Genomic DNA, 72,089 nt, shown 5'->3' on the forward strand with positions numbered 1-72,089 from the left:
GGGGATTCTGAGTAGTGGATGTGTAGTGGGAATTAGGGGAGAAGATTAAGAGATTTTGGGGGTTTCAGGATTTTATTTATTTTTTCCCATAACCGAATTTTGACTCTCTTTTCCAAAAAAAAATTCGTCTATTCTTCTCCCTCTCCTCTTGCCGAAATTCTTTGAGTTTTTTCATCTTTCTCTTCCTTTTCTTCTTCATGATTTTTCCCTAATCCATTTATTTTCCTTCGTTTTCGCACGCGGTTAGTGCTCGCTTAGTTTCAGTAAGTGTTTCTCTTCGTTTCTGTCATGAATCTCTTAACAACTGAAGTGGTAAAGTTTTTTTTCTCTGCGATTCGGGCATAGGGGGAGGCTCGGACTGGTGAATTCAGTGTTCTCATCTTAACAATACTTAAACGGAGGGTTATCGTTGGTGGTAAGTTGGGTTTCTGTTCGTTCTTGGTAGTCAATTCGCTTGTATATCTGTTAAATTGATGTTGAGTATCTTGATTATAAGCTTTGCAGTGCTCGGGGACTGTTTTATCATCAAACAAAATCAGGTGTGCCCCCAAAACCCAAAAAAAAAAGATTCGGCAAAAAGCTGAAATTGCTTGCTGTTTAGACAACAGCAATAAGCTAACCTTGAAAAATCGCCATAAATTGTGGAAATCAAATTAGAGGATGAATAAAATATGGAATTAAATATTATTGATTCTAGTTTCTCATAGAAGAAATGGTGTAAGTAATGGAATTGTAAATCGTGAGGTATAATAAACTTTGTGAGACAATGTCAGATTGAACTCGGGTTCACATGTTCTAACTTTGAAAATCATCAAAAATTGGAGAAAAATAATTAGGAGTTAAAATTTACATGTTTAAATTATTAATGAGTCTATTTTCAATAGAAACAAATGGAAACATCATCCAAATTTTGTACTAAGAGATAATTAATTTTTAGCAAAGAAAGGACGAAGCTGTCAGACAGCAGAATAGGGGTAAGTTTGAAGATTCTACTGTACTTATTGGCTGAACCAAAAATTCTAAAAATTTTATGGTAGAAAGGTATTTGAGTCTAGTTTCAAAAACATCAAGCAGATCTTAATTCGAAATTCTATAGCTCAAGATATAAATAATTTAGTAATAGTGACTCAAGTAGACAGCTTTGAAGGAACATATAAGTAAATAGTGAAAACATATATGAATAATTAACTAGCACGGGTTACATTAAAAATGGATCACGTGGCCAAGGCCAATTTGGGCCGAGTGGGCCACATGGGCGTATGAGCCCATTTTTCTGAAAAGTTCTGTAAGGTTGCACGAGTCGCCCAAGTCGACTGTGGTCCTACTATAGGGTCGGTAAGTTTTACTTAGACCCTTATATGTGTGATCTGTCTGTCTGATTTCTATACCGAGCATGACTTATGATATCTGAATGTATGTACTATTAATTGCATAATGGCATGACATATTTTGTATGTTGCATCGCATCGGGGTGGGTTGATGATATTTGGAGGAAGTGTCTGAAAGGCTATTAAGCCTGTTATCTGGAAGCTTAGCTGCAACCTTTTGATTATGTGTCGCATTTTGGTACAGCATGGTGTGTAGGGATGGGTGGGTTGATTTAATCTTCACATGGTGTGTGGGGTTGAACGGAGATGGTGTGTAGAGGCTGGTGGGTAGGATTTTGATTTACTGTATCCGCATTCTGTATCTGATATGGGCCAAGGCCCTAATGTATTTCTGAGACTGTATCTGAATGGGCTAAGACAAACTGATTCTGTGATGGGCACGGGCCCCAGACTGTATCTAACTGAATTCTGTTGATTATCTGTATGCATGTTTTCTATGACAATTACACACTGAGTTTGCGAAACCTCACCCTTTCTCTGTTTAATCTGTACAGGTAATCCCCAGACTTAACAGGTCGGTGCAACGGAGGACTCGGAGGTGGCCACACGTAAATTTTAGATTGTTTTCTGTTAATGCCTAGAATTTATTACTTATTTGGGGTTTTTTTATGTATCTTCTGAACTATGAACTGGTTGGCTTTAAATTTAGGACTTTATACTGTTTTTTATGGATTTTTTTTTAAAACTGCAACACCATAAAAAATATTTTTTTTTTCTAAAAACTAAGGTTTTTCATAAATAGAAACAATTTTCCCTAAATCAATTGGTTACAAAAGCTTCTGCTAAGAGACAAGTTTTAAAGCAAATCAACTAGTTTTTTTTTTGAATTAAATAAAAGCTAACATACTGTAACGGTTTAAACTTGAAAATCTTGTCTTCAATTCCCTTTCTATGTGACATCACCAGATTCGGCCATAATGTCTAGGCCGGGTTTGGAGTGTTACATATACATATCCATCACTTATAGGCATTAAACATAACCATCAACTATCCAAATTAGGCTACATTTTACTAGAATACTCCAAGTTAATAATGTTGAAATGCATTTCCATCTCATTCACCTATCAAATAAGCCACCATTTCTATCTCATTCAATGCCATTCCATATGCCACACACTTAGTGTAAAATCCCCTATATCCGACCCAACCGTATAGACCCAGTATAAGACTATTACATTTCCTACCAAAGCGATTTTGGCTAGACACTGTGTAATTTAAACATTTACCCATAGTGTTTTAACTCATTTAACCCAACAATTATTATTATAAACATATGGGGTCATTAATGTATATTTTAAAATTATTTTTACTTAAAACAGGGGTCAAGTATCGATACTTAAACAAAAGGTATCAATACTTTATAAAAGGTATCTATACCTTTGCAAAAAATTGATACCAAAATAGCATTCTAGAACTCCAAAAATTCAAATTTTGATGAAGGTATCATCAATACATTAGGCTTAGGTATCAGCACCTTGCCTTTGAAATCAATACCAAGTGCGATATCGATACCAAAATTACATTCTGTTTTGAAAATTTTAAGTTTCAAAGCCTAGGTACTGATACTTGGGTAAATTTTGATAAAAATCAGTTGAAAATTTGCTAAAAACCCCTTGCAAAGTTTTGGATTCTTTACAACACATAAAACCATTGCAAAGTGCCTTAAGGCAATTCAAAATAACTCCAATTCAACCAGATTATCACATTATTAAACCACAATAGCAAGCATATATATGACTATCAATAATTCATTTCATATAGAACCAAATTATTTCAATTTAAAATACCAAAGTAGATAAAGTTTTAAGAGTTCGCATTTTAGTCCCAAACACTTGGGAACACATTTGGTCTACATATGTACAAGTCATTTTAACTCAAAATATGTTACCTACTCTTGTCGCTCTTGGAGATGTGATGAGATGAGAGATCTCCTAGCTCGACTCTAGCTCTTCAAGTCTAGCTGTAGCTACGTGTTGAAATAAACACATTAAGCAGATGAATCATAATTATTTCATAAGATAAACACATTAGCAAGCACTACAAGGTAATAATTAGGTAAATGAATCATAAGATAATGCTTAAATTTATTCAATTATTTCATATTTACATACATGAAAATTCTACAACTATACCTTACTTTAACAAAATTTAACTTACGACAACACTTTGATGACTCACTTTTGTTCACATTTCATATCCTTAGCCCATAGTAGACTTTTATAGAACCTATCGAATATAAGGAACAAATACAGAGGTGTATTATTATTATTATGCACTAATGAACATAGAGCATTAGGGTGCTATGTAGAGAGCACAAATGTGCTAAACGGAGAGCATTAATGTGCTAACAATCAGAAAGCATGCTAAGGTCCCTTAATGGTATGCCACTAATATCCTAATAGTTCTAAATTCTGTCTACTTGGGCATTAAAACCGAATTTAGTATAAATTTCTCATAATAAATTTATGTCTCGAAAAATATTTCACAATTCAGTCCTTAATAAATAAATCACATGTATAATACCTTTTTCACACATATATTTCTTTCACAACATCATTACTTAGTATTCAAACAATTATATCATTTCATATTCTTCACCTATACTTTTCTTTACATATTTCATAATTTCACAATTTAATCATTTGTTTAATATATATATATATATATTTTACATTTCTATCATAAATAATTTCTATACTAAAATTATAAACATTTAAATAAATTAAATTTAAATCCTTGTAGTACTTACAACAAAAAGTTGAGATGATGTATTTTCTCTTCTTCTCACTCATTGACCTTCTCTTTCCCTTTTCTTCAATTTGATCTTTTCTCTTCTTTTCTATTTCTTCAATTTCATAACAACATATAACATTTATAAGTTAAAACTAAAATCAAATAACTTTTCTATGCTAGATTATGAAAATAAACATGTATGACATGATAATTTCTTCATCTTTTAGCTTAACTCCTTGAAAACCCAAACCCCTAACTCTTACTTTTTTTTCTCTCCTTTAACACATCTATGAGGGTTCTCTCATGAGATTAAGATGCTCACTAGCCTTCTTTATAGTTTTTGCAAAAGAAAGATCAAAGAAAAAGGAAGGTTTTGAGCTTGGTTTGTTCAACAATGGAGGAAGGATACAAAGGGAATAAAAATGAAAGTTTGGTGGGGGTTAATAGTAAGCGACGGTTTGGTTAGATAATAAAAATGACTACTTTTCATATTTTTCTCCACTCTTCATCTTTTTCTCCACTTTTCTACACAATTACACTAAAATATCTCATCATTTTTAGTTAAAATAGTAAAATTGCTAATAAGTCCTCTAGCCATCCATCTTTACACTATAACCCCTAATCATTATGCCTAATAAATATCTACTTGGCTAATTACCACTTTATCCTTCCTCATCTTTTATAATTTTCATTTTAATCATTCCTTTATTTCCACCACTACTATGTATCTCCTAACTTTTTATTTTTCTACTTTGGCCATAACAATTTCACTACTCTTTCAATTAAGTCAATACATCTATTTAAAATTTTCTTATCTAAAGGGTATTCTCTAATCTCCTATCGGGTCAAAATACTTCCTAATTTAATACTCAAAATTCCTATTTTTTCTATTTCAAAAAAAAATTGCACTAATTCCTAACCCGATCCAACATTGTACTTAACTCTGAATTAAAACGCGGATGTTACACTTAGCCATAGATCATCACATCATTAAGCACGAAACACGTATATGTTCATCTCCATATATGAATCAAAACACTAAATTATCACAATATATGAAATGATTAAGTCAAACTTGACAAGTTAGAAACATTCACAAACCAAGATACACCTAGTCACTTATATACATGTCACAATCCTAGATTCAAAATAACCAAATAGCTACCGATACGGTGATAGGATAGCATGAGCTTCTAGGTGGTCCAACTTGACGAGTTTCGAAAGATGACGATCTATAAGGGAAAGAGAAAACAAACTAGATAAGTGTATAAGATGCTTAGTAAGTTCATAAGCATTAAACAAAACTTACCTCATCTTTTATCTAAATACAATAAGCAACCTTAACTTGACATAATTTGGCTAGACATGGCAAAGTAAAGCATCAATAAGGTGGGAGTTAACATGTAAACAAACCATATGGCATTTCAATCACTTATCATACCAATTCATGTCATTTTGTATAACTAGTTTCAAACTCATTCAATCAAGGAATTATGTAATCACATGCATATTCATGACATATTTCCAATACATTATTCAAGCTCAATTCAACATTCCTTCAAGTGAATCAAGACCATTAAGTCTCATTTCAAATTTCTCATTTTATATACATTGTTTAGCCTGATGAACCTAGTAAATGGACTCAAATACATAGGTAACTACACCACACTAGTTGCTCGTCCGAGCTGAGTATATATTCCTATTAGGTTACCTGCCGGGGCTAAACCTTTATATCGACACATTTGATTGCTTATCCAAGCTAAATATACAAACATGTCAGGTTACCCATCTGGGCTAAACCTTTAAAACGAAATCAAGTTACTTGTCCGAGTTAAACCTGTGTCACATGTATTTATGACTACAAAAAATGCTAGACCTCGGTAACATTTATAATCAATCCCATACAAGCATGCATAAAACTCTATTGGCATGTTAATCGTATCCTAACCTTTATTAAGTTCACACAGGCATCTATTACACATATTAACATTACTTTTCAATTTAGTCCAAATCTCACCTTTTGAACCAATTCACAACCAAACACATATATAATTACAAATCAAATACACAACAATCTATATAAATAAGTACCATATGAACTTACCTGATCAAAATAACAAATAAGTTGAATCTTCAGAGACTAATCGACAATTTTTTCTTTTCCTCGATTATCATCGGTTTGATTCAATTTTTATTTATACAATCAATTTAGACAATTAAGCAATACCAAACATTTTCATATTATGTCATGATATGAATGAACCTATATAATTCCATTTTCAATATCCTTAAAATTTTACATTTTATTCAATTTAGCCCTAAAACTAAATAACCATATCTTTTAATTTTAAGCCTAAGATTAAAATTGACTTTAATTACATCCCTTAAGGACTCTCTACTATCTATTTATGCTTAATTTTCACAATAATTTCACACCTTATTCACTTTAGTTCTTATGAACAAAATTAACAATTAAACTTTACAATCTAGTCTATTTTCATAATCTAAGTTTAAAGTCTATTAATTTAACATCAATTTCTTCAAGAAATCAATAATGGAAACTTTCAAAAACTTTAACAGTTTTAAAAATTGGTACATAGGCTAGCTAAATCAAGCTTTCATGACCTCATACATATGAAAATTGCAAGAATAAGGACTTGGAAATGCTTACCAATTGAAGATCGAATGTAAAACTTCAAAAATGGCTTCTCCCTTTGGGTTTTAAGTTTTGGCCGATTGAAGAAGAAAAAGATTAACACAATTTTCACTAATGTTTAATATATATACTTTAATTAAATCCTTAATCACCTAATTAACTTAAATTAATCATAATTTATTAACTTAATCCATCATTAATCAATATAAGTGGATTCTTCCATCATCAAGTACTAAAATGGTTTAATTACCATTTTTGACCTTTGGTTGCTTGTAATTTAAGTCCCTAGGTTTTAGGCCGATTAAAAACCTATAGCGATAAGACTTTTACAATTTAGTCATTGTACTTAAATTAACTATGAATTCAACAAAATTACTGGACCAACCTTTAATATATTGTTATACCAACTCCGTAAATATATTTTTTTAATATTTATAGACTTGGTTTATAGAAATAGGCTTTCGAAATCACCTTTTTCAGTACCACTAAAAATTGGGTTGTTACAATGTTGACCTTTCATAGTACAAAATTAATTCAAGACTTTAGAAGAGCTAGTACATTGTTATCCGAAGAAACAAAGAGGTAAGTAATGCACTATGTTCTAATCAGTCTCAAATAAATATAATCATATTGAGACTAAGGATGAGGAGAAGATTAAGTAAGTTTATTAAATTGGATAAGAATTTTGTGTACTGGAAGACTATTGTCTTTGTACTATGTATATATTATTATGGTTCAATCATATGAGATGGTAAACTAGAAGTTTACATTAGTATCATTAAATCATGTGCACAGTAAAACTAGAAGTTTACTAGCTTAAATATACTAATTAGTTGGCATAATTGGTTTGACCATCCCAATCAGTAATGATGTGATAAGATAAGAATTTACATGGATATTTATTAAAGAACAATGATTGGTTAGACCATCACGATCAATATGGATGTTTTGATATGATTTTAGTATATGCATCTACAAGATAATCACATGTGAGTTATCAACACACAACCTGTATTGATTTGTTTAAGAACAAAAGTTTTAGATTATGCAACCGAGACAATCCTTACTAATATTTGTGAGTTTACTTATCGGGCTTTAAATGATTATTGCATGCTAGATTGTCAATGCAAATAACTATCGCAAAGCTTGTTGCTTATACTGTGAAAAATATAATGTCGGTAATGACAATATATCGTAAAGAAAAATAGAAATAGAAAAATAAAGAATACACAGATTTTACGTGGAAACCCTTTCGGGGAAAAACCACGGGCAGAGGAGAAGAAAATTTACTATGTCGAATTCTAATTAATTACAAGAGGGGTAGACTATGCCTATTTATAGGCTTGTAAACCTTATTCTAACAAGAGTGAAACTCCTTATTCTAATAATATCAAATAGATGGAGTTTAATAAGGTTTAAAAAACCTTATTCTAAAATAAAATAAAAGAATTATAATTCTATAGGGATTTTACTTTTATTTTATTTTACCACAGTATTTTATTTAAATAAGGATTTGGGTCACTTAATTCTAACAATCTCCACCTTGACACGAATTCTTAATGAACAAGTTCTTCATCGCAAACTCTCAACGAACAAGTTTCTCCACCTCTTCCATAAAACCCCTTAAGGGTTTATCTTCAACAATGAACACCAACCAAGTCTAAGCAGTGCTCAAACTTGGTTATAGGAAGTGACTTAGTCATCATATCTGCAGGATTTTCATTAGTACTAATTTGGCTCACAACAATATCACCACGAGCAATAATATCACGAACAAAATGATACCGAACATCAATGTGTTTTGTTCTCTCATGAAACATTTGATCTTTTGTAAGGAAGATGGCACTCTGACTGTCATAAAATACTGTATTGATTTGAAGGTCTTCATTGAGTTCACTAAAGAGTCCCTTCAACCAAATAGCTTCTTTACAAGCCTCGATAATCGCCATGTACTCGACGATTGGTAGACAAAGCATTGTAGTTTGCAAAGTGGCTTTCCAACAGATTGCACAACCTCTGATTGTAAAGACATAACCTGTGAAAGATCTTCTTCTATCAAGGTCTCCAGCAAAATCAGCATCAACATACCCAATGACTCCATCTCTAGTTCTTCCAAACTGTAAGCAAACATCGGTAGTACCTCGTAAGTATCTTAAAACCCACTGAACTACTTTCCAATGTTCTTTACCGTGATTCACCATGTATCTGCTAACTGCACTAACTGCATATGATAAATCTGGACGTGAACAAACCATGGCATACATGAGAGATCCTACTGCACTAGAGTATGGAACATGTGACATGTACTCAATCTCATTATCTGATTGTGGAGACAAAGCCGATGAAAGTCTGAAATGGGCTGCTAAAGGGGTACTAACAGGCTTAGCATTCTGCATATTGAATCTGCAAAGAACTTTCTCAATGTACCCCTTCTAACTTAGGTACAATTTACTTACTTTTCTATCTCTGAGAATCTCCATACCAAGTATCTTCTTTGCTGGTCCCAAGTCTTTCATCTCAAATTCTTCATTTAGTTGGGCTTTGACCTTTCTTATCTCTCCTTTATCTTTCGCTGCTATCAACATGTCATCAACATAAAGGAGTAGATACACAAAAGAACCATCACTATTTTTCTTAAAGTAAACACAACTGTCAAAGCTACTTCTTTTAAAATCATGAGAAGTCATAAAAGAATCAAACCTCTTATACCACTGTCGTGGTGACTATTTCAAACCGTAAAGGGACTTTTTCAACAAGCATATACCACTGTCGTGGTGACTGTTTCAAACCGTAAAGGGACTTTTTTAGCAAGCAAACATAGTCATCATTTTTTGAGACTGTAAAACTCTCTGGTTGTTGCATGTAAATATCCTCCTCAAGTTCTCCATGCAAAAATGCAGTTTTTACATCTAACTACTCAAGCTCCAAATCATGCATGGCCACAATACCAAGCAAAGCTCGAATTGAACTATGCTTCACAACTGGAGAGAACACATCTGTGAAGTCCACTCCTGGAATTTGACTGTAACCCTTTGCAACAAGCTTTGCTTTATATTTGGGTTCTTCAACTCTTGGAGTCCCTTCTTTCTTCTTAACCACCCATTTACAACGAACAACCTTTTGACCTTTAGGAAGTTTCACAAGAACCCATGTTTTATTTTTGTGTAGTGATTTCATCTTCTCTTGCATAGCAAACATCCACTTTTCTGAGTCTTCACAACTAACTGCCTCAGAATAATTAAATGGCTCTTGGTTTGCATCTATATCTTCAGCTACATTTAAAGCATAAGCAACTAGATCAGCCTCGGCATAAGTTAGGTAGCATAGCAGTTTCATCAAAAACATCTCTGCTAATCACAACTTTTCTATTTTCAGGACACCATAACTTATACCCTTTTACACCAGCTTTATAACCAAGAAAAACACATTTAATAGATCTCGGTTCCAATTTTCCATTATCAACATGAGCATACGCAGGACAACCAAAAATCTTTAAATTAGAATAGTCAACAGGATTACAGACTATACCTCTTGTGGAGTCTTTTTCTCAATGGCAACGGATGTAGATCGGTTAATCAAAAAACATACAGTAGAGGTTGTTTCGGCCCAAAATGACTTTGGTAAGTTGGCATTTGACAATATACATCGAACCTTCTCCATGATCGTTCTGTTCATTCGTTCTGCAACCCCATTTTGCTGTGGAGTATGATGAACTGTCAAGTGTCTCAAGATCCCTTCTAACTTGCACAATTTATTAAACTCATCAGAATAGAACTCTAACCCACTGTCTGTGCGGAAGTATTTTATTTGCTTTCCTGTCTGTTTTTCAATCATGGTTTTCCAAGACTTAAATACAGAAAACACATCGCTTTTCTGCTTCAGGAAGAACGCCCACACTTTTCTGGAAAAATCATCAATAAAAGTTAGCATATAATTAGCTCCACCTATCGAAGGCACTCTAGATGGCCCCCACAGATCAGAATGAATATACTCCAATGTTCCCTTCGTGTTATGGATTCCTCTGGTGAATCGAACTCTCTTTTGCTTAACTTCAGTTTGCAAATTCCTTTCCCATCAAGCAGTTCTCTTTTGCTCAATTCTACTATGCCATTCTCACTCATATGCCCTAGGCGCATATGCCAAAGTTTAGTAATATCATCATCTAATAAGGAAGAGGATGAGACTGTTGCATCACCAGTAACAGTAGAACCCTGCAAAACATATAACTTGGCAGTCTTTCTCTGCCCTTTCATCATAATGAGGGAACCTTTGGAAATCTTCAAAACCCCACTTTCAGTTGTGTATTTGTACCTTTTTAAATCAAGAGTACTCAACGAAATTAAATTTCTCTTTAATTCTGGAACATGTCGTACGTCACTAAGTGTTCTAACGACTCCATCAAACATCTTAACTCTAATTGTTCCAACATCTTCAATTCTACATGAAGCTTTATTTCCAATCAAAATAATACATTCAGACACTATTTCATAAGTTGTAAACAATCCTGATTGGGACTCATGTGGAAGGTGCAACCCGAATCAAGGATCCACTCCTCGCTCGCTTTAGAATTATTGACAGAAGCGACTAGAAGTTCACCATCGCTGTAGTCTTCTACAACATCAGCTTTACCAGAATTTTCTAGTTGTTTTCCATTTTGATTCGTAGCCTCCCTTTTGATCTTATTCTGTAGCTTATAGCACTCAAATTTAATGTGCCCTTTCTTCTTGCAAAAGTTACAAGTTTTACCTCTGTTTAAAGACTTCGATCTACCCTTAGATTTATTGCGAGGATTCCGTTCATGTGTCCTTCCACGATCATCATCAACATTCTGATCTTGTCTCTCACGAATAATAAGACCCTCTTCCTGAGAGTCGGCTTTAACCATAAGATGATTCATCTTATCATACGAGGTTAAAGAATCATAAACCTCATCAACTGTGAGAGACTCGCGGCTATATAAAATCGTATCTCTAAAGGTTGAATAAGACGGGGGCAATGAACAAAGTAGAATCAACTCTAGATCTTCCTTATCATACTGAACCTCCATGGCCTCCAAGTTTGAGAGAATTTCTTTAAACACTGTTAAGTGTTCGTGCACAGATGCACCTTCCTCCAAACGATGAGCATAAAGACGCTGCTTCATATGCAGCTTGCTAGTTAGAGTTTTTGACATACATATTTGTTCCAACCTCTTCCATAATCTAGCGGTGGTCTTCTCCTTCATCACATCCTGCAAAATTCCATTAGACAAATGCAGATGTAACTGTGTTAACGCCTTTCGATCCTTGCGCCTCTTCTCTTCCTCCGTCAATGTTGAAGGCATCTTATCTACCCCTAACAGGGCTTCCTCTAAATCCATCTGTGCAAGAACTACCTGCATCTTTATCTGCCCCAACGTAAATCTGGTGTTGCGATCCAACAACGGAATTTCGTACTTCAAAGACGTCATTACCGTGATTTGAGATGAACAACCCGGAAGCTCTGATACCAATTTATGAAAAATATAATGTCGGTAATGACAATATATCACAAAGAAAAATAGAAATAGAAAATAAAGAACACACAGATTTTACGTGGAAACCCTTTCGGGAAAAAATCACGGGAAGTAGACTATGCCTATTTATAGGCTTGTAAACCTTATTCTAACAGGAGTGAAACTCTTTATTCTAATAATATCAAATAGATGGAGTTTAATAAGGTTTAAAAAACCTTATTCTAAATAAAATAAAAGAAGTATAATTCTATAGGTATTTTACTTTTATTTTATTTTACCACAGTATTTTATTTAAATAAGGATTTGGGTCACTTAATTCTAACATATACGTATAAAATGGTTTAGTAGAGTTATGAATTAAATGCCTCTAGTTAGTAGCTAAACCGCATCTTTAGAGAATAAAACTCTTTATATATGTATAATGATATGATATTTTATATGAATCGACACTTGTACACATCATGCCAATAAGTCATGATAAATACTCCACATTACAATTGGTTTTTGGTCAAGATCCAAATACAACCCATTTTAGATTTTTTAATGAAAAATATATGTACAAATTACTCCACCATAATGCACAAAATGAGTATTCAAATAATGTTGGGAGTATATGTTAATTATGAATCTCATTGTATTCTTAGAAGATACATGCATGAATGGGGTGAAATTTATTAAAGTTAATTCTACCAAGCTGTCAATTTTCAAGCTTGGAAGATTAGTCGACTTGCGATGAATTTTTGGATGAGATTCAGGAATTTTTGGCCTGAGATGTTTGCATAGAGTTTGAAGATCTAACTATTAGCTTCGAAATGCAAGGGCTAATTTTTGTGTAAAGTTGGAGGGTCAAATATGTTATTATGCCTTTTTTAATGTCGTACCTATGTTTTTCTTTTCTGGTTCAATGTGATATCTATATTTGACAAAAGTTATATCTTTTGGTACCTGAAGATAATAGTGTTAATTTTTCAATGTTTAATTCGGATTTTAAATATGATTTGATGAGAAATCATATTTTCTTTTCAATATGATGAGAACTCATAATTAGCTATTATTATTAGAATTAACTTTCATCAAATCAGTCATAAAATGTAATTTTATCATGGACTGAATTTGACAAATAAAACACAAAATTAAACAAATTCAAATTAACATTAAATTTATTCTATTTACAAAATCATGAAAAATCAAACCTAATAATATTAGCAATTAACTTACATAAAATCAACTTTAAAACTTGAATTAATCACTAAAATATTAACACATTTACCTTTGGGTACTAAAATATATAATTTTGTCAAATATGCGTCTTGGATTAGGTAAAAAAAACATCAATATCACATTAGGAAAAAGTGTCAAATTTCAGTACCAAACCCATATCAAAAGAATTAAATTGATTTTGTTTTCTAAATTTAACAAAAAATTAAATAAATGAATGAAATCAAATTAACTATATTAAGAAAGAATTAATGGTATTTTGTCTGTCTTGAAAAAAGTAAAAGGCTTTTAAAATATTTGAAATTTTAGTGATTATTTTTACAATTTAAATTGTTTTCGTTTTCTGTAAAAATGTTTTCTGTTAATATGGTTTCAATATTTTTACAAGTACAAAATTTAGGTGCAATGACAACTAATTCAATATATATATAAATGGTGTTATGAATATCTTATTAAGTGGATGTCTATCAAAATCAAGATAAGTTTTGATACACTTTAAATTCTAATAGTCATTAGAAGTAGATCTCTAGTTTATTTATATTTTTATGCCTATGAATAGAGACTTTGGAAATGCTTTGTAAGTATTCCGATTGATCAATAAAATATGCTCTCTCATTCTCTTTGTTCTTTATTTTTTATCTTTTATTTTATAACACGTTGTCAGCACGACTCTCTTTTATTTTATAATACGATCACTCCAAATTTGCTGCTCAAATTGTTGTCAATTGCCTTCTAGAGCTATTGTAATTTCAATCTTCAATTGAGGTCTGCGCACTATGAGTAATCATTATCCAAACAAATTTTTATAATTCTTATGTGGGTGATGACGATGATGTTAAAGATCTTCAGGTATATTTTACTATGATTTATTTATTATATCATGTTTATTATAATTGGAGACTAATCATGACAACATATATAGATAGATTTTGATTTGAAATCTACGCATGTTTGCTATGGTGATTATAAAATAAAGAATCTATTGAGACGTTTATAAGTTCATCCTACTAAATCATTGCATTCCCTGAAGTGAACCCAAGCATAAAAGAAAATAAAACCAATATTATTTCAATATTTGGTAGTACAAAATTAGTTGAAAGCTCCAAAAGAGCTAATATATTAATATCTTGTGATGGTTAATCCATTGGTTTTAAAAGATATTCATAATGGATCTCATATTAAGATTGTGAATAAGAAAATATTGTATTTCATATGAATCAAAAGAGGATTGAATTATTGATTATTCTTGTTATTAAATTGAATTGATTGTGACTATCTTTGTGATCTTTTTTATCATCATCCTCATTAAGGGTTGAAAGCAAAATATTTGGTGTGAAATATCTACTTATGAGCAACAGAATATGATAATTCTATCTAAATCTTGTTATATTTGGATGCACCTGAAGTTGTAAGTTTTTTTTTCAAAATTGCGAGTATAACTCTATAGTATTCAGAATAAGTTCTCAATTAAAATTACGTGGAAAAATATTACTGATGAGAACTTGCAAGATAGAAAACTCATGTATGAAAAGTCATTGGTTATGTACCTGTTGTACACCTAGAAAATAAGATTCACTCTCAAAGTTTGCTATTAATAGATTTTGATTGGATTCAAAGTCTACTACGAAAGTTTAATTTGATTACTTCTTGATAAAATCGTCAAGACTCAACGCAGAAAAAAAAGGTACATCTTTAAATATTAAATCAACTTGATATATGGTTTAAATATTTGAGATGGTCTTCTTTTTAAGTTTTGATTACATGGGTTACATATTGTTTTAAGCATCTCATTTGTTCTTGAAAATGAATATTAACTGATTTATTTATGTTGCTATAGTAGGTTTTATAATTAAATAATATATTTGATTAAAACATATCTAATATGCAAATTTGTGTTAATAAACCAATGAATTTTATGGTTATTCAAATTTAATTTAGTTCAAAGAATTGTTAAAGGTAGTAGTTCATACGTTTTGTATTATTCCATGTGTTAATTATTTAGAGAAACGACATGAGCAATTGTAAATGAAAAATTCTATGAGTATGAATGGTTGGATTTTGAATTAAATTTCATGCATGTTTATGATGATGGCTATGAAAGAAAGAAAATTGCTAGTTTTTCATTATGTCATATTTTTATGTTAGAGATGTGATTTTTATTGATATATTTAATTTAGGCTTTTTTTCTACATGACCTAGTTAGTTATTCTTGGTAGTTAATTGATTATGCAAAACTCTTGTTAAAAGGATTTTAAAAGTATTTTGAATTGATCTCATATCTCATTATGGCTAAAAAATAACAAGTTATTTGTTCCACAGTTTTGCTTCATTCTCTTAAGTGAATGTAACAATTCATAACACATATGAAAATTTAACTTATTGTCATTATTGACAAATATATAAGAAGAAGATGGATTATTCAAAATATTTCCAAATGTTTATTCTTAGTACAAAATGTTCAATGATTTATATTAATTTATCATTCCTTAAAGCGATGATATATATATAATCTTATTGGTAGGAAATATGATATATGTTAACATTATTGTCTAAATTACTTTTCCACATTCCTTGAAGTGAATGTCGCAATAAATATAATAAATTTTATAATCATTTCTTTTGGATATTTGAAGATTTTGGCATATTTCCTAAAGAAAATATTGCATATAATTGTTTGAAAATTATAATTTGTTGACTTAGTGGAATTATAAACTTCACATTGATTTAGACATTTCTAGTAGTAAATGTCAAAATAGTATTTATATGTAGATACAAAGTAAAAGGAATGACAGTAGAAGTATCAATTTGTTACAATTTGTCACAATTTATATTGATATTATTAGTACAATTGAAATGAATGTTAAAGTAATCCAGAAGTTTACTGACACAAACGCATTTACTACTTGGCTTGACCAGTTAAACCATCTTGGATCATATATGATGCGAAAATTAATTGAGAATTCATATGGACATTCATTAAAGAGCCAGAATCTTTAATTTAAAGAATTCTCATTTGTTGCTAGTTCTCAATGAAAATTGATTATTAGAAACTCACTAGCTAAAATTGAGATTTAATGTCTTTCATTTCTAAAATGAATATGGGTCCATTTATCCACCATGTAGATAGCTTTGATATTATATGATTTTGGTAGATGCATCTACAAAATAATCACGTATGTGTTATCAACTTACAACCTGCCATTTGCAAGATTGCTTGTTTAAATAATTAATTTCAGATTATGCAATTAAGACAATTCATCTTGCTAATACTGATGAGTTTATATCTTAGTCTTTTATTGATTGAGTTTGAAAAACTTTTGTAAAAGTTTGTTATTTATACGCATAATGGTTTAAAGAAATTATCGATTGAACACCTCTGATGAATGTCTAAACCATTACTTATGATAACTAAACTTCCTATTTCAACATGAGATTATGTTGATTTACGTGTTGTACGCACCAAGCCAATAAGTTGTAAATACTCTCAATTAAAATTGATTTTTAATTAAGAGCTAAATATTTCTCATCTTTGAATTTTTGTATGTGCGTATATATTCCAATTGCACCACCACAACGCACAAAGATAAGTGAATCCTCAAAGTAAGTTGAGAATAGATATTAATTACGAGTCTCCTCGTATTATTATATTTTTTAATGTATTGGAGATTCAATTATGACATCATTTGTGATTACTATTCTAATTTGATAGTTTTTCCAACATTAGGGAGAGAAATAATAACTTGTAAAGAGTTAGGGTAGAGTAATTTTAACTAAAAGTTCAACAAGGATAACTCATTACAAGTTCCAAATATGAAAATTCTCATAAAAGAAAATAATAAATCTAGATGGTCATATAGTGGAGGTGGGTGCTCTAGAATTAACCCAAGACATAACTAAAACTCTAGAAGAGATTCAGGTACCTAAAACTGAAGATTAAAATAGTAAAATTAAATAAATCTTGATATGTTATGTCAATTTGAGAAAATGTGGAACCGATAATAAAAGTGGTCGATAATGGTTTTGCATGCAATATTATTGTTGAAATAATGAAATAAAAGGAGAATCTTGAATAAATCTATTGAGAAATATAGATATGGAATAGGTTGTTCAAAATAGAAAGACGCAACTCAAGTACAATTAAATTTATGGAGTTTTTAAACCAGTAGTCCAAATATCTAAAGGTATAGATCCAGTGAGGGTACAAATGAAGTAGTTTTTGCAAAAGTGGAATCAAAATATGAAGTTTTTCATTAAGTCCTGGCATAGATTATGAAAAGATATAATGTTCTTTTATGGTGCATGCAATAACCTTTAGATATATTATTAAACTGACAGTTCATAAAAGATTTAACTTGTGTCTAATGGTTGTTATTATAACCTTTATAACTCACTATATAGTAAAGTTTATATTAAAATCCTTGAAGGATTTAGAATGCTAGAAGCATATTGAAATTCTTAGGAAATTGTTCATTTATATGAATTGATAATTTGAACATATATGGTAAATTTAACTTAGTGAATAGTAGTTGAAGAAGGATTATAAAATGATCCAAAATACCTATTTGTGTTTTTATAAAAAAATCATGATTAAAATTTACTATGATTATTGTTGAAACTCTGAAGAGATCAAAATATATTTCCCCAATTTTCCCTCACTCATGACTTTCAAAAGAATGGTGATATAAATGCTTAGCAAATATATTCAAATAATCATTTGAAAAGTTAGTATTTAAAATTAAATACGTAGAATATGAGATATTATGTGATGTTTTCATGAGGGGGAGTAAATATGTAATGCACTCTTTTTTCCTTAACCAAGGTTTTGTCCCATTGAGTTTTCCTGGTAAAGGTTTTTAACGAGGCAGCTTGTAATAAAAGATTATGTATTTTTTTCCTTCACTAAGTTTTTTTCCCACAGGATTTTTCCTAATAAGATTTTAAGGAGGCACATTATCTACCAATGGACATTTAAGGAGGAGTGTTATGAATATCTTATTAAGTGGATGTCCATCAAGATCAAGATAAATTTTGATGTACTTTAAATTCTAATAGTCATTAGAAATAAATATCTACTTTAAATTCATTTATTATGAATGCGCGCTCTCTTTGCTCTTCCATTCTCTTTGTTCTTTTATTTTATAATAAAATTATTTGGTATATTGTCGTAGATTTTTAGACTCTACTAATAGGTTTAGGGTTGATATATATCCTATAGTGGTATAGTAAAATATTAAAAAAAAGAAGACATATGTCAATTTTGTAAGATTGCTTGTGAAATAAATAAAAAAACATTATCAGTCTACCAAATACTAACCCTATATTGTTAGGGGAGTTTTTTTAAATCCATAAGGTTTAGTACATGACATGTCTTTTTTAATTTATTTTTATTTTTTAAATATTCACTTGGGACATATGGTAGCATGTGAAGTTTTTTTTTTAGTACAATTGTGATTCAAACCCAAATTATTCCTGGAGATGAACATCCGACCAATAGGCAACAACTTGGGGTTCATTTGTGAAGTTTTTTAACTTCAATGGCAATGCACCAAATAATCTTCGTTTATATATAAAGAAATATTTGATACACAGCTAGTAAAGTTTTCACATGCAGAATTAAGAAGTTGACAAATATCATATAGAATATAGTAAAATATTAAAAAATATCTTTAAAAAACACATGTTAATTTTTCTTAAAATTGTTTGTGAAATAAAAAAATCTATATATCAAATACTCTTTATTTATCTTTTTTCACTTTTTAGTATCATGTTTTAACATAAATATAAATTTAGTAATTATTTAACATAAATATAATTTTACAACTACATTAACTAAATAGTTTAATCCTAATTTCGAACTTATTAACTCTTTAATTTTAAAAACATTAGTTTAACTTAAAACCTTTAACCAAATGTTGAAAATTCGTGTAATATAGACTTGTAGCAAATGGTAAATCAATGTAAAAGTTCGAGAATGAAAAAAAGAAAAATGAATTAGCATGCTGGTAAATCACAAGAAATTCAGGAAGTAATGAAAAAGCCTTAGATTTGCCAGAAATGGCAAACTCTTCTCAAGGGTAACAATTTGGCAGGAAGGGAAGGAATGCTCATTGTAGAAAGAGCATGCATGTCTACTTTATTATAAGAATCATTTCTCTAAAGGCTGCAAAATGGAATGGGAATTTTGTAAACCCATTTAGGAAGCCGTAGATTCCTTCAAATATGCAATGAGATCAGCACGTTCCTGTGGCTTCTTCAATCCAGGGAAAACCATTTTTGTTCCAGGGATGTACTGCACACAAAAATTTTGCCCATGTCAGTGATATTATTAGTAGCTGAATATACCCATGCTTAAAAAATCTATTTAACACAAAAGTCAATTTCTCAAGTGAACCCAAAACTTTTTCATAATCCCAAAAAAGGAAAGTGCTTGATGGTGAGTAATTAACTACTATAGGATTCTCATCCATAGGTTTTCAATGTTAGTAATTCAAACTAGGCTATTACTTCACTCAACTATAACAAAGCAAGAATCAAATCGCACTCCACCATGACAAAAGTTGGACAGAATCCGGGTAATATATACGATAGAATAAAAAAGAGATTTGAAAGAAGTGAGTACAGCAATACCTTCTTAGGGTTGAGAAGGTAGTCATACAAAGTATTCTCCCCCCAAATCACAGCCATGCTCTTGTTAGCAGCGGAGTATGAATAACCAGGAGCGGTACCCGATTGCCTTCCGAACAGACCGTTCAGATTGGGTCCTGCCACATATTTAAGTAATCCAAATTTGGATCGCATCACAATGATAATGAAAATGAAAATGAAAGAAAAGAGGAGGCATGGGCAACCTTGTTTGTGACCGGCAGCTTTTTCGATGGTGTGGCACTGAGCACACTTGGTCTTGAAAATCTTCTCGCCGGACTTTGAGTCACCACGCGGTGCTTGAGCAAAGGATGCCATCTTCGCTTCTTTTTTGGGTTACGTTGTTTGTTTCAGCAAATCAAAATTGGTTATTTTGAGAATATAATAATATTTGAAAGAGTAGCGTAACAATGCCAATGCAAATGGCAACCCCAACAACCCTCCCTTTTCTATGTGGCGCATTAGTAGCCGTTCCTTTAGAGCACCCGTTCTTAACTTTATTCTTCCTAAGAATATATCTATTTTTTTGTTATCAAGTTCATACCTCCCCCTACTCTTTCTAAATTTAGTTTCTCTAATTTTCTAGTCTTGTAAATTTAAGGGTAAACTATCAAAATAGTCATTTTTATACATTTTAGTTACTTATATTTGAAATATTACGTTTTAATCACTTATGTTATAATATTATAACATTTTAGTCATTGAGACATTAATTGTCGTTAACGGTATAATAGTTAGTTGACAGGTCAAGTTAAATTATCATTTCAAATAAAAATTTTAAGTGAAGTTATACAATTAGTCCCCATATTTTTTCATTTTGAGTAATTTATTTTCTTTCAACTTTTCTTTTCTTTTTCCTTTTTTCCATTCTCTTCTACTTCTCCATTTGTTTTCCTCCCTTCTCCATTTCTTTAACGTAGTTTTTTTTATGTTTTTCATTTGTTAAAACTTTTTTATATTTATGAAAAAAGCAAAGGCGAAAGCTTAAAGCAAAATAAAACTTTTTTCTCATATTCTCACCCCACAATTACAAACCATCATCATCCATCACCGTTTTAACGAATCAATTTGGATATCTCAATAACCTAGTCCAATGGCTCGCCTCACTCGAAAACCTCGCTAGTCGTGACTTATGGCGAGCCACCATCAACAAAGTTTCTTGAGCTCATTCCCTCAACCTCCTAACCAACCTCCATGGCCACCTTATCTATCTTACCTACAATATTTTGTCCTCTCAAAATTATATTGTTTCACGAATTCTTCAAACAAGCTCTACACTCTCAATGATTAAAGCGACCACAGTACGAAATTTACCCTCAACTTTGCCCAAACTAGTTTAGTTCCATGCTTCTTTTCTCTCTTCGATTCATCCATGCTCGGCTTTCAATCAAGCTTGCTTGGGAATATCCAAGAAGGTTTAGATTAATTTTATCATTTGCTTAATTTATTCGTAAGAAGATAAAACAAAAGGAAAGGAATAATTTACACGATTTTGTAAAAATTTGGAAATGGAAAAATTTATTTTGAATATAAAGAATTCAGTTTATGTTTAGATTTGATTAAGGATATGGTTTTTATATTGATGAGTTAGATCCAATTTTAGTTTCAAAATTAGGTTATATTCAAATCAAGATTTGATTGAGAATGATTGCTATTCTGCTTTTGAGTTAAATTCAATTTAAGAATAATGTGAAAGAAACAAAGACCTTGTTTATTTCAGAGGTAAAGATTATGTTTCTACAATGAAGAATATGAGAAGAGGGAAAAATAAAGGAAAGAAGAAAATGAAAATAAAGAAATAAAAAGAAAAATTAAATTGTTCAAAAAAATAAAAGTATAGGGACTAGTTTTGACAAATGGAAAACATAGAAAAACTATGTTAAAGAGGACTTGTTTTAACAAATGGAAAACATAGAAAAACTATGTTAAAAGAAATGGAGAAATGAAAAACTTTTTTTATAATTATCAAAATAGTCACTTTTGTTTGTCTCATGTTACATTTTAATCACTTATGTTTGAAATGTTACGTTTTAGTCACTTACGTTATCGTGTTGTAACATTTTAGTCACTGAGCCATCAATTATCGTTAATAGTGTAACGGTAAGTTGACGTTGCATGTTAAATCATCATTTTAAACAAAAATTTTAGGTTTAATTATACAATTGATCCCTATATTTTTTTTCGTTTTGAGCAATTTAATTTTTCTTTTATGTTTTTAACATTTTTTTTATTTTCCATTCTCTTCTACTTCTCCCTATATTTTCCTCCTTCTCCATTTCTTTTAACATAGTTTTTCTATATTATTCATTTGTTAAAACTAGTCCCTATACTTTTATTTTGGTATTGGGTATTTCTTGTGCGTTCTGTTTAATCTTTCTTTTGATTAGTTTTTAATATGTTTTCAACTTAGGGTAACAATTTTGTATTGATCTTCAATGAAAACCCAAAATAAAGATTATTTTTTAATCTTTTTTGCTTATTATAGACAATTATGAATTGGGGTTTCTGATATTTTGCAAATATTGCTGAAGCTATGCAAAGGATCTAAAAATGGATTATTGTGGTGGTTTTATAAAATTGCTTGGACCTGGTATTTCAATGAAGATTCTATAAATTTGGTTAACCCTTCAGATCTTAGTGAAGATTCTCATCAATGTTTTTGGTAGAATTTAGCTTGGTGTTCTATTATATATTGAAGAAGAATCGATATTGATTAATTCAATAGGATCGATTTTATTCATCTTGCAGTGATCGAAAACGATCTTTGGGTTTACACAAAGAGTATGTAATCAAAGATATTTGGCTTTAACAAATAAAGAAATAAAAGAAAAAATTAAATTGTTCAAAAAAAAGTGTAGGGATTAATTTTGACAAATGGAAAACATAGAAAAACTACGTTAAAAGAAATGGAGAAAGGAGGAAAACAGAGGGAGAAGCAAAAGAGAATGAAAAAAAAAAGAGTTAAAAAAACATAAAAGAAAAGAATTAAATTGCTCAAAACGAAAAAATATAGGGATCAATTGTATAAATTAACCTAAAATGATAATTTAACGTGTCATGTCAGCTTACCATTACACTGTTAACGACAATTAACGACTTAGTGACTAAAATGTTACAACATGATAACGTAAATGACTACACTACAACAAATTAAGCTTTTAACAGCGTTTTTAGTGGCTTTTGGATCAAAAACACTGCAAAGGTCGAACTTATAACGGCGATTGTATTGAAAAATGTCACAAATATATACAATTAGTGGCACTAACCGAAAAACGCCGCAATAAGTCATTATATAGTGGCATTTGTGGAAATAGTGTCGCAAATAGTACATATTTAGCGGCGTTTTATGCTACGCGCCGCAAAGGTACACCTAATGGGAGCGGCGTTAGCGACGTTTTTCCCATAAATGTTGTAAAAGGTAAAGCAATAATGGCATTTTTGCATAAACGCCGCAAAAAGTTAAAAACGATAGCGGTGTTTTTCTCATAAACGCCGTTAAAGGTAAAGCAATAACAACATTTTGCCAATAAATGCCGCGAATATTTTTATTTTTTATTGAAATGACACATTTTTGATAGCTGACCCCCAACCTTTATTCCCTTAAATCATTTTCCCCAAATTCCTAATTTAATTTTTCCCTAATTCCCTAACTTAATTTTTTCTTTCCCATCCGTCTATTGCTGGTCGTCTGTCTGGTCATCCGTCTGCTGCATCGCCATCGGTAGTGCATTTGCCATCAATCTCTGTCTCCTTCATCGACGCTGCTTCGTCCCTCGCAAAAGGATTTTTGATCGTGGTAAAAGAAAACCCTAAGTTTCCTGAAAGTTAGAACTCGCTTGAGTTGTATCATTTTTCTCATTCACATTATCACTTTTAGGTTTTTTATTTATTTATTTTATTCTTAATGAACACAACATGCAGGTCTATTACAGTATGTTTTAACTTCGTATAGTGCTTGTTAAAGCATAAAGCTATCTTTTGCATGTATAGCCCATTCAATATATTGTTAATATTACCTTGTTATTTGTCATGATATTGTTTTTTTTTTATGTTTCATCACGCTATCAATATTCATGAAACCTGCACCTGGTGTTCATAGTGTTACTCAATTAAGTGGGTTCTGTTTAAAGTGATAGAAGGATCTGTTTCCTTCTATCTGGAAAATAATTCTAGGATGGATTCTCTTACACTTGAATGCTATTCCAGTGCAATTGGAGCTCTTTTATCCAATCAGTTCATAGAAATTTCCAGTAATTTGCTTGGTTAACTCTCTTCATAAAGTATTTTGTTGATAACTAGTGCAGTTTATAGTCCGGTTAAATATTGTCATCCAAATGATTGTCAAGTGCACCTTCTATTTTCAATCTTCAATATTCAATATGCATCATCAGATATAGTATCACACTTAAAATATATTAGGCATGAATGAAGACAAAGAAGGGATCTTTAATAGCGTTACCAGTTTTCTAAGCTCAAATTTTACCATTCATTTTTGCTTTGTTTATTGTTGGTAAAGAACAAAATTGTTATGGAAGTGTGTCATAATTTTTAAAGTAGCGAAGTTAGGCTCCTTCTGGTTGGTGCTTTTTCTATTTTACTGTTTTCTATATAAAGTTAAAAGCAAAATATTGTATATTTTATTTTACTTTAGAGTTTATTTTTATACAAGAAAAGTAATGACATGAACAACATTGTTCATACTTAATCATTCTTTTATCTCAAATTGTTTAAGAGTGGGAATTTCATTCTCGAAACAGTAGAATGTCTTGTTAGCAACAACAACTAAGAACATTTACTCTTAACAAAAATAAGTTGGCTTTTGTTATTTGTCATGTGTGTTTCTTGTGAAGCTCCCCCACATTTTAATATATGCTTTTAAATCTACTCTGTTATAAAATCGTCTGGGGGGGTCTTGTTTAACAACATTCATGTATGCAGGAGTGCTCATCTTGTACACTTATTGCTGAAAACTTTGCAATGGCATCGCCTCAGATTTTGGCAGGACCAGGATTCAACCAACTTTTGGTACTTATTGCAGTTTCTTTAGAATATTCAATTGTTTTCTTCCTTTTTTATCTTTATGATTTTATATATTCTATCATTAACTAATATTTTCCTATTTATTTTTCAAATTAATCAAGAGTGATACTTATGGAAGCAACTAGCTCATAACAATTAAAGCATTCACTTGCACTTTGCAAGCAATTGAATCAAAGGTTGCCTATTCTTTGTGGTTATCATATTTAGCAGTAAGTATTTAATGTCAGAGTTACTTTTTGATAAAACCAAAACTTAAAGGTCAAAATAGTAAATAAAAAATTAAAAGCTAAATTGCTGGAACTAAAAATTTTCAATGAATTATAACATTTCGAGCTGATATGGAATTAAATTATTTGATCGCTATAACAACTTAGGCCTGCTGGACAGTATAAGAAAATCACATTAAGTTGAAATTATTGTATAAGAACTTAAAGAAAAATGATTGACAATACAATCTTTGCAATGTTCGTATTCGCAATAATTACATTGCAATGTTAGGGGCGAAGTGCTTACTTTATAATTATGCTCCTACTGTGTGATAGTTATAATAGTGAAGAATAGTATGTGTTAATGTTATAGGGATATGATTTTATTCCAAAATTCTTGGAGTGGTGGTTTGATTGGATAAATTAATGCGTCTGTTCAATATTTTTTATGCTACTTTGTTGTTGTTTTTCTTCTTCCGCAAAAGTTGCCAAAAAATAAATGCAACTAAGAAAAGCAAAACCATTTCACTCATGATCCGACCTTGTTGACTAAGGCTAGTATAGTTGAGTTTTTACATCAGCAAGTTCTCTCAACAATATTTAGATCTGGCGTATGCTGAACTGTGATAAAGAAACGATTTGAGAATCCTTGACCATTCTTGATATAGAGCACGATTTTGCAGGGCAATTACTGAGCTCCAAAATTTCTATTTCTTTCTCTTTTTTGGTCAGACCGGATTATTTTTTACATATATTGCTTTCATATATCATTTAATAGTTTATAGTTTTTGTGTGATTTTTAGTTATTTTTCTTTGCTTAGTTTTAGTAGCTATTTATTTATCCTTCTCCAAGTTGCCTTCTTTGAATGTTGAATTGTGGATCATTTTGTTTAGACTTTATTTTTAGTTTATCTTTTACATTCGATTCATTGTTAATTTTGAGAGAGAAATTTGTATATAAGTTTGTTGCTCAAAGGCACTAAAGGTATCATTGTCAAATTTTATTATTATTATCATTGTGGATGGGATTTCACTTAATCAAAATAATTAAGTAAAAGCGGATTTTGAGTTCTTAGATTTAAGTCTTATTAGGGTGTATTCAAATTTTCTTCAATGATCGAACTTGAAATCAATATCAATTAAGAACTTGATTATTATTATTTAAAGTATTTTCTCTGCCTTTATTAGTTCAGTTAAAGTATTTTCCTGAACCTGGTCTTGTGTAGATTCTGAAGTTGAAATATTTTTAAATTTTGCCACTTGGTATGCATGGATCAATTTTATACAATAGTATATTATCTTTATCAAAACTTGTTTTATGCAATTGATTTTCTTTTAGAGATGATGTTGACTGTGGTTTGAATGTGGCATATGCATCCCAAGTTAATAGTTGAAAAGAGTTCATATCTAAGTGCGGCATCTCAGGTACATGTGCAAGACTTAATTCCACTATGCATTCACCAATTTGCAATTTTGCATATGCATCTAACTGCTTGGGATTGAATAAATTTAAATAACATGAATTAATATATATTAATGTCAATTTATCTTATCATTTATTTATTATGTTTTTTTATTGAAACAGTGAATTGGATCCATACAAAAGAAGTATTCGATAGGCTCATTTGAATTGCCTAATCAAACAACTCCATTTTAAGCTTTCATTAATTGCATTTGTAAGTACCTCTTCTTACTTACATGTTTTAATTTAATTGAATTAAAATTTGAAAATGCTTGTTTATTTTGATTTGGTTGTGATAAATTTATTACGTATATGTTTTAATTAGAAATAGAGAATTAGAAAACAACCGAATTAGATACTTGATATATATTATCTATTTTAGTACAATGACATTATTTAAATCTATTTAGAACACTTAAGTAACCGTAATTTATTGTCAACTTTAGACTTCAAGAACTACGAAATGGATAAGAGTTGGATGGATTTGTCAAAGGTAAGCAACGACTATCGAAATGGAGTACAAACTTTTCTAAATTTTGCATTTCAAAATGCAAGCCAAGAGAATATGATTCTTTGCCCGTATAAGAAGTGTGCCAACATCAATTGGCATATTCATGAAGTTGTCTACGAACATCTAATTGTTGATGGCTTTATTCAGGGGTATAAAAAAATGGATTTTCCATAGTGTACATCTCGTAGAACCTTTTCAATGATTAATCCAGCTTATCCTCATAATACTCACCATCAGTTTGTTAGAGAATATGACATCAAAGGTATGTTGCGGGATGAATTTAATATGCATAGTCATGATTTGCAATCTAGTCATGGTTTGCAATCATTTTCACCTAAAATTATTGCATCCAATGATTTTGATATTGGTGGAAATACTTTTACCAAAACGGGAAGAAGTGAACCTAATCAAGAGCCAAATAGAGAAGCGGAAAAGTTTTACAAGTTACTTAATGAAATGAATTAAGAACTTTATGAGGGATCGAAATTTTCAAAACTGTCCTTCTACATTCATCTTTTTCACTTAAAATATTTAGGAGGGTGGACCAGAAACTCTTTTACGCTACTATTAGAGTTTTTTAGAGATGTTTCTTTTTGCAAAAATCTCTCATTCATGCAAAGATATGAAGAAACTGATAAAGGATTTAGGCCTTGGGTATGACAAAATTCATAGTTACCCAAATGACTGCATATTGTATTAGGGTGATCGAAAAAACCAACAGTCTTGTCATGCTTGCAGTAAATCTCATTGGATGAATAGGAATGCAGAAGATGTGAATGAGGATGAAGGTGAGGCACAGTCAAGAAAGAAGCCAGTAAAGATTTTACGATATTTTCCACTAACACTAAAGCTTCAAAAGCTTTTGATGTCGTCAAAGATAGCCGAGTCTATGAGGTGGCATCATGATGAACGAATCGATGATGGATTATTAAGGCATCCTGCGGATTCTTTAGCTTGGAAATCATTTGACAGTAAATTTCTAAGCTTTGTAAGCGATCCTCAGAATGTGAGGCTCGGGCTAGCATTTGATGGATTTAATCCTTTTAAAATCATGAGTGCTTCGTACAGTACTTGGCTTGTAGTGATTGTTCTTTACAATTTGCCTCTGTGGATTTGCATGAAATAATCTTCTTTTATCTTATCTATGATTATCTCTGGAAAGAAAGGTCCCGAGAATGATATTGACATTTATATGCAGCCACTTATTAAAGAGTTGAAACAATTATGGGCGGGTGTTGAAACATATGATGTCTTGAGAAAGGAGAACTTTTATTTACGTGCAGCTTTGTTGTCAACTATTAATGATTTCTCGGCTTATGACAATTTATCTAGTTAGAGTACCAAAGGACGTTATGCTTTTCCTTGTTGTGCTGCACAAACATGTTCAAAATGGTTATATAATGGGAAGAAGTTCTCTTATATGGGGCATCGTCGGTGGTTAGATGAAAATTATAGATTTAGATTTTAGAAGACTCTATTTGACGGTACTAAAGAGTTTAGAGAAACTCATGAGTAGACCATTGGATCTAAAATCTTGTTCATGTTAAAAGATATCAATTTCAGTTATAGGAAGATGAATCAACCACCCAACACGCAAACAAAGAAAATATCGAGGGAGGCATATGTTGGCGATGTTGACTGGCAGAGTGATGATGAATCTAATGAAGATGATGATCCCAATGAGGCAAACTTGTGGAAAAAAAGAAGTATTTTTTTAGTTGCCTTATTGGGAGCATCACATTTTGCGAAACAATCTTGGTGTCATGCATATTGAAAATAATGTTTACGAGAACATCATCGAGTCAATTCTCAATGTCGATAGAAAATCGAAAGACAATCTTAGGAGTCAACTTGATCTAGTTGACATGAGAATTCGGTGTAATCTTCATCCCCAATTACTTTCGAATGGAAAATCTCGGTTGTCGCCTTCTATTTTTACAATGTCGAAGAAAAAAAAGAAGTGTTCTGCACGGTTTTGAAGGATATAAAGGTCCCAAATGCGTATGCATCAAATATATCTCGATGTGTGAGTCTTAAAAATCGAAGACTATATTCCTTAAAATCACATGATTATCACATCTTGATGCAAGATTTATTGCCAATTGCTTTACGCTGTTGTATGTTAAAAAAGGTGACGTCTTATATAATTAAACTATCCAATATAATGAAAGCTATTTGTGGTAAAGTTTTGATTGTTGAATAACTTGAGAAAGTACAAGATCGAGCTGCCTTGAATTTATGCAACTTGGAGAAGATCTTTCCACATTCGTTCTTCACAATATGGTGTACTTGCTAATCCATCTCCCTCATGAAACAAAACTTGGTGGACCATTTTTCTATCGATAGATGTATCTTATAGAGAGATACTAATTTATTTACAAAGTTTTTATTCATTCATAAATATACTTTTAATTACAACTTTTGATAATGTTGTATATCGTGTTTAGGTTCCTATGCAAATTGAAGTCTTATTGTCGTAATAAGTATTATCCAGAATGATCAATTGCTGAAGGTTACTTAGCTGAGGAATGTATAACTTTCTGCTCTAGATATTTAGAAGATGTTGAAACAAGACTGGATAGGCCAAGTAGAAATGTTGGGCTCACTAATCATAACTTAGCTGAAACTTATCTATTTTGAAGTTATGGACAACCAATCGGTAAAGTTGAAATTGCACACATAAATAATAGATCTTGGGTACAAGCATATTGATATGTTTTTTTTCACCACGATTCAATTGAACCATTATGCAAGTAAGTTTTAAAATTTGATAAATATTCATATTTTTCATTTATTTATTTTCTAATCAAGTAATCCACTTTTTAACATAGTGAGTTTAAACAAGTCTTGAGATCTTGTTCACGCTCCCGAAGATTACAACATCAAGAGATTCATAAGTTATTCACAGAATCTTTTCATGAATGGTTAGGGTAGACGGTATGCAACTAAATCTTTCAATGAAAAATAATAATGTTTTCGTATAACATTATAATTAATCAATTTACTTTCAATTCAATAGGTTTGGAGTGGAAAGGACGTCAATGAAGAAGTTAAATGACTTTCTCAAGGTCCGAATAGAGTAGTAAAAATATATAATACCTTCCTCATTAATGGATTCAGATTTCATACAAAATCTGGCGAAAGATTGAGGAGGACTCAATTTTATGGAATAGTTGTTAATTCTTCAATTACAAGTTATGCTAGTGCTAGGGACAGTAATCCTATTGAGGGAAATGTAGAGTATTACGGACTTCTTACTGACATTATTGAGTTGTATTACTATGGCAAACGGAAAGTTGTCTTATTTCGATGTGATGGGGCTAATGTTAATACTGCTCGCAGAATTAAAAAAAGATCAATTTGGTTTTACAATGGTGAATTTCTCTCGATTAATTCACACTGGACAACAATTGATAGACGAGTTGTATGTATTTTCTTCTCAAGTCAAACAAGTTTTTTACTCGAAAGATCCAATTGATGAGGAGTGGTACATTGTACTCCGTAACACCCCTAGAGACTTGTTTGACTTGGACAATGGAAGTAGAGATGACATCGACGAAAAATCAGAAACTTTGTCTTTTCCAGAATAAAACTTAAATAAAACTATCCTTAGTACTAGTACACAATTTCAATGGGTTCGCCAAGATGTGGATGAAGATATTTACGAATCATAATGTAGTAAGATTTTACATTTTTTTAATTATATGTAATGTCGAAACCATTTTTGTGGAAACAAAAAATTAGTTGTCGATATTAAAAAAAACAAAAATTGGAGTCGCCACTGATCCTTGATTGAGGTGTGATCGGCTCACCATAAAAACGATTTTGGTCTGCGAAATTTGAGAAAACAGGTTCGGGAGTCAGTTACGCACGAGGAAGGATTAGCACCCTCGTAACGTCCAAAAATCGGTACCAAATTGATTATTTAATGTCTTAGTGTCGAAGGTTAAAAAGATATTTTTTTAAAAAACTCAAATGATGAAATCTGAAAAGGATAATCAATTGTTCAAGTCATGAGAAGAAATTGAGACCCAATACGTTAGGGTACAACTTCTTAAAATCCCCGAATTTTGAATATCACTTTTGCTTTATAAGTAAATCTTCATTTCGAGAAAGCAATTATGTCATGCCCAATACGTTAGGACATAATAAATTAAGTTCCCAAAAATGATTTTTACTTATATATTTTAAATAACGAATATTCTCGGTTATTTAGAATTAACAAAGAAAATCGGAACCCAATACGTTAGGGCTCAATTTTCCTCGAAAATCCCTAACTTGGAATATCGTTTTTATTTTGAAAACCTTTGAATCATAAAAATAATTTTAATGTTTTGACAAAATCAAAATGTATTTTCTTTAAAAAGTATAATAAAATGCTAATGTACACATAAAACCAATACTTTAATTTTAAATTATATGCATACAAAAGTTATGAAAATAAAATATAAAATATGCATAGGTATCTAAAAAATGGAAATAAATAAATGTAAATAAAAAAGTAAATACATATTAATAAATTATGAAAATATGTATATATATATATATATATATATAGGAAAATGCAGAAAACATATTTATTATGATTTTAAATAGTGTATGTATATATATATATTATAAAGAATGTATATATATTTGGACTATAAAATATACATAAAACAAACTATACAAATATTATAAAACAGAAATATATGTACGTATATATATGTATATAAAACTAAGAAGAATAAAATAATAGTAAAATATATAAGATATGTATATGAATTTAAAACACTTAAAATATATGCACATATATTATATGATATCTATGCGTATATACATATATATTGAAATAATAAAATAACACAATCAAAAAATATATAAAGTTTATATAAAAAAATATAGGCGTAATATATTGGTAATTTAAAAAAGATTTGAAAAGATATATTTTAAAAAGTGTCGAATAATGTTGGTATAAGTGTATACATATTATAAAAAAAAAGATATGTTTGGATTATAAGATATAGAAAATATATAAATATTATAAAATACGAATATATACTCATACATATGTATATAAAGCTAAGAAAATAAAGGAATAATAAAACATAGGATACGTATATAATATATAAACTATAAAAATAAAATAATATGATAGTAAAATATATACGTACTACATATATATTTAAAACATTTATAATATATATATTAACTTATATATATACGCACATATACAGATACAATAATAATAACATAGTAATAATTAAAAATAGATAATAATAATAATAACATATTAAAATAATCTAAAAAAACAAATTAAGGACTAAATTAAAATATCAAATGAAATGGAGAGCTAAATTTGAAAATAAAAACAATAAAGGGGTAGATTAAAACAGTGCAATAGATAAAGGACCAAAGAGAAATTTTCCAACTCGGCCTAAAGCACTCGTGCACTTTCGGATCAATTTGAAACAAAATTAAAATGCATGGTGAAATTTAAAAGAAATAAATAAGTTAATTTTAAAATACCATAAATCATGAGGACTAATCGCAAGAATAGTCCACTTTTTAAGAAACGCGGATCTTTCTCGGGTCGGATCAGGTTGCATGTGGGCACAATCAATACGACGCCGTTTTGGGAACTAATCAAACAGGCCCTAAACGACGTTGTTTTACGACCTATATATGCATTATTTTGAAACCCTAAAATCATTTTCCCTCGGCCCCTCTTACAGTGCGCCGCAAATTCTCTCAAAGTCCCTTCTCTGCCGCTCCAACTCCGACCGGACAACGGCGAAAAGAAGCCTTCAATCGCCTCCAAAAACGGTAAGCCCTCCTATTTTCCCTTATCCCTTTTTGTTATTCAAAGAAATCAAAGAAAAACAAGATAAAAGAATAAAACAAGAAAAGAAGCAAGGAAAAGAAACCCGAATTCGTCACATTCAAAATGTTTTTTTTCTCTGGTATTTCTTTTTCAGCTTTTAGTAAACAATTTGCTAACCCATTTACTGATTCGAAAATCGCTTTAAACGCACTCCAAAATTTACAAAACTCTTTTCCTCTTTTGTTTTTTTCTCTCTACCCCCATTGATCAATCCTCTGTTTTTTATTTATTGCAGGTGGAATCGGCATTATGCGGAGTTGCTGATCGTGGGTAAAGCGACGTGGATTGTAATAGCCCGATTTTAGGCCTAGTCGGAACAGTGGTTTCGGGACCACAAACCGACGAAAAAAATGTAATGGCTTGAATTTTCGAGGTGTCGAACGGTGATTCGAGATCACTAAATTCGACAAATGGGTAGAAAATATTATTAATTTAGTGAGTATAAGTTAAATGTGAAGTTAGAAAATTTTTGAAATAGTGAATAGTGCACTAGAAATAAATATTAAAATAATTAGAATCGAAATGAGGTATCAAGACCTCGGGATTTTAAACCGAGCCATAAATATTTTTATAAATATTTATGGAGTGTTAAAAGTTAGTATTAAAGTTTCGTTAAGAAATTTTAAAGTTCCGATAATTAATTGAACAAAAGGACTAAATTGTAACAAATGCAAAATTATAGGAAATGATTAAATAGCTTAAATGATAAAAGGAAGAGGGCTTAAAAGGAAAATAGACTCAAGGCCTATTTGGGCTGGACGGCAGGGCATGAAATCAGCAGAAAGTAAAGAGAATTAAGGGCAAAATTGGAATATTGCAAAATTGCTTAATAAAGTTAGGACCAAAGTGGAATTATCTAGATTTCTCTTCATTTTCTGAATTCTCATCAGCTAAAACACCATGGAAAGGCTTCTTCAAGCTGGTTCTTCATATTTTTATTACAAGTAAGTTCAATTCTTGACTATTTCTTGAATTTTTGTATTTTTATGACTTTTACAACTAGGCCCACTTGTTAAATTCATTAGTTTTGATTTTATGAAAGAAGTTGAAAGTTGATATGAATATGTGCTGGAACTATATGATGATTTATCATGAAATTAGAGTTTTAAATTGTTCATATGCTAATTTTATTGAAAGAATTGAATAGAAAGTGAATGTTTGGGACCTAATAGTAAAAGAGTTTGAAGATAGAGTTATATGTGGAAATTCTGAATTCCAATAGTTGTGTAACAGCTTATAATGTCTAGGTAAAGTATTAATTGAGAAAATTAGATTAATTGAGGGGTTAATTGAGAAAGGACCGAATTGTATAAACTGTGAAATTTGGGGCAAAATGGAAATCAACATTTTGCACTAAAGCAGTTTTGGACAGCGGCAGTAGTGTAACTTTGAAAAATCACCAAAAATTGTAGAAATTGAATTAGAGGATGAATAATATATGAAACTAAATTTTATTGAGTCTAGTTTCTTATAAAATAAATGGTGTGAGCAATGGAATTGTAAATCATGAGATATAATAGATTTTGTGAGACAAGGTCAGAATGAATTCGGGTTCTCCTGTTCTGACTTTGAAAAATCATTAAAAATTGTACAAAAATGATTATGAGTTATAATTTATATGGTTAGAATCTTTAATGAGTCTATTTTTAGAAGAAACAAACGAAAATATTATCCGAATTCTGTACAATGAGATAATTAATTTTTAGTGAAGAGTGGTCGGAACTGTCAGACAGCGAAACAGGGGAAACTTTAAAGAATAAACTGTACTATTTAGCTGAACCAAAAATTCTGAAAATTTTATGGTATGAAGATATGTGAGTCTAGTTTCAGGGAAAATTAATGGATCTTAATTTGGAGCTCTGTAGCTCCGGATAAAAATAATTTAGTGACTCTAACTCGGATAAACAGCTTTGAATATATATATGTTAGTGAATATTGAAATTATGGTTAATGTTGTTTAAGTGTGTTATACACATTAAGGATGTGGAATGGAGAGGAGGAGGAGGAAAATTGGGAAATATATGAATGATTTGTGTATAATTGGTCATATGCTTGATTTTAATTGATAAACGATGAAATATGAATTATACTTATATTTGTGCATTATTGGTCATGGCATGTGTGAAAAGAAAGTTTCATAGTATGTGTGTATGGTATATTCAATATATGATGTGGCATGAAATAATGTCATGAATGGTTTATGAATTAACACATGTTGGTAAACCTGATATATGAATAAATGGTCAAATTGAGCGGAACGCCGGATTTGAGTACTTCTGATCAAGTGAAAAAGTGATAAGTGGTAGTTTTAGCTACACTTATCTGATCAAGTGACAAAGTGATAAGTGGCTACACTTATCTGATCAATAAACAAAGTGATAAGTGGTTACACTTATCTGATCAAGAAACAAAGTGATAAGTGGTTACACTTATCTGATCAAGAAACAAAGTGATAAGTGGTTACACTTATCTGATCAAGTGACAAAGTGATAAGTGCTAAACTTATCTGATCAAGAGACAAAGTGATAAGTGGTAGCTTTAGCTACACTTATCTGATCAAGTGACAAAGTGATAAGTGCTACACTTATCTGATCAAATGATAAAGTGATAAGTGCTACACTTATCTGATCAAGTGGCAAAGTGATAAGTGGTAGCCTAGCTACACTTATCTGATCAGGGACAAGTGATAAGTGATCATACGTAAGACCATAGTTATATTATGGCAAAGTGAAAGTGAAGTACTCAATTTTCCGTGACCGTTCCCTAATTTGATTAAGGATGGTAAGTGACAAATGGGCCCAAAAGAATTAAAGTAAATGGATAAGTGGTAGCGTATTTATATCAGGACGATGTTGTTATTCAAACTAAAGTGATATTTTCATTGCAAAATTGAGAATTTCATAAATGTGTTATTGAATGGTATAATCAATAAACATTGAGTTAAATGGTAAATACGTATTAATTTTGAACTTGATGTCATTGAATTGTACGTGAATTAAATGGAAATTGCTAGTGATATGATTTAAATTATGAGCATGAGAAATTGCGAATTGAATGAAATGGAAATGAAGCATTAAATTGCATGAGTATGTATCGGGTCTCATGCAGCCCTAATTATTATGATTATAATATTTTGAGGATATATTGTGAAAAGTTATAGAAACATGTTAATTATTTTGAAAGTTTTAATTTTGATGAAATTTTATAACTCGGTTAAATACGTTTACAAGTGTATGTGTTTTGGTAATGCCTCGTACCCTATTCCGGTGTTGGAAACGAGTAAGGGGTGTTACATGGGTGATGGGTGGTTGCTACAACGTGGGAACGTGCGGCGCTGAGGCTACCTGCTGCTTTAGGGCTTCTGTTACCTTAGGCCAATTGGGCCTTGTAATTGGGTTAGGTTGTAATTTGGGCTTTGGGTCAGTTTTAGTGAGTATAGTTGGGCCCCGGGCACCAATTGGGTATTACATGTAATATTATAATTTAAATCTTGATCTTGTTAAATATATCCATTACTATTGTTGTTGTAATTAGTTACTAATATTTCAATTATTTTATGTGTATTGCAGATAATATGCCTAGAAGAAGATTGCGAGATCTAAGTATTATTCAAATTCCTCCAAATTCGGAAGAAACAAATAATAATCAACAGACTGCTATTAGATCTTCGAATGTTTCGAATACAGTTGACAAACATAGAAATTCAAAGTAATGTTAACTTTAATTTACATTCTTGTTGACTTTTATTATTGATTTTTGTTTCAAATTCTTATATTATCATATATAATTTTTTTTAGCTGAAAATGGTGAAAGGTGCAAAACTCGAGGACTTACGCTATTGAAGCGTGTCAAAGTATCTCGAAACAGTCATGGTTAGCCTATTGGATTAGAAGCTCAATTTTTAGCAGGATACTTGGGCATTATAGCATGAAATGTCAATCTGTTACCAATCAACTACGAGTCATGGCATCATATGCCTGATAGTAACAAAAATCATGCTCTGATAATATTAAGGTAATAACGTGAATGTAATTTATAATACTTTGGTTTAATTTTCATGTATATTTACTTTCTAAACTTGTGTTATTTACAGGAGAGATTTACTTTAGAGCTCTCGAATACTTATGTAAAGAAAGTATTAGCAAAAAAAATGGAGAAATCATAAAAGTAATTTAAAAAAGGAATATTTTAAGAAAAATATAAGCCTCGAAGAGAAATTGTGAAATGTCTCGTCGGGAATGCTGAGATACCAATGGGAAGATGCAGTTAGATTTTGGAATTTAAAGAAAGGAGATGTATTACGTACTTCAAAACTCTTATAATTATTTCAGTTTATAGTATTTACTATATACGTAATAATAATTTCATAATGTAGGATCGTGAGCGAGTTGGAACTACAAGTAGGCAAAAACAATAGCTGGGTCAAAAAATTTTGCTTGTGTAGCTGATGACGAGGTATTTTGAATTTATTAATTGTGTCAAATATTAATTAATTTCTACTAAATAATATTTTTCCTACTATATTGTAGGAACTACCGTCTGGTTAAAAAGTTGGATGCCTTCAGCTTTTTGACATTACACATAGAAAGAAAGATGTATCTCCTATGACTACTGAAGCTATAGAAATTATGGTATATTTACTTAACAAAGTTTGAATTATTTTAAATATTTATCATGTTTAATTATAATGGTTTAATTCGTCATTTATAATGCAAATAATGCCAAGTTATGTTGCATTTGCTTGATTATATATTTCGTTTCTAACTCCTTAATTGATTTATGAGGAGAAACTAAAGGATAAAAGGGCGGAGTATGAAGCTATGGCTTCAAGTGATAGTTTTGTTAATCTGGACGACATTGATAACCGAGTTATTATTGAAGTTTTGGGTCCTGAAAGGTATGGTTGAGTTTGATTTCAAGGATCTTTCAATAGCCTATCCCAATATTTTGGATCCATCTCACAACAATACATGCCTTCAGCAAATCAGGGTCAAGCTAAAGTTCAGAGGTTAAGAGACCAGATGGCTGAGATGCAAGCGAGCACAGTTGAGCAAATTGCTCAACTTAAAGCGAAGGCAGCATTGAGAGAAGCAGAGGCTAAAAGAAAATATGATGAACTCCAGCTACAAATTAAAGCGGAGGCAACAGCGAATGAAGTAGAGGCAGCAGCAAGGGCAGCAAAGGCAACAAGAAAATATGACGAACTCCAGTTACAGCTTCAAAATATGATGAAGATGTTTCAGTAGAATCAATCGCAGAATCCGCCATCTTAGACTTTTATTTTCTTATTGTGAAAATATCTTAACAATATAACTTTTGAATATATTTTGTTATTTCAGTTAATAATTTAGATCATATACATATTTCTTTCGTGATAGTATCATTTAGATTTGAAGTTTTTTGTTGGATTTGAAGTTATAGGAAAATATGTTGAAAATTCAGGTTCTATATGAAATAAAATGGGTTGGTAAAATCTGTTAATGTTAGTTGCGTTTTCCCAAAAACACCGCTATAGAACATGGTCTTTAGCGGCGATTTTACTACAAGAGTCTCTAAAGAACATAATCTTTTGCGATGATTCTAGCTACAAACGCCACAACATGCTCGACTCTCTTGCAGCGTTTGTAAAAAAAAAAGTACCGCTAAAGATCATGTTCTTTAACGGTGATTGTAATAAAAACGCTGCTAAAGATCATGTTCTATAGTGGCATTTTCCCACATAAATGTCGCAAATTTTAGCAGCGCTTATAAGCGTCGCTATAGGGCCAAAAAAAAGCCACTAAAAACTTATTTTGCTGTAGTGTTCAAACATAATATTTTAAACATAAGTGATTAAAATGTAACCTGAGACAAACAAAAGTGACTATTTTGATAATTATAAAATAGTTTTCCATTTCTCCATTTCTTTTAGCATAGCTTTTCTATGTTTTGTATTTGTTAAAACTAGTCCCTATACTTTTATTTTTTTGAAAAATTTAATTTTTTCTTTTATTTCTTTATTTGTTAAAGCCAAATATCTTTGACTACATACTCAGATGTAAACCCGAGATCATTTTCAATCACGCAAGATGAATAAAATTGATCCTATTAACTTAACCAATATCAATTCTTCTTCGATATATAATAGAATATCAAGCTAAATTCTACCAAAGACATTGATTTGCTTACCATATTGATGCCAAGAACTAGAAACCATGCTAACCCTAATGAGATCAGAAGGGCTAACCAAATTTATGAGAATCTTCATTGAAATACCAAGTCCAAGCAATCTTATAAAATCATCACAAAATCCATTTTTGGATCCTTTGTATAGCTTCAGCAATAATTGTAAAAGATTAGAAACCCCAATTCACAATTGTCTATAATAAGTGAAAAAGATTAAAAAGAATCTTTATTCGGTTTTCATTGAATATCAATACAAATTTGTTATCCTAAGTTGAAAAAGTATTAAAAACTAATTAAAAGGAAGATTAAACAGAACGTACAAGAAATACCCAATACCAAAATAAAAGTATAGAGACTAGTTTTAACAAATAAAAACATAAAAAAACTATGTTAAAAGAAATGGAGAAGGAGGAAAATAGAGAGAGAAGCGTAAGAGAATGGAAAATAAAAAAAAAGGTTAAAAACATAAAAGAAAATTTTAAATTGTTCAAAACGAAAAATATAGGGAGCAATTATATAATTAAATCTACAATTTTGTTTAAAATGATGATTTAACGTGCAATGTCAGCTTACCGTTACACTATTAACGGTAATTAACTTCGATTACTAAAATGTTACAATAATGTAAATGACTAAAACGTAACATTTCAAACATAAATAACTAAAATATAACTTGAATCAAACAAAAATAACTATTTTAATAATTTATCTAAAATTGTATAGCGGTGGGATAACGATGTCTACCTAAACTTATCAGTATCCGTTTTTTCATGACGAAAGCACAAAAACCAATGGTATTACAACATGTGGAACTCTGATAGGAATGCCAACAGAACTTAAAACAATTATCCTGAAACTTTTTTTATATAAAAATTAAATAAAAACATAAAAAAGAAATTCATAATAAAAACAAAAAGTTCATAAAAATGTGGCGTTGTTTAATTTTCCTTCATAAAAGAATTATAACACATTAATCAAAAATTAAACAAAACGTAAAAATAGAAACTAAAAATCAAACAAAAAAACCCATAAATCATTCAATAATTTTCACATTGAAAAAAATGAAGTCGTTTTGTTTAAAAAATAGAAACTAAAAATAAATAAAAAAACCCATAAATCATTCAATAATTTTCACATTGAAAAAAATGAATTCAACGAATTCATCTTCATGCTCGCACGACTCCATCCATTTTTACAACAAGCAAAGAATCACTTTCACCCTTTCATGCTTTGAAGTATGTTTGGTTGGATGTATGCAAGGATGGATCCGAGGGGGACGTGGGTCGTCTGTTGACACCATTTTTTTGACAAAACGGGGTCGACTTAGATTTTGAAAATGAAAACGAAAATGGGAGTCGCCACCAATCTTTTTTGATGAGGTGTGATCGGGTCACCTCAAAAAGTGGTTGTTTTTAATAAACGATTTGATTTTATTAAAACAACAATCTTGGTCCACGAAATTCAGAAAAATGGGTTCGGGAATCAGTTACGTACGAGGAAGGATTAGCACCATCATAACACCCAAAATTGGTACCTAGTTGATTATTTAGTGTCTTAGTGTCAAGAATTAGAAACTTTAAAGAGATTTAAAATACGATTCTTTATTTAAAAAAACTTGTATAAAATAAATTACCCATTAAGACCCTCTCATTTCGGAGAGAGAAAATGTCACACCCAATGAGTTAGGGCATGATATTTCACCTCCTCAAGAATAAGCTTGTCCAAAAAACTCGTGCAATAAAATTTAAAAGGATATTCAATTGTTTAAGTCATATGAAGAAATCGTAGCCCAATACGTTAGGGCACAATTTCTCAAAATTCTAAATATTGAATATTGCCTTTATTTTTTTTTAAAAAAAATCCTCATCTCGAGAAAACAACGTGTCATATCCAATGCTTTAGGACACAACGTATTGAATTCTCGATAATAAACTTTTTATTTATGTTTTTTTGATTAAAGAGCATTCTCGATTGTTTAGATTCAACAAAAAAAAATTGGAACCCAATACGTTAGGGCTCAATCCTCTCGAAGATCCCAAATACCGAGTATTGCCTTTATTTTTCAAAATTTTCCTTTTTGAAGTATGGTGTTAATATGCGTACAAAACAATATTGAATATGATGGTGTAAAAAAATAATACGAGCAATAGCAACAAAATAAGATAAATAAAATGACAAATCAATAACATACAAAATAACAAGTATATAAACGAATAAAATTAAAACATTCATCCAAAATGATAATGAAAACGTAAATAAATAAAGAAAGAAAGAAGATGAATAAAATTATAAAATGTAAAAAGATATATATATATGTATATAAAAATTATAAAATATAAAAAATATATAAGTATGTATATATATTCATGAAAATAAAAAATATGTATATAGATATGTATATAAAATATAAAATATATATATATGAGTATATATGTATATATATAAATAAGTTTTAAAAAATATACGTGTACACACATATTATGAAAATGTATGCATATATATATAACTAAATTTGAAATAAAAAGGTATGAATGAGTAAATAATTATAATAATAATAAGTAAGTAATAAAAATAAATACAATAATAGCAATAATAATATTTAAAAATAATAATAATAGTAAAAATAATGATATTGTTAAAATTAATTAATAGCAAAAAAAAAACAAAAAGGGACTAATTTGAACTTAAAACAGAACTTCGGGGGAAAATCCGCAAATGAATAAAGGGGAAGGACCCTTTTGAACACGCGCATAACATGGAGGGACTAAAATGGTAATTTTCTCTTCTCCTCCAAAACGCACAGCTTCAAGGGACCAGATTGAAAATACAATAGATTTCTCGGGGCAAAATTAAAAATAATAAAACACTTAATTGAAAAAAAGAGTAAAAACGGAAGGACTAGGGTAGCAATTATACCCTAGTCACAAAACACACAAATCCTTCAGGTAAATGGGTCGGGTAGCGCAAAACGGCACCGTTTGGCACTGAAACCCCCCAATGAAACTACGTTGTTTTTCATTTGGTATAAATGTTTAAAAAAACCTAAAAAAATCAATTTCATCCTTTTTTTAAAAAAATTCAGAGAGCTTTGGAGCTCTCTCTCAAACCACCTAAATCCGGCCATGGTCGCCGGTCGTGGCCGCCGACGTAACGCCACCATACGCGGTGGCCGGCGTCGTGCGAAAGGGGTTTTTTAGCCCTCATTTTCAACGATCTGAAGGCCAAGCCTTCTCAACCAAAAAACCGAAAGAAATGAGCCCTCACCCCACCTCTTAGGGCCGATTTCGACGACGGAGTGACGACCTCCGACGACGCGGCCGAGGGACGTTCCAGGTGAGCTTTTTTTTGTTATTTAGTATGCGAAAACAAAAAGAAAAGAAAAAGAAAAAAAAGAAAACAAAAAGGAATCAAACAAAGAAAGAAAAAAATAGAAATTTCACCTCTGAAATTGATTTTCTGTTTTCTTTTTTTTTTATTAATGTTTGTCCAAAAAAAGAAGAGAGGGCATTACAGAGATGATACTCAGCTTTTATAGCTAATTTTACTTGTTATTTTAGTTTTCTTTTTCTTTTTCTTTTTCTTTTTCTCTGTTTGCTACTGTTCTTTGCATGCTTTTCTTCTTTACAGGTGATTGATGGGCGGCGCCAGGTCTGGAGGCTAGTGTCACGGGCCGCAGTTCAAAGCCCGTGACCAGCGCACTAAATGCATCCAATGGAGGTCTGTTGCTCAGATGGGGATCATTTGGCCCACAAGACCTGGCCCGATTCAAAGAGATATTGGAGAAGCCTGTCAGATTGAAGCCTGGTTGGCCCGATAGCGAAGAGATGGCAACTTAGGCTAATATGGTAACTAATCTTAGAAGATAGAGGGAATAATATCTTGTAAAGATTAGATTAGATTTGATAAGGCTTATCTTGTAAATCCCTAAAATTAAGGGATATGGTTAAATCTCATCCGTCGATGTAATTGTATCTTGACCGTCGGTTTTGGGGGAGCTCAACTATAAATAGAGAGCCTCCCCCTCATTTGTACTCACTCCTGAATTGTTTCATTATTCTTTGTGAATAAGAATTGAGAGCATTTACTCAAACACTTGGCGATCGCTCTTTCTGTTGTTCTTTGGCTTAGCTTCTTTTGGCACAATCGCTTCCTCTATACAAGTTGGTGCATTGGAGGAGTTCTAAGGAATCCTCACTTTTGGGCGTAAAGGCTGACTTAGGCGAGTTTGGAGCAAACGGATCGCCTAAGGCCGTACGGTTTGCGAGACGAAAGGTCTAGCCCCGTGACAAGTGGTATTCGAGCCAAGTTTTGAACTAAGTGATATCTGAGTTGTTGGTTCAAAGGCACCGTTGGGATGTCGAAAGAAGATTTCGAACAAAGGTGGGCGAGGAAGTCTTTGAGGGAGACATTATCGGCAGTAGTGGAACGTGTAGGAAAACTCGAGGGATCCATGGAGGATGTAAAGGAGGCACTCGATGGAGTCGAGGATCGCATAGCAAACTGGAAGGAGCAGTCCAAAGACTATGTAAAGATGTCTCTTGGTTCCACCATGGATAAGGTAAACGAGTTGTTTAATTCACACAGGGATAAGCTGTCGGACAGGAATGATGCTCTCGAGGCCATGATGATGGCTTTGAAGGAGGAAACAATGGCCACGACGAGGGCTTTGAGCACAAGAATAGAAGAGCTCGAGGGAGAGCTGGCCTTGTGTCAAGCAGCCGTGGGGAAAGGAGTGGCAAATGTAGCACTCAGTAACGAGGATGTCCCAAAGCCGAAAGAGTTTGTGGGGACAAGGTCTGCATGTGAGGTGGACAATTTCTTGTGGAGGATGGAAAACTATTTCCGTGCCAAAGGCATCATGGAGGATGCGGTCAAGGTAAACACTGCTTCAATGTTTCTTACTGACATTGCGCTTTTATGGTGGCGAGGTAGGACCACAGAAAAAAGGCATGGTGAGATTGGGACGTGGCAAGAGTTCCAATGCGAATTGAAGGGACAGTTTTACCCAGAGTTTACCGAGGAAGAAGCTCGGGCAAAGTTGCAAGGGATAATGCAACGGGGCACAGTGGGGGAGTATGTTCGAGAGTTCAAGGAACTCATGCTCCAAGTTTCAGATGTGACCGATGAAGAAGCATTGCTTGCTTTTCAAAAGGGATTGAAGCCGTGGGTCGACGGAGGTGGAACAAAGAGGTGTCCAAAAGCGCGGAAGCCATGACTAGTAGTTGAGTCCGTGGGTAAGCTTGGTCTAGGAAAGACAAGCTTGGGTCTTCCAAGTCCGAGGAAAGGGCGATGTGAAAGGGATCACAAGGAAGATAGAGTTGATGGCAATGGCAACGGCGACAATGGTGGTAATGGAAACCACGAGTTGGGAAGAAGAAACCCAAGAGGAAAAGGGACAAGTGAAATGCTTTCTTTGCGGTCCACACATGTTAAAGAAATGTCCGAAGAAATCCGCGCTTAAGGAGAAGCCGGTGGGTAAGGCCTTGGTACTTGGTTCGAGCGCAAGGGGTGTCGAAGCCAAGGAGGCCGAAAGCGAGAAGAAGCCAGTGGAGTGCTTCTTGTGTCATGGTCCACATAGGTTACGGAAGTGTCCGAGAAAGTCTGTCATCGAGGGGAACGATGGAGCAGACAATGAGCCCAAGAAGCTTGGTTCGAGCAAGGGAAAAGCCGAAGCCAAGAGGGCAAAGAGGAGCCAAAAGAAGCGAGTTAAGTGCTTCTTGTGCCGTGGTCCGCATGAGTTGCGGAACTGTCCAAAGCAAGCCGGAGTCAAAAGAAAGGCAACGTCTGAGCTTGGTGAGTCGTCGGAGGGGCTTCCACCCAAGGAAGAGGTGAGTTTGTCATCGGACTTAGAGAAAAGAGTTGCGATGAAAACAGTGAAGCTGGGACCAATGAGGCTCAAGTTGAGTGAAGCGTCAGAGTTGGCCGAGTCATCGACAAGGCTTCCACCTATGGGAGAGGTGGGTGGTGCATTAGACTTCAAGAAAAAGGAAGCGATGCATGTGGGACAGTTGACCAGAGTAAGTGCAGCGAGTAGGACGGCTCGAGTTAAGTGACGTAAGCCGAGGCAAAAGTCCCAAAGGAAGGGAAAAGCTAAGGCGCCGAGACGAGACCGAGGCGAATCAAGTCAGTGCCATTCGGAAGTCGCAACAAAGACGTTGTGGGAATGGGTGGGGGAGAATGTCACGGGCCGCAGTTCAAAGCCCGTGACTAGCGCACCAAATGCATCCAATGGAGGTCTTGCTCGGATGGGATCATTTGGCCCACAAGAATCGGCCCGATTCAAAGAGATATTGAGAAGCTTTGTCGATTGAAGCTGGTTGGCCCGATAGCGAAGAGATGGCAACTTAGGCTAATATGGTAACTAATCTTAGAAGATAGAGGGAATCATATCTTGTAAAGATTAGATTAGATTTGATAAGGCTTATCTTGTAAATCCCTAAAATTAAGGGATATGGTTAAATCTCATCCGTCGATGTAATTGTATCTTGACCGTCGGTTTTGGGGGAGCTCAACTATAAATAGAGAGCCTCCCCCTCATTTGTACTCACTCCTGAATTGTTTCATTATTCTTTGTGAATAAGAATTGAGAGCATTTACTCAAACACTTGGCGAGCGCTCTTTCTGTTGTTCTTTGGCTTAGCTTCTTTTGGCACAATCGCTTTCGCTATACAAGTTGGTGCCTTGGAGGAGTTCTAAGGAATCCTCACTTTTGGGCGTAAAGGCTGACTTAGGCGAGTTTGGAGCAAACGGATCGCCTAAGGCTGCACGGTTTGCGAGACGAAAGGTCTAGCCCCGTGACACTAGGGTGCGGCAATGGCAGAAGAGAAAAGGTCTGAAGCAGGTGGCGTCTAGGAGCTAGGCTTTCAGCTTTTCTGAAACCCTAGTTTGACTTTGGTTTTTTTGGGGTTTGGATATTGGGCCTCGGGTTTGGGTTGCTGTAGTTGTTTTGGATTAGGTTGTGGTGTATTGGGTTTTTGGGCCTGGTTGGGCTTGGGTTAGGACTAGGTGGGTTTGGTATTTTGGCTTGTAATGGGTTATTTGGGTATTGGGTAAGTTTGGGTTTTGGGCTCGGGTAAAATTGGGTCTGTACATCGTCCTCTTTAGAATTTTTAAATTTTTAAATTTTATATATAAATTATCATATATTTTAAATTTGGTGTCTACATTGTCTAACATTTGTTATCCTTGAACAATTTTTATTTTATATAGTTTGCCCCCTTAAGCCATAAGGATATACTTTATATTAACAAAGTATTTTTCAATTTTTAATTGATAATAATAGTCAAATATTAATGTATGATGGACTTTAAAAGACTAAACTTAGAGGCCCAATATTGACTTTAATACCAAATTTCAAAATTAATTGATTTGGTCCATAGCCCCCTTAGAATAAAATCTTGGATTCGTCGCTGGATGTATGGCCATTCCATTCAGGCCTTATTCAATATGCTACAATAATTCTGGAGTTTGGTTCACCAAATTAGCTATTCGATGCAATAACTATTACACCTTTATTTCTGACAATTCTATCATGAGCTCTTAAAAGAAAAACTAATATAAGTTTATGCAAATCTTCAAAAAATAGTCTTTAGATTATGTAAGAGTGAAACCTCATGTTAAAATTGAAAGAATCAAATTTAAACTTAAAATTGTAAAATAGGATCTATCATGTCAGATCTTCAAGAATAAGACTATATGCAAAAGCGTACCTGAATCTATTGTTGGAGATTGCCCAGAAGATTTTGATATTCCAAGAAAATAGTTTTCTTTTAGTATATCTCTTTGATAGGGATGGAAAAGAAATATGAGATAACCCTATTTCTTGGGGACCACTACCTTTTTAAATAACAAATTATTAATCAATTTTGGGTATTTATAATTTGGCCCATCATCAAATTATAAATACAACTTATGGTATCTATACATTATTTCTATGACACTTATAACATAATTGGTCACTTTATTTTGTATCACACTTTATAATAGCATTATACATTATACATATGTGCCCATAATTGAGGATTTTAATCCAACAATCTCCCACTTGGGCAACATATGTTTCCAGATAAATGTACAACCTTATGAGTTCAAAATTTGCTATCATATAACATGTATTTTATAACAATCTCGTCCATCAACTATATCCATATAGGATAAAAGAAGTTTTTTTTTTCATATTAATCATAACTAAACTCATCAATGGTCACATATGCAAATATAATCAAATGACATAGATTAACCATGGATGCGTAGCATGGAAATTACATGCAATGTGAACCAAACAAGCCTATTTCCAACTAGTCCTCCTTAAGCTTAAGTGAGGTCAGTACCAAAATAAGAAACAGAGTGAATAAATTGAATACTTTATTTCTGATCAGAAAATAACTAAATACATAAATGTCCAAAAACAAACATAAAGCAAATAAAATATAAACTCCCATTAAACCATGATGTCTTCAATTAATAAAACACCCATATAAGTAGTGTGCTCATGAAAAACCTTGGGTGGTAAACCTTTTATGAGCGAATCCGCTATCATGGAGTTTTTCCCAAAGTGCTCTATGGATATTTATCCATATTGCACTCTTTCTTTTACAACTAGGAACTTTATATCAATATGCTTTGACTCAGATAAGCTCCTTTTGTTGTTGGAATACAACACTGTTGACTTATTATCACAAAATAATTTGAATGGTCTTTCTACATTCTCCAAAATGCGCAGCCTGTGACAAAGTTTTGCAGTCATATTCCATGGTTGCCTCATAGAATGCTACAAGCTCTGTTGCCATACATAACTTTCAATTTAAAGCCTAAGATTACAATCCGATTTCACCAAAACTCATTAGGGACCCTCAATTTTCTATTCTTACTAACAATTCATGAATTTTTTGTATTTTATTCAATTTGGTCCCTAATGTACGAAACTAATAACTAAGCTGTACAATTTAGTCATTTTCTTATACTAAGCTTAATTTCTAACAATGTCACACTAATTTCACTCAACAATGACATCTTTCAAAAAACTTTAACAATTTTACAAATTGGTACATAGGTTAGCTAAATCAAGCTCCCATGACCTCAAATCTATAAAAATAATAAAAATGACTAGGGACTTACTTGGAATTAAGGCTAAAAGCTTTAAACCTAAGTTCATCATAAACGTGTTTTTTCAAATAATTATAAAATATAGAAAATTACTTTAAAAATATTAAGAATGATAAGAAATTGTAGAAAACTATTAAACTTATTAAAATTAATAAAATTATTTGAAATTAAAATAAATATTCAAATTGTAAATTCATTATAATCGAGTTAAAATTTATTTAAACATTTAGTAATTATTATGATGACTTACTATAAATGTAAAAAAGTTGAAATGAAAAATAACTAGAAAAATAATGTAAATTTTAATGGAAGTGAAAAGTTTTGTTTTAAGCGGTCATTTGTCCCATATCTTATCCATTGTTAAGTTAGGGATGACAATAGAGCGAAGCAGAGCGGGGGCGAATATTGCTAAATCCATCACTGTTTCACAGTTAGCATGCTCAACTTCACCACTCGTCTTGCTCTTTTATGAATGTATAATCTTGAAAACCACTACCACTTCTATGGATGTTAGATACATCCATCCAGGCCCCATCCTGCACCACTTCAATTTAAGATTTGCTACTTATTTTTAATATTTTCAATATTACATTATTACATTTTTTTCCCTTTTAAAAGTTTATATATATAAGGATAAAATGATACTTTCATATAGTGGAGTGGGTCGAGGTGGGGTAAGTAATTATCATAACTGCTTTATACCCACTATCCAAAAGAAAAAAAATTCATCCCACATCTACTTTTCAAGAGAAAAAAAATTTGCTCCATTTAAAGCGGATCGGTTTGGAATCTATTTATCAGTTCGAGTTTTGCCATCCATATGCTAAGGGTCTGTTTGATTGTGGGAATTGATTTTCCAGAAATTGTTTTCCAACTTTTCCAGTGTTTGTTTGTCGGAAAACATTTTCCATTTGGAAAATGAACTCCAAAACATGGGAAAATGCCTTACATTTTTAGGGAAAATGTCTTACCCTTTCAATTTCCGTAAGACATTTTCAAAGCTCTCATCTCTATCGATTTTCCAGTCTCTCCTCCTTCATTCCTTCATTTCTGTTAGAAAACTTCCCTGAGATTATCGATTTTCCAGTAATCCTCCACTCTCCTCATTCATTCTTTCATTCCTCTCTGTCGATTATCGCCGTGGTTTTCTGTGGGTTCGAACTCGTATTCGAACCTGGACGAACAGATATCGCAATTGCTGCAATGCAAGCCTTTATCGGAGGAGTAGGTACATATATTTTCTTCCCCCAACGCAACGGATCTGTTTCAGATTTCTTCATTTGCGGTTTAATCTGCGGCTTTTGCCACCGATCCATTTTTTGTTTAGTATTTTCTCTGTATGGGGTCAGATCCATTTTATTTTATCGAAGACTTTGAAGGGAAAATGAAAGCAATATAATATCTTTGTTGAATTATGTTTTTGTTCCACTTGCTTTCACTGATATTGATTCGTTTTGTTTGTTCATTTTCTGGCTTTGTTTCATTTCTCAAGGAAAAAAGTATATATTCTTCCTGGAATTAAATGTGTTGCTTGTTTTCACTGATATTGATCCATTTTGTTCGTTCATTTTCCCGTATGCTAACCATATTCAATTGACTAAAGAATTGGTTTTTGAGACTAGAAATTAATAGCCTCAAAATGTTCTTAGTGGGTAGAAATGTTCTGAATTTCTCGACAAGCTTCGTGAACCCTTTTTGTTGCATTTGGTCACGCTTAGGCTTCTCACAATAGGAAGTTTTACACAAGCCTTGTTTGTCTAACTCCTGAATTAAATAGAACGCTCTTTGTTAAAGAGCAAGGTGCTGTAATTTGAGTTGTGATAAATCAATTTCTTGCTTGCTGGATTGATCTTATTTGGACAGTTATTTTAGTGTAGTCAAGCACCATATTTAGGCGCCAATGGCAATACTGAGCTTGCAAAATCCAACTTTCATTGAGGCACATGCATTTTGTGTAGGCATAGGGTTGTAGGCTTCTCTTATGTTTCTTTTTTTTTTTAATCTTTAAATGTGATGCATTGTCTATTGAGGGTAAAAGGAAATGTATGGGGCATGCCAGAGTTGGGACAGAAAAAGCTCAAATATGGTCCTGACACGGTTCTAATTTCTTTCTATGCTTGACCTCTAGCTATACAGTTCTTGTTGTCCTAGCCTCTACCTCAGCATTCTTACTCCTGTTAGTAGCCTTGGTTGATATTTTCATAAGAGTTTGGTGTTGAGCGTCTTTGGAATGTCTTATTTCTTGATTCTGGTCTGCCAATGGCATGGCATTTGCGGTTGTTATATGTTGGTGGTGTGCTTGATATATGATTTGGTATAATATGCATTTGTGGCTGTTATAACAGTTCAAGTGAATTAAGCATGGTTGTTGGATGTGTTTGGGTATGGTTTATTATTGATTTACATTTTTACTATAATTTGTTTACGTATTATTTGGGAAATGGCAGTGATGAGCTTTATATTTGGTTGATGGTAGGTAAATACATATGTCCCTATGTCATGAATTTTGGTAATTTTGGCATGATTTATAACATATGGAATTGGCCTGTGGACTGATTGGCTAAATTACATGAAAAAAATTATTAATGTTAGTCAAGTGAGCAATGTATGATTGATGTATGAATTGGCATATGTGTCTTTCTCTGGTTAGCACTTACTGATCTGTTAGTATTTGTTAGCACTTAATGATCTATTAGTATTTGATGCTAGAGAAAAGGGGTGATGAATGTTCATTTGATATCCAGCATGTTTGACTACAAAGGAAGGTCCTTAAGTAACATCGATGCCTTTGTTTCATCGGAATGAGCTCTTTGGCTTATGTTTGAAGGGTGAAACTGACATTTATGATTTTATAATAGATTTGGAATTTGAGTTTGCCATCCCCACATGGCTTTTGCCAAACTTCCTTTGTTCAATCTGTTTCAGTTTTTTGAGAAAGATTATCATTGAACATTTGAATGCTAAAGTTTGGTTTAAGCTAATTAATTATTTAATTGTTGAAGGCCATGTTGATGCATGAATAGAACACTTTTTTATTGTTTAGATATCATATGATATGTATTAATTAATTAATTAAGGTTTAATATCATTGTTAATCAGATGTTTTACTCACATTAAAAAGGTCTTGGATTGTTCTTTTCGTTCATATTTTATAAACAGTTAAATAACACTTTTCATAGAAAACCAAAAAGGTTGGTTTGAGTAAGTGGAGGCATGTGCTTCTTTCATGCTGAAAAGGAGAAAACAAAATCATGCTGGACATTTGATATTATAGCAATTAGGAGTGCACTTAAACATTATTTATTTTTATAAAATTAATCAATTTATAATTTAAAAATTATAAAAATAGAAATAAATAAAATTTATAACATTGTCAATTTTTTTTGTTAAATTTCAAATAGAAAAAGAAAACACACTTGATAGCAATTTATAATTTAATTTTTATATTTTAAAAAGACAAATTTCTGTTAATGTATATTTTTTTATAAATAATATGTTAAATATTAAAGTATTGCACCTAATAATATATTGATTTTAAATGAGAATTCCATTCAAATTTCCCATTCAAATTCTTGATAAAATTTATAATGAGGATTAATTAATTAATTATACATGAAAGATAACAAAATCTTGCACCAATCATACTCATGATTAAATGAATTCCATTCCAAATTTCCCAAATTTATTTATAAGCCCTAAACCTATCATGATTCAACATATTAGTTACAATTCTTTCACAATTTCCTACAAGAAAACTCATTTGTCATGCTTTCATTTTCATATGCTTATCAAATATAAGTATTGTATTAACCAAATCATTTATTGAAGTATTGTATTAACTATGATCAATATATTTTAAGTGCTACTTTCAAAGCAGCTTTAATTTCTCAAAAAATTATTATGCAATTATAATTAGCTTGATATGTATGTATGCACTTTTAGTCATGGTAACTTTATGTGATCTTATGAAAATCTTGCATCTTTTTTGTAGTGATCATATATTTGTGTGGCTTTATTTTGTGTAGATGGATCGTAATCAACATCAAAATGCTAAATTGCTAATTCTTTGGAACAATTTACTGCGGATAAAACACCACAGCTTTACGAACAAGTGATGTCGATGGAGGAAGAAGGATTTGATGATGACTTCTTGTGTTCTGTGTTTGATTATCTAGTGAGTCATGAATCTGAGGCCAAAGCTTTTTTAGTTAAAAGTAAGAAGCATAAAAAAATTTGGCTTCAAAAATTTTCTCAAGGTTGAAGATATTGATACTTTTATGTGGTGTAATATTAGTTATGCACTTGGACAATGTTGTTACTATGTGGTGTACTACTAATTATGCATTTGGATAATATTATTAATTTCTAGTATTCACTGTGGTTTCAAGCTAATTTATAATTATTCAATCCTTGTTTTTATTTTTTAACACAATTACAAATAATTTATTTGATATTGGTTGTTTTCAATTTATGATGGTTAATATTGTAGCTTAATAATTGAGTATTATTATATATTTAATTTGATTTATTTAATTATAAATAAATCATTGCAATATATGTAAAAACAATTTAAAATCTAAAATTTATTAATATATATTAATATATGTAAAATAACTTTTGAAAAATATTTTTGAAATCATCAAACAATGTAAAATATTTTACACAAATTCATCCAAACACCAGAAAATATTTTCCGTAAATCATTTTCCAGAAATCTTTTTACGAAAAATATTTTATTGGCAAATAAACAGACCCTAAGTGGATCAATTTGATAAAATATGTTATAGATTTGGATAAAAAAAAACATTTAAGGAAATATGTTCAAAATAAATGACGTGAAATATAAATACCACTCATTGAAAAACAAAAAAGTAATAGATTTTATTGGGCAATTTACCAATAAAAGCCATTTTTTTCAAAAATTACCAAAATGGGCCCATTTTTTAATTCTTTACCGGAATGGTACTTTTCCCGGGAAATCGCGTCCACGTCAACATGAGCGATGTCGAGACGCGTCAGAAATCACGTCCACGCCAAGATCTCGCTACCGACGTGGACGCGATTTCTACCCAAGCGTGAAAGACTCCAACGGTCAAAAAATAAAATACCGGGCCCATTTCGATAAATTTTAAAAATATAGGGCTTTTTGGTATTTTGAAAAATAAATTTTGAATCTTTTGTACTTGTATTTATTTTTTAATCAATTAACTCTTCAATATTACATCAATAGCAACAAGTACAAAAAGATTCAAAATTGTTACCAACAAGATTTGAACCAAGGTACTAACTAAGCTAAACTAATTGATTGACATATTATAGAAATCTGTTATTATCTTAATTATATTACTTACTTTCTAACGATTTATTGGACCTATTCCATACACGTGTCAAATCGAAAAAATAATACAACAATTTCGTAAAAAAATCCGTGTTTACTTCAAATAAATAAGGAAAATAATGATTTGAATGTTTCAAAATTCAATTTTAAACCGAAAAATCAAAATTTAGGGGCAAAAGGATCTTTTTCGATTAAAATCATGACAAACCGCCTTCTACATTTATCGTAGCGTAGATCTCGAAAAGTTATTCGAAATAAAAAAAAATCATCTCAATCGGACAACCGAGCCAAAAGTTATGGCCTTTCAAAGTTTTCCAAGCTAAAAAACATAAACTGTTCATCCACGTCAGCAAATCGAGTCCTCGTAGGCGCGATTTGTGTCCACGTAAGCAAAGCGCGCTGACGTGGACGCGATTTCGGGGAAAATGGCTCATTCCGGTAAATAATAAAATACCGGGCTCATTTCGATAAATTTTAAAAAAATAGGACTTTTTTGATAATTTTCCCGATTTTATTATTTTGGATTTGTGGTTTTGTGAGTGTTATTTTAATTTTGGTTATTTATTTTAAGTTAAGATTAATTTTTAATTTTTTATATTAATTTTTTAATAATTTAATAATTTAAAAAAAATTATCACTCTTATTAAATTTTAAATAATTCTCTAAAAGAAACAAAATACAATAGACTCTTCCATGATATTTAAAAAAAACACAAACTTATTAGGTTAAAATTAAAATTCTAAAACTAAATTTTAAATTTCAAAAAATACAACCCTCCGTCAATTTAAACCTAATCAATTTTCTAACCACTCTCATGCAGCACCCACCCGACCCACAACCCAACCCTACCGACTGCCCCTTTATCTCCAAAATTATCTTCCTTTCTCCGTTTCTTCCTGTAACTTCAAATAACTTCTCCAATTTCACAATTAACAGCCCGCCCAGCATTACAACATCGAATCCTTTTTCTTCTTCCATGGAAGATCAATCATCACTGAAGTTTAACGACCTATCAGGTTTCTTACTTGTTCTTTTATTGTTTTCTCTTTTTTGCTTCTTTTTCTTTCCCACTGCACTCCACTTTAGTTGCTACTCACCTTGAATCTGTTTAAATTTTCTTCACATTTCAGATATGAGTTGCTTTTCAATTTACTTGAAAAAAGAAGAAACAACTTGGATTCCCCTTTTGTCAATTCTGCGTAATTGTAGTGCTTTCAGAAACAGCATTTTGCTTCGCTTTATCGTTCTATGACGCCAATCTTGGTTTTCCTTTTGGATTTAAATCATGACAGAAATGGGTCATTTGCCCATTCGGTTTATGTACTTTCTAGCAGTGTGCTTATTAGACAACTGGTCAATTGTTAGTTGAAATTACATATCCCCTTTCACTTATAATTGAACCTTTTTTATTTGTAAATGTTTCGCTAGCAAGGGATTATGATAAATCCTAGTGAATATGCATTCAAGCTTCAATGATTCGGTAGTTTCAGACTTGAATTCACAATAGTTGATTCCATTAGGAATGCAGTAAGCTACTTGGGTGGGTATCCTAATAAATATATCTTTGTGAGCTTGGTCTTATCGGTTTGTCATTTGAATTTTGAATAAAAATATCTTGATTACCTGATGTGCTTTGTTTTGTTTATGCAGGCAAAGGGATGAAAAAAGTGACCATTTTGGCACAAAATGAAAAGGTCGAATTGGGTTAAAAATTTCCTGCCCTAATTGATTTAGGAGAGAAAAATGATGTCATTATTGCAAATGATGAAATCTAGTCAACTTCTTCAACTTCCAAGAACTAATCTATCCCGTTTTCTCTCCGTTGCCTGCAAATCTTCCAGCCCATCTCCTTTTGCCTCTGAAATAAAAACTGAAGTTGACAGAATCACTAGAATTATCAATGACCATTCGTTTCCAGATGAACCACTTGAACCGACCCTTCTCTGGCATATCCCACCCGTTTCTCTTTCCTCATATTTTGTGGAGAGTGTTCTTGGTCAACTTTTTGCGGCACACTCAAATGGATTGAAAGCCTTAGAGTTCTTTAAGTACTCCATCCACCATTCTCAGCATGCTCCAAGTGTGGGTGCTTTTGAAAAGACACTCCATATCCTCACACGTATGCGCTATTTTGATAAAGCTTGGGAATTGATGTTGGATATGCAGTGTTCGCACCCTTCCCTGCTTAGCCTTAAATCAATGAGCATCATGTTAGCAAAAATTGCTAAATTTCAATCCTATGAAGACACCCTTGAAGCATTCAAAAGGATGGAGACTGAAGTTTTTGCTGGGAGGAATTTTAGTACTGATGAGTTCAATGTTCTGCTTCGAGCTTTTTGCTCGCAGAGGGAGATGAAAGAGGCCAGATCAGTATTCCTGAAGATGCATTCTCGATTTCCAACTAATACCAAGACCATGAATATTCTGCTTTTGGGATTCAAGGAATCGGGCAATGTTACTGCAATGGAACTTTTTTACCATGAGATGATTCGAAGAGGTTTCAAGTCTAGCAGTATGACATATAACATCCGAATCGATGCTTACTGTAAGAAGGGGTGCTTGGGGGATGGTCTACGGCTTCTTGAAGAAATGGAACGGGTCCACTGCTTGCCTACACTTGAAACAATCACTACTTTGATTCATGGAGCTGGTGTTGCTCGAAATATTCCAAAGGCGAGGCAGTTGTTTGATGAAATTCCTAAAAGAAATTTACAGCTTGATGTTGGAGCTTATAATGCTATGATCAGTTCCCTTATTGGGTCCAAAGATATACATTCTGCCATTGAATTGATGGATGAGATGGAGAGAAAGCAGATTGAGTATGATGGTGTGACGTATCATACAATGTTTTTAGGGATGATGAAGTTGAGTGGCATTGAAGGAGTTAGTGAGCTTTACTGTAAAATGCTCGAGAGAAATTTCATTCCTAGGACCCGGACAGTGGTGATGCTAATGAAATTTTTTTGTGGAAACCAGCATTTGCATTTTGCTTTAAATTTATGGGATTATTTATTACAGAAAGGGCATTGTCCTCATAGCCATGCACTGGATCTTTTGGCAACAGGATTGTGCTCTCGGGGACGGTGGCAAGAAGCATATCAATGCTGCAAACAAATCTTGGAGAGAGGAAGGCATATGAGTGAATCAGTTTATCATATGATGCAGAGAATTTTAAAGCAGTATGATGAAATGGAGAAGTTGATGGAGCTCAACATGATGAAAATGAAACTACAATATGTTCTGCCACAATCTGGCAAGGAACCAATCAACTCTACATGCTGAGTTATGGAAGTAACAATATTTCTTGCAAAATATATAGAAGCTGGATTCATTTTATCCAAGTTGACTTTGGCCTTTTTGACATTGAATTTGATGATAAAAAATTTCTTTAAAGATGGCATGTGAGTCCTATTTGATAAGGTTACTCCAAGTCCTATTACGGTAATTGGACAGGCAAGCACCCACACTCAACAATGCAGAAAGGTGTGCTGGGAGAGGCAAAAAGACATCACTCCAGTGAGAAGAGCGCAAGCAGATTCACAAGACCTCCCTAATCACCAAGTTGATTTTGACATCATGTTTGGTTGGTTAGGAGGGAGAATGGGTGCAGTATAGCTTGGCAAATTCGAAGAATGGATGCCAGGATTATTGTCACGAGATGCACTAGAATTGTTATTGATGATAAGCACTTCATTGAGCCTTTTATGATTAGGGAGATTCCTTTGGAGACAATTGTCAGGAATCTGTGTGTACTCTGGGGTGAGGGGAAGTGGACCCTTAGCTTGGTTAAAAGACCAATGAATAAACCAAACTGGAGGTTTGAGCCCATGATATATGACTTTAGATCACTTGCAGGAAGGATGCCAGGATTGGAGTTTAGTGAATGACAATGTTAAATGCGGAGACGGCTTAACAACCTGGCTAGGATGGTAACTTTGAATGACAAGTATCGAGTTTAAAATGGCTCTTTCTTTTACTTTTGCTTATGCTTATAAGTTTATCTGCTGTTTAGTTTCTTGTTTTCGGCGTGTGACCCACTATAAAAAAAAAAAGAGTTTATGAAATTTAAAAGAAGAATTCCTATCATATGTTACTAGTTTCAAAATAATTATCATTCCCCTTGTCTGTTTTTCTTTCCTGCACACATTTTCACCTCATCTGCTTTAATCATGATCAACACTGAGTTCCTTTGGCCATTTGCCGTATCTAAGGATAAATTTTGTTATTGGAGGATATAAATGCAGTTCAGTTGAGTGGTGAAGTTCTTTTCACTCAAGTTCTCTTTGTTATTTTCTGTTTTTGCCCGTCTGCAAAATGACTGTAATCCTGAGTTCCATCCTCACCATTTTGGTGTTTCCTCCTACAGGCAAAATTTTTAGAATTGATGCTGTTTGTTTTTTTCCTTATCTGCTGATGTTTCTGTTGCTAATTTCCTATGATTTTGGAATGGGAAAGCTAACAAAATTGTTATATTAGTTGATGCTGGTTATGGAGTCAAGGATTTTGTCATAAAATGGCTGGTGCTGAAATTTCTATAGAAAATGTCAAATGCTATAAATTTTTTACCATTGCAAGAGATTTGGTTCCCAAGGATTTGTCATAGGATTAGATTTTGAGGAGTATGCAACGATGCGAATCCTGCTGTTGGAAGGACTTTTGGAGGTATTTGTTGAATGGGTGGTAGTTTATTTTATTTGAAAGACGTTTTGGTGTATAAGAATTAAGATAAATTTGCTATTGTGGATGGAAATTTGATTAAGCTATTAACTACACTTTTTTTAATATTCAATACCATTATTATAACCTTTAACCTTATCTTAGATACGTGTATGATTGGAAGGTTTCTTTAGGGATGACAATGCATCAAATATAAATAGTACCGTCCATTAAATATCTGCAATTATTAAGTAATAAAAATAAAATATTTAAATTGAATTTGTAAATTTGTTTTAAGATTTGAATCCATTTTATTTTCGCACTGTCCATTAAATATCTGCAATTATTAAGTAAAAAGTAAAAATTTTAAAAAGTATTTCAGATATTCAAATTTGAACAAATAAAGAGGATTTATATATCCATTATCTAAATTTTCATTTGTTATTTGCAAAAAAAAAAAAGATTTAGATAATGGATATCCAAAGGTTAATATTCATATTATTTTTGAATCCGTTATTACTAATAATTTGAATATCTGAATCAATATTATCCAAATTTATAAATATATGAATTTGTACTTTTCATTTCCATCCCCATGTTTTCCTTGAATTATTGCATATTGATTTGGTTAAATGCTCAAATTTGAAGCCAAATATTGTAAGGTAAGGATCAAACTTTTCTAAGGTTTTCAAATAAGTGCTTTTTAAAATAATGTTTTGTGAAAACAAATTATGAAATGATAAATAAAGCCTTTAAGGAGGGTAACAATAACACCCTTAATACACTTATTCCTAACATGTAAGATCCAACAATTTAGACTTATTAACTTATGTAACAAACCTTCAAAACAATTTCTCAAAGATATATGGAAAAATAAAAAATCAATTCTCTTCGAATATCAAATATGTTAAAAGATCTAGCATGTAGCACCTTCAATTTAAAGAAACAAAGGATATAGGGAAATATTTGGGATTCCTTATCCATAAGAATAGGGTGAAGAAGGTAGATTACAATTTCATAATGGATAGAGTGAGATCCAAATTAAGTGGTTGGAAGGTGAATTTGATCTCACTAGCGGGTTGAATGGTCTTCGTTCAATCGACCATGGGTGCGACTTTGAACTACCATATGTAGTACAAATTACTCTTTGTCGGTATTTGGAGAAAGCTGGATAGGATCAATTGAAATTTCTCCTAGGGCATACAAGGGGAAAATCTAAAATGCATCTTCTTAGGTACAATGTTGTTAGTAAACCTAAAGAAGCGGGTGGACTTGGGATTAGAGCTTTAAAGATGAAGCTTTTGTTTTAAAGTTGGGTTGGTGAATCATTACTAAAAGCCACAAATTGTGGGTTAAAGTCCTATTATTAAACTATGTTGAGGGTAAGACATTTGTAAAACAAGTAAAAAATGCATCGCCAACATGGAGCCAATTAAGAAAAATGAGTAGTCTAACACTTGGTTAGGGAATAGTGTAAAACCCCTAACTCGTAACCGTCACTGGAATAGGTTAAGAGGCATTATCGGACTTTCAACTCAGTTTAGATCGATAATTTATCAAACATTGAACAGATAACATTTCATGTAAGTAGTTATCAATCATTCATATTCATAACATGCTTAAATCGAGCATACCAAGCTTAATTTATACGTTTGGGACTGAATCAATAATATATAAAAGCTTTGAGAAAACTTAGAAAAATTTTCGAATAAGGGTCACACGCCTGTGTACTCAGGCCGTGTGGCATGAAATAGACTTGATTTAAGCCACTTTTCACACCCCAAAACACAAATACCTAAACCATTCATATAATACCAAATTGACGTACAATATGAGCAACTGTAAACAACCATTTCAATGCACCTATATGCCATTTCAAAACCAATCATTTACATACTCAAATCAATACCATTGGTGCATTTAAACACATATCAAACTAATATGATTTAACCTCATACCTATCCTAATATCAAATAACATTCAAGCATTTTCCAATCACCAACTCATCACATATCAATATTATCATATGCATCAAATCCTTCATAAGCAAACTTGCCAAAACATATCATTTTATACACATTTGACCATTATAACAACTAAGCCAACTCTCATGGCTTAAGAACATCAAAACACATAACTAGACAATAAGCTAAAGTAACCAAAAACATATTCCCATAAACTAGCCTATACATGCCATGTTTACACAACTTCTATAAGTTCAAAAGTACCGAGAAATCAACTGGATAGTGTGATGCTTATCTCCAACGTCGTCCGAATCGAGCTAGCTAACGAACCTCTATAAAACACGAAGAAATAAACTGAGTAAACATTAAAGCTTAGTAGGCCCGTATAATAGAATTAAACTTACCACATTGCATAATTTAAGCAATTAAATAAATATGTCCAACTCGAATATTCAAATGTCTATCACACATACGCCTCAATAGGTTAGAGTCTCAAATATGCATATAACCAACATTTCATCCATGAATGATTCAATTTGGCGTTCAACTCACATAGCATTTCATTCATACATTTCATAAAATCTCGTTTCCAGTTCCATACGTCTTCATAACACATATCATATTTCATCTATACAATTCACATAGATCATATTCCATTTCATTCTCAATCATATAATCGGTAACAGTATAATACCCGTTGAACCTAATGAAACATCCAAGGATACTCGGGTGATACACACTATGTGTATTAATCGATAATTGGAAACATGAAAATTTACACATTTTTACATACCCTTTTTAACTTAAAATCATACGGTTTCAATAAAATTCTTGTCGAAAAATAATTAATTTTTACAAAATAATTAAAGTGCACTCAAAATATGAACATATTGAATTTTAGTTAATTTTATAATTAATTTTGATGAATTTTGGTTATTTTCGACAGATATGCACAAATGGCGAAAAATGGCTCGGCAGACACTGCTAGAAGCGTAAAACCGAGAAGTAATTTGAAGTATTGAGGCAAACTAAATTTTAGCCTAAGACAGTTCAAAATTATATGTATTAGTTCATAATATATTTAATTTTTATTTATATCCAATTTAATTTGGGTTAATAAATTATTATTAATTAATTATGAAAAAGTGGTCCAGTTGAACTAAACCGAGTAAACCAAACCGACCAAGAAATGGACAGCCCAAAAACCATCCCAAGAGCTGACCCAAATCAGCTTATTAGCTGGTTATTTAAGCTTGCAAAGATGCCCTTGAAGACTTGTTCAAGTTGCATTCAAACCCCTCCACAATTGGAGGCTTTATAGATTTTCCCCAAGCCTAAATTAGCAAAGTTGAAACTATCAACCTTGCCACATGTGTGGCAAGCCAAGGGAAGGCTCTTTGGCTGATAATTTTAGCATTCATAAATAATTCTTTTCACAGTCCCTGTGGGTACGATAATTCGACATTTGCTTGTCACTTTATTATTTGTTGCGCTTGTGTACACTTGCACATTTCCGTCGTTCTAGTAATCCGTCAATTCATTATCATTTCTGCTCTTTCGAGCCATGATCGATAAGTTCATTCCGAGTTGAAGTTCATTCCGAGTTGAAGAACGGTAAGCTCTATCGAGCTGAAACGATAAGCACATAAGAGCTGATATATCGGTAAGCTCATACGAGCTATGGTGAGTCCGCAACAAATGCAGGAGCTCGACCAAAACGGTAACCCTAGTGACATGTCACTCGTATCCTACGATTTTCTATAGTTCAAACAGGGCTCGGTATTACTCAATACATTTCAAATTAAACAATTCAATATCGTTTATTTCAACCATTCAATTCACATATATATATATATACATATTCATTTCATACAATTGCAATTAAATGAAAGTTCCATTCTAATTATACGAACTTACCTCGAGTTTCTCGGATGGAAATTATCGTCTATTCGTCCACTTTTCCTTTTCCCCGATCTAATCCCAATCTTGACTTATCTTGATCAATTAAGCATTCAAAGTTGCCGAACCCTAGCTTCCAAAAATGGCTTTTCTTTCTTTGATATTCGGTTGAAAAAGAATAGAAGAAGATGACAATTTGTTTGGTTTTATTTATTATAACTTTAATTACTTAATTACCTAATTAACCTTTAAATTACACCAAATTTCAAAATTGCCAAGTCAATATCTTCCACTAACTCATTTATGGAAGAATTACCACATAAGTACTTGCACTTAAAGCCATATAGCTATTTAATACCTTTAGCTATTAGAACTCAACTTTTACGCTTTACGCGATTTAGTCCTTTTTACCGAATTAAGCATTCAAATAGTAAAATTTCTTTACGAAACTTTCACCTAATAATTCTATCATGCTGTAAAATTTAATATAATAATAAAATTAATATTTTAACTTTGAATTTGTGGTCCCAAAACCACTGTTTTGATTTGACCCAAAAACGAGATGTTATAACTCTCCCCCCTTACGGATTTTCGTCCCCGAAAGTCTTACCAGTGAATAGGTTCGGATATTGCTCTCTCATAGCATCCTCGATTTCCCAAGTAGCTTCTTCAACCCCGTTTCAATACCATAAGACTTTCACTAAAGAAATTTTCTTATTTTTCAGTTCTTTGACCTCGCGAGCTAATATTCTGATCGGTTCTTCGTTATACGTCATATTAGACTATATTTCAAATCTACGTATGATTTCTAACGATCTGACACTGCTTTCAGACTATTATGAATCACTTTCACTTTCTGTTCAGTCTCTTTAATCAAATCAACCCCGTGAATCTTATTCTCACTAAGTTTAGCCCAGCACAAAGGTGTTCGGCATTTGCGACTGTATAAAGCTTCGTACGGTACCATTTTTATACTCGATTGATAGCTGTTATTATACGCAAATTCAATCAATGGCAGGTATCGCTCCACGTACCTTCAAACTCAAGAATGCAACATCTCAACATATCCTCGAGTATCTGTATAACTCGCTCAGATTGACCATCTGTCTGCGGATGAAAAAATAGTACTAAAGTGTAGCTTTGTACCCATTGCATCTTTTAATTTCTTCCAAAAACGCGATGTGAATCTCGGATCTCTATCTGAAACAATGGATATAGGTACTCCGTGCAACTTCACAACCTGAGAGATATATAGCTCAGCTAACTTATCAAGTGAATAATCCATGCGTACGGAAATGAAATGAGCTGACTTAGTCAGTCTGTGGACAACTACCCAGATCGTATCTTTCTTACTTGGTGACAGAGGCAAACTCGATACAAAATCCATCGTGATTCTGTCCCATTTCCACTTGGAAATCATAATTGGCTGTAGTAACCCAGACGGTACCTGATGCTCAGCTTTGACTTGTTGACAGATTAAACATTTCGAAACAAATTCTGAAATATCACGTTTCATGCCATGCCACCAATAGAGCTGTTTCAAATCATTATACATTTTCGTGCTTCCTGGATGAATAGATAAAAGGCTAATATGTGCGTCATTCAAAATTATCTGAATCAACTCTAAATTTCTCAGAACACATAATCGACCTCTGAATCTTAAACAGTCATTGGAATCAATTTGAAACTCTGAATCAGGGTTTGAATTACATTGAGCTCGTTTTACTAATATTTCATTATCAACTTTCTGAACTTCACAAATCTACTGCAAAAACAACAGTCTCACTTTCAACTCAGCTACAACCGAGCCGTCGTCAGATAGAGTCAACTAAGTATTCATTACACGTAGAGCAAACAAAGATTTTTGGCTTAATGCATCAGCAACGACATTTGCTTTTCCTAGATGATAATCAATTACTAACTTATAATCTTTTAGCAACTCTAACCATCGTCGTTGTCACAAATTCAAATCTCTCTGAGTCATTAGATATTTCAAACTCTTGTGATCAGAATACACATGAAATTTCTCACCGAACAAATAATGGCGCCAAATCTTCAATGCAAACACAATGGCTGCTAACTCTAAATCGTGTGTCGGATAATTCTTTTCATGCGGTTTCAACTATCTCGAGGCATAAGCTATGACTTTGCCTTCCTGTATCAAAACACAACCCAGGCCGTTCAACAATACATCACTATAGATCACAAATTCTTTATTCGATTCTGGCTGTACTAACACTAGAGCTTCAGTCAATAGGGCTTTCAACTGATCGAAAATTTTCTGGCACTTCTCGGACCATTCAAATTTTTCATCTTTTTGAAGCAATCTCGTCAACGGAGCCGCAATCATCGAAAAGCCTTTCACAAATCGTCTATAATAGCCTGCGAGTCCCAGAAAGCTACGAACTTCGGATACATTTCTCGGAGGTTTCCATTCCATTCCATTATTGCAGAAAATTTGCTCAGATCAACTCTTATACCCGATGCTGACACTATATGTCCTAGAAAACCAACTTCTCGTAACCAAGATTCACATTTACTGAACTTTGCAAATAACTGTTTATCTCGCAGAGTCTGCAACATGATTCTCAAATGCTCGACATGCTCAGTTTCATCTCGTGAGTAAATTAATATGTCATCAATAAACACGACAATAAATCGATCCAAATACGGTCTGAAGATCCAATTCATTAGGTCCATAAAAACAGCAGGTGCATTCGTCAAACCAAAGGGCATAACTAAAAATTCATAATGGTCGTACCGTATTCTGAATGCAGTCTTCGACACATCTAATTCTTTGACTCGCAACTGATAATAACCCGATCTCAAATCGATCTTTGAAAATACTGTAACCCCTTTCAACTGATCGAATAGGTCATCAATTCGCGGTAGAAGGTATTTGTTCTTGATCATTACTTTGTTTAACTATCTGTAATTAATACACATTCTCGTTGACCCATCTTTCTTCTTTACAAACAATATCGGCGCACCCTAGGGCGAAAAACTTGGTCGTGCAAAACCTCTATCTGTTAATTCTTGCAACTGAGCCTTCAACTCTTTTAATTCGATCGGTGCCATTCTGTGCGGAGCTATCGATATCGGTGTCATTCCTGGTACCAATTCAATGCCAAATTCAACCTCTTTGATTGGCGGTAAACCCAGTAATTCTTCTGAAAATACATCCGCAAACTCACAAACAACAGGTACATATTCAATTTTGGATTCTGACACCTTTATATCCAGTACATATGCAAGATATGCATCATAGCCCTTTTTCACACATTTTTGAGCTTGTATAGACGATATCACAATTGGTAATTCATTCGAATTATTAGAATCAATCCGAAGAATTTCACTGTTCTGACATTTCAATTCTATGGTCTTCTATCTACAGTTCACAACTGCATTATGCAAGGTCAGCCAATCTATACCCAGTATCGCATCAAGCTTATCAAATGGTAGAAGTATTAAATCATCCAAAAAATAGTAACCCCGAATTATCAAAGGACACTTCTTACAAATTTTATCAACTAGAACAGACTTGCCTAAGGGGTCCGATACTTTAATTACAAATTCTGTAGACTCAAAATGTAAACTCTTTTTAAACACTAAGTTCATGCATATGTAAGAATGGGTTGATCTAGGATCTATCAATGCAACTATATCAGTGTTGTAAAGAGAAAAAGTACCGATAATCACATCTGAAGATGATGCGCTTGTGCACAAATAGCATAAGCTCGATCAGGCACTCGTGCCTCAAATCTCACACCTGAATCTCTCGTAACACCTCGATTCCACTCATATTTCCCATGTTTCAAGCTGGTCGTCCTCTAACAGTCATATTACTCACTTCCACTGGTTGATCTCTTTCAGCTGTAGGTTTCTCTGGATAGTCCCAGAGATAGTGATCCAACGATCCACATCTAAAACACGCTCCACTCATCACTCTACATTCACTATAATGGTGTCTGCTACAATGCTTAAACTCAGGTCCAACATTTCTAACACTGCCCATATTTGCAATCGACGTCGTCTGAGGTTTAAAGCTGTACTATCTGACCTCTCTATCTCAAATCAAAATCCTCGCAGAAGCAGTAGAACGAAGATGATACTCTCTAAATTTCTTTGATGCGGACTGATGAGACTTTCCCGCAAATCTTTTTCTAACATCTCTGGCTTCAGAATCAACTTTTCTTTTCTCTTTACCAAGCTCTTCAACTTTACAGGGTCGTTCAATCAGGACAACGAACTCTTTCAACTCAAGAATCCCGACTAGCAATAGGATATCTTCATTCAATCCATCCTCGAATCTTTTACACATTATAGACTCGGTAGAAACACATTCACGAGCGTATTTGCTGAGTCGTACAAATTCTCGCTCATACTTAATTACTGTCATTCGGTATTGTTTCAATTCAAGGAATTCCTTTCATTTCTGATCGATGTATCGTTGGATGATATATTTCTTTCTGAACTCAGATTGGAAGAATTCCCAAGTAACTCTTTCTTGCGGAACAATAGATATTAGTGTATTGCACCATTAGTACGATGTATCTCTCAACAAAGATATATCACGCTTCAAACATTTGTCAGGTGTGCAGAAAAGTTCATCAAAAACCCTAATCGTGTTTTGAAGCCAGAACTCAGCTCTCTTAGCATCATCACTAACTGTAGCTCAAAAATCTTCAGCCCCATATTTCCTTATATTATCAACGAGAGGTTTATTCAATCGCAACGGGTCTGTACCTTGAGGCATCACAGGGATCAAGTGAGGAATAGGCGGGGGTGGAGGTTGTTGAGTAGCCGGGTTTGCTCGAACAAATTCTATGAACCATTCATTTAACACTTGGAAGAAAGCTTGTTTAGCTTTTCCTCCCTGACTTCCCGTAACGAGACTAGATTCAAAAGGCGCAGTCTCTTGAGCGGGAGCTGGCACATTACTTTTAACGTCGTCAGCTACGGCTCGATTTGGATCTATTTACTATATAAAACATAATTCAGAAGTTGTCAAGAGATATCATACTATCGCAGCATGGCATGTACAACTAGACTCGTATATTCTACGGTAGTCCTAGAATCGACTAAACCGTAGCTTTGATACCATTAAATGTAACACCTTACCCGTAACCGTCGTCGGAATAGGTTAAGAGGCATTACCGGACTTTCAACTCAGTTCAGATCGGTAATTTATCAAACATTTAACAAATATCATTTCATTTCAGTAATTATCAATCATTCATATTAATAACATGCTTAAATCGAGCATACCAAGCTTAATTTATACGTTTAGGACTGAATCGATAACATATAAAATTTTTGAGAAAACTTAGAAAAATTTTCGAATAAAGGTCATAAGCCCGTGTACTCAGGTCGTGTGGCATGAAATAGGCTTGATTTAAGCCACTTTTCACACCTCAAAAAACAAATACCTAAACCATTCATATAGTACCAAATTCACGTACAATATGAGCAACTATGAACAACCATTTCAATGCACCTATATGCCATTTCAAAACAAATCATTTACATACTTAAATCAATATCATATGTGCATTTAAACACATATCAAACTAATATGATTTAACATCATACCTATCCTAATATCAAATAACATTCAAGCATTTTCCAATCACCAACTCATCACATGCCAATTTATCATATGCATCAAATCCTTCATAGGGAAACTTGCCAAAACATATCATCTTATACACATTTGACCATTATAACAACTAAGCCAAATCTTATGGCTTAAGAACATCAAAACACATAACTATACAGTAAGCTAAAGTAACCAAAAACATATTCCCATAAATTAGCCTATACATGCCATGTTTACACAACTTCCATAAGTTCAAAAGTACCGAGAAATCAACTGGATAGTGTGATGCTTATCTCCGACGTCGTTCGAATCGAGCTAGCTAACGAACCTCTATAAAACACAAAAAAATAAATTGAGTAAACATTAAAGCTTAGTAGGCCCATATAATAGAATTAAACTTACCACATTGCATAATTTAAGCAATTAAATCAATATGTCCAACTCGAATATTCAAATGCCTATCACACATACACCTCAATAGGTTAGAGTCTCAAATATGCATAGAACCAACTTTCATCCATAAATGATTCAATTTGGCATTCAACTCACATAGCATTTCATTCATACATTTCATAAAATCTCGTTTCCAGTTTCATACGTCCTCATAGCACATACCATATTTCATCTATACAATTCACATAGATCATATTCCATTTCATTTTCAATCATATAATCGGTAATAGTATAATACCCGTTCAACCTAATGAACAATCGAAGGATACTCGGGTGATACACTCTAAGTGTATTAATTGGTAATCAGTCAATTCATTATCATTTCTGCTCTTTCAAGCCATGATCGGTAAGCTCATTCCGAGCTGAAAAACGGTAAGCTCTATCGAGTTGAAACGGTAAGCTCATAAGAGCGGATATATCAGTAAGCTCATACGAGCTGTGGTGAGTCTGCAACAAATGCATGAGCTCGACCGAAACAGTAACCCTAGTGACATGTCACTCGTATCCTACGATTTTCTATAGTTCAAACGGGGCTCGGTATTACTCAATAAATTTCAAATTAAGCAATTCAATATCGTTTATTTCAACCATTCAATTCACATATATATACATATTCATTTCATACAATTGCAATTAAATGAAAGTTCGTTTCTAATTATACGAACTTACCTCGAGTTACTCGGATGGAAATTATCGACTATTCGTCCACTTTTCCTTTTCCCCGTTCTAATCCCAATCTCGACTTATCTTGATCAATTAAGCATTCAAAGTTGCCGAACCCTAGCTTCCAAAAATGGATTTTCTTTCTTTGATATTCGGTTGAAAAAGAATGGAAGAAGATGACAATTTGTTTGGTTTTATTTATTATAACTTTAATTACTTAATTATCTAATTAACCTTTAAAATTAAACCAAATTTCAAAATTGCCAAGCCAATATCTTCCACTAACTCATTTATGGAAGAATTACCACATAAGGACTTCCAGTTTAAAGCTCTATAGCTATTCCATACCTTTAGCTATTAGAACTCTACTTTTAATCTTTACGCGATTTAGTCCTTTTTATCGAATTAAGCATTCAAACAGTAAAATTTCTTTACGAAACTTTCACCTAATAATTCTATCATGCTGTAAACTTTAATATAATAATAAAATTAATATTTTAACTTCAGATTTGTGGTCCTGAAACTACTGTTCTGATTTGACCCAAAAACGGGCTGTTACAAATAGAACTCTTAGGACACAAATCTAGGGCCCCTTAACTGGCGGGGTAAAAGTTTTCAAAAGAGCTTTTAATAAAATTGTTCTATTTTTATTAACTAAAGAACTGAACTTAAATAGAGAAAAGAGTCCTAATCTTAATTGGGAAAATAATTCCCTTATTCTGATAAACTACTAAAACATAAGGGAGAATAGTTCCTTTATTATAATAAACTACCAAAAGATAAAATAAAATATTCCTAGAATATGAATAAAACTTATCTATCTAAATAAGATTTATCTACTTAAATAAATTTAAAAAATATATATATTTCAACACCCTCCCTCAAGTTGGTGCATATATATCAATCATGCCCGACTTGTTTACAAGAAAATCAAAGCTTGTCTTAGAGAGCCCTTTGGTGAGTATGTCAGCAATCTGTTATTTTGAATGAACAAACGTCATGCACACTTGGCCTTTTTTAATCTTCTCCTTGATAAAGTGTCTATCAATCTCAACATGTTTAGTTCTGTCATGCTAGACTGGGTTGTGAGCAATACTAATGGCAACTTTGCTATTACAGTACAACTTTATTGGTGAAGTTATTGGTTTCCTCAGCTCTTCCATAATTCTTTTTAACCACATCATTTCACAAATTCCTTGAGCCATTGATCTAAACTCAGCCTCTGTACTACTTCTTGCTACAACATTTTGTTTCTTGCTTCGCCAAGTCATAAGGTTTCCCCAAAAAAATGTACAGTATCCTGATGTAAATCTTCTATATGTTATTGAGCCTACCCAATCTGCATCTGCATAAGCTTCAATTCCTCTTTGTTCAGATTTTTTGAAGAATAAGCCCTTTCCAGGTGAACTCTTCAAATATATTAGAATCCAAAATAATGTTTCTTCATGTTCCTCCATTAGGGAGTGCATAAATTGACCCACTAAGCTCACTGCAAAAACTATGTCTTGCCTTGTAGGTGATAAGTAAATTAACTTACCAACTAATCTTTGGTACTGCCCTTTATCAACTAACCGACCTTCTTTATTTCTGAATTTTACATTTGGATCAATTGGTGTGTCAACTGGGTGGCAACCACTCATCCCAACCTCTTTTAAAAGATTAATCACATATTTTTTCTGAGAGACCACAAGACCCTTCTTTGATTGAGCAACTTCCATTCCAAAAAAGTATTTCAAAGGACCCAAGTCTTTGATCTTAAACTCCAATGCTAGATGCTTCTTGAGATGCCTTATTCATCCACATCATCTTCTGTAAGGATGATATCATCAACATAAACAATAATAACTGCTATTCTACCTCTTTGTGAATATCGATAGAACATTGTGTGATCAGCTTGCCCTTGTGAGTAACCTTGTTTATTAACAACTTGAGTGAACCGTTCAAACCAAGGTCAAGGACACTGCTTTAGACCATACAAAGATTTCTTGAGTTTACATACTCGAGTTCCAAATTTTTCTTCAAAACTTGGAGAAGGATCCATGTAAACTTCTTCTTCAAGTTTCCCATTTAGGAAAGCATTCTTCACATCTAGATACTGTAAAGACCAATCAAGATTAACAACAATTGATAAAAGAACTCTAACGGAATTTAATTTGGCTACTAGAGCAAATGTTTCAAGATAATCTATCCCGTATATTTGAGTGTACCCTTTAGCCACCAACCGGGCTTTGTATCTATATAAAGATCCATCTGGTTTGAATTTGGTTGTGAACACCTATTTACAACCCACTATTTTTTTCCATGTACCTATTTTTTCAAGAGCGCACATCTCCTCTAAAATAGCCTCCTTCCACTCAGGAACCTGTAAAGCATCTTTTACATTTTTGGGTATTTTTACAATATCGAGACACGAAACAAAGGCTGAGAATGTCGAAGACAAGGCTTTATAGGATACAAAGTTAGGTATGGGATATTTGACAATATTTCTAACACCTTTTCTTTTAGCAATTGGAATATCTAAATCATAAAATTTATTGGCTGGATTATGAGCTTTACCTGAATTTTTGACAAGATCTTGTGGGTCAGATTCTTGGTAATGAATCTGGTGGATTCTACTTTCTTGATTTCGATTTCTTCTTGAGTAAACAATTAACTCATCTGTTTGTTCTTTATTCTCATGATCAGATTCTACACCTTCATACTCATTTTTATTAACATTGACATTATTAATTTCTGTATTAATCATAAATTCACCTTCCCCATTATTAGAATCCTTATGTTGTATATTCCTAGTCTTTTCTTGATCAATTATAGAATCTTCCTTACTATAATACCTTCCCTGAAGATTAGAATCAAAATAAGATTGTGTTTCAACAAATGTGACATCCATGGTAACAATAATCTTCCTATCAATTGGATCATAACATTTGTAACCCTTTTTATTAGAAGCATAGCCAAAAAAGACACATTTTTTGCTCTAGGATCTAGTTTACCTTGGTTGTGAAGATAAACAAAAACACTACACTTAAAAACT

The 72,089-nt window shown here is 32.4% G+C and overlaps 2 protein-coding genes and 1 long non-coding RNA gene across 7 annotated transcripts; 2 read left to right on the forward strand and 1 right to left on the reverse strand.

Annotated features, from left to right (window-relative positions):
• Positions 1–19,461: 19,461 nt before the first annotated feature.
• LOC105784368 (cytochrome c) lies at positions 19,462–20,540 on the reverse strand. Its single transcript, XM_012610224.2, has 3 exons — positions 20,338–20,540; positions 20,117–20,250; positions 19,462–19,778 (listed from the first exon to the last, which is right to left on the reverse strand). Exons 1-3 carry the CDS (start codon positions 20,447–20,449, stop codon positions 19,683–19,685), a joined length of 342 nt encoding a protein of 113 aa, XP_012465678.1. The 5' UTR covers positions 20,450–20,540; the 3' UTR covers positions 19,462–19,682.
• A 3,175-nt stretch (positions 20,541–23,715) lies between these two features.
• On the forward strand, positions 23,716–30,654 carry LOC128035954 (uncharacterized). 5 transcript variants are annotated; one of them, XR_008192645.1, is made up of 4 exons: positions 23,716–23,927; positions 25,070–27,053; positions 30,182–30,287; positions 30,370–30,654. It is a non-coding gene; the product is annotated as an uncharacterized LOC128035954 (long non-coding RNA). The 5 variants fall into 5 exon arrangements; XR_008192648.1 differs by lacking the exons at positions 30,182–30,287; positions 30,370–30,654 and adding an exon at positions 28,089–28,575 and having other exon boundaries at positions 25,070–25,156; positions 25,273–27,053; XR_008192647.1 differs by lacking the exon at positions 30,182–30,287.
• A 23,989-nt stretch (positions 30,655–54,643) lies between these two features.
• Positions 54,644–57,907, forward strand: LOC105782582 (pentatricopeptide repeat-containing protein At3g61360). Its single transcript, XM_012607407.2, has 2 exons — positions 54,644–54,837; positions 55,472–57,907. Exon 2 carries the CDS (start codon positions 55,565–55,567, stop codon positions 57,101–57,103), a length of 1,539 nt encoding a protein of 512 aa, XP_012462861.1. The 5' UTR covers positions 54,644–54,837; positions 55,472–55,564; the 3' UTR covers positions 57,104–57,907.
• The last annotated feature ends 14,182 nt before the right edge of the window (positions 57,908–72,089 follow it).

This window comes from Gossypium raimondii, chromosome 13 (assembly GCF_025698545.1).
Source record: "Gossypium raimondii isolate GPD5lz chromosome 13, ASM2569854v1, whole genome shotgun sequence".
Classification (NCBI taxonomy): domain Eukaryota; kingdom Viridiplantae; phylum Streptophyta; class Magnoliopsida; order Malvales; family Malvaceae; genus Gossypium; species Gossypium raimondii.

What these genes read in the sequence shown, in the direction of transcription:
- LOC105784368 (XM_012610224.2), bottom strand. Translation starts at nt 20,449, where the DNA reads ATGGCATCCTTTGCTCAAGCACCGCGTGGTGACTCAAAGTCCGGCGAG. An exon ending in AGCTGCCGGTCACAAACAAG is followed by an intron (nt 20,251 to 20,337) that starts GTTGCCCATGCC and finishes AATATGTGGCAG; the next exon opens with GACCCAATCTGAACGGTCTG. An exon ending in ACCTTCTCAACCCTAAGAAG is followed by an intron (nt 19,779 to 20,116) that starts GTATTGCTGTAC and finishes TTTTGTGTGCAG; the next exon opens with TACATCCCTGGAACAAAAAT.
- LOC105782582 (XM_012607407.2), top strand. Translation starts at nt 55,565, where the DNA reads ATGATGTCATTATTGCAAATGATGAAATCTAGTCAACTTCTTCAACTT.